Source organism: Barbus barbus (genome assembly GCF_936440315.1).
Source record: "Barbus barbus genome assembly, chromosome: 28".
Taxonomy (NCBI): domain Eukaryota; kingdom Metazoa; phylum Chordata; class Actinopteri; order Cypriniformes; family Cyprinidae; genus Barbus; species Barbus barbus.
This window is the reverse complement of record NC_136756.1, coordinates 5,988,111-6,049,058: the sequence shown is the minus strand read 5'-3', so window position 1 is coordinate 6,049,058 and position 60,948 is coordinate 5,988,111. Positions and strand designations below refer to the sequence as shown.

Below are 60,948 nucleotides of genomic sequence, written 5' to 3'. Positions count from 1 at the left end.
GAGTTTATTAATTTTGAGGAATACTGTGAGATGAATTAATGCATGTTCACATTTATTCCAGAGCTATACAGTGATATCTTACTCCTGATTTCTCTCAACATGGGGACAGAAGAGCTGTCAATCAATAAATGGGGAAAAAGTAACTGGCGTTACTTATAAAAAAAAAAGAAAAAAAAAAGTAATGCGTTACTTTACTAGTTACTCGCGTTACTCGTAATGCGTTATCCCCAACACTTACCATGATACATATTAACTGAAGTAAATTATTATCTATTTTTAGTATCATTATTTATTTGTAAACACAAATTGCCATAGTTGTCACACTTTTTGATTAATTTCTCAGAGTAAGTTAAAGTTTTGTCATAAAAACACACAAACTGTGGATCTTCTATAGGAGGGGTGGGGAAAGGCAGAAGTGGGCAGGCTTGTGTTGCACAGCTAACTTTCTCTCGAGGAAAGGCCTTATTTCATCAGTCGCTGTTTTGCTGTGGAGGTCTGAAAATGAGAGGAGTCCTGATAGTCCTCGCGGGTTTGTTTGCGTGCTTTTCTCCGCTTGACTGTAATCAGCAGGGCTTGATCCCCGAGGGTAAGGCTATGGTTTCAGCTTCTGTACACTACTGCGGTTTCACCAGGATTGATTGTAAGGGGTCGTTGCAAACCTGACATGCTTAAAGTTAGCTGGACTCACCGCTGACGTGGACCCCTTAAGCTCGCGCGGTTTCCTTCACGATAATGTATTGATTACCATTTGTATAACCACAGTTTTACCGCAAATACCATGGTTAAACTATGCTTAGTGTAGCAAAACCGTTGTTGATCGGTGGTTACCGTGATTTAATTGTATGCAAAATGTTCTCAAATTGTAAATAAGTGCACATTTGTTACATTGTAGCTACACGCTTGTTTTCTCCTAACCGGGTATTATTTGTTTAAAGTAACCTGGAAGAAACAGAAGGAAAGAAACAAATTGTACATATGATAGATCAGCTAAAGAAGTATGACTTTTGCAGCAGAATTAGCTTTCTTGCTCCTGGCTTAGGTCTTGAGTTCCTGTCTGATCCTGGATGTGGGATAAATCCATTAGGATGTGCTCGTCCAGCACGTAGACAGAGGAAGATCCACGCTGATTTGTGTTTTCTCTGTCTCAGGAGATCTTCTGGTGCTGACTGTGGCCACACAGGAGACCGATGGCTTCAGACGCTTCTTGAGATCCGCAAAACACTTCAATTACAGCCTCAAGGTGAAGCACTTTATCAGCACTTACTGTTTTGCAATAGACATTAATGCATAGAATTTGGTAATAGGCAGTTAAACATTGAGCTTGCTAATAAAGTGCAACGTTTTCTATCTATGCAGCACACAATCTCATCTAAACACTTTTGATTAATTGTTTAGAAAAAAATAGTCATCTGTGACATATTGGATATCAAAGTGAGGGATTGTGTCATTTATGCAGTAAAAGTTATCATTTTTATTTTGAAGTAAAGTAGACCCTTGAGGTAAGATTGGCCCCAGACTTGGCATATAATGACCCAAGTGTCATGTTGGTGCTAGTGTTATTATTTTAATGCTTATTGTAATTAATGGGGTTATTATTCAGTATTTCCATGAATTAGATGTGCATTTCAGACACCTTCGCTTTCATTGAAACCTATAGGCGAAATCATTCAATTTGCATTCGTAGTGTTGCTATTATGGCGTATCTTCAATTAAAATATGAGCAATTAAATATGTAAATACTCATATGCCTGTATATAAGTCATATTATTAATTTACCTTTCAGATGAATCTCTTATTTATTTAATTTCTGTCATTTTTATTTAATTTCTTTATTATTAAAATGTGTATAGGTGCTATTTATAAATTTTAGCTTTTAGTTTTGGATCTGTTTTTAGTGGTTTTAATATTACTATTGATTGCTTCTGTTGTCCTCATTTGTAAGTCGCTTTGGATAAAAGCATCTGCTAAATGAATAAATAATAATAATAATCTCTTTTTATCCAGTTGTTTAAACTGTCTAAATACAATTTTAATTAGAATAGTTTATTTAGTATGTTATATATACATACATATGTATATATATATACAAAAACACACTTTAAAATGTTTCTATTTATAATAACACATTGGTTGATGTATGCTAAACTTCATTATTCTCATCATTGCTATAATACACAAAAACATAATTATATACTATTTAAATAAAGGATAAACCATTACTACTGTACCTTTAATTTCTGCTAATGTAAATAAGAATATTGCATACAATTTCCATTATTATATTTAATCTAGTATCATCCTGTCACATGTATTTTGTAAAATTAGATTCAGTTCAAATAAATTCAGGACAGCAGATATTATACCATGTATGCTTAAAATCCAAAAACTAGGCTTATTTTTTTATTTATGATTTTTGTCCCTTGATTTCAGGGTTAAATATGACCTTGATATTTTTGTTAGAAACACCCTGTATAACACAGTTCAGGGTCTATAATCTGCAGACTGATGCCTGACATTCCTCTGCTGTTTTGTTAGGTTCTCGGAAGGGGTGAAACATGGAAAGGTGGAGATTACATGTCTCCTCCAGGTGGAGGGCAGAAAGTGCGCCTGCTGAAGTCTGCTCTGGAGGACATACAGGAGGAGAACAAAATCATTCTTTTTGTGGATAGGTAGTTATGTCCATCATAATTATACCTGCAGTATGCTGATCTGTCTGTACTGTTTCAGCAATCAGTGTTGATCATTGTCAGTGATGACTGTTTATGCCTGGGCTTTCCACAGCTATGACGTGATCTTTTCTTCTGGTCCGAAAGAGCTGCTGAAGAAGTTTCAGCAGACCAAACACAGAGTTGTGTTTTCTGCCGAGACACTCATCTGGCCAGACCGTCACCTGGAAGACAAGCATCCTCATGTCAGGGAAGGGAAGAGGTTCCTTGGCGCAGGAGGCATGTATTCCTCTCTTGTTCTGTTACTGTTACTCAAGAGCTTTAGGTGTACTATTAGCTCTGTTAGCTCAATTTTGTGTAGTTTTGGATTCATGAATGTTATGAATCATTATTTACACAAATTTCACAATGATTTCAACGTGATATGATATGAGTTATTGTTGTGTTCAAGTTCTCCTGGGACGTTCATGTAGTAGTTGGAAATGAATACACAACATTAAATCTCCTATAGTTGGCACAAGATGTCAATGTCCTTTTCTACAAACAAATACAGCAAAAAAAAAAAAAATTCTACTTCTGCAAAATGATGAATGAAGAATGTGTGTTTTTGCTTATGTTTTTATTCAATATATGAAGGTGTTTAACATGATCTGTTATATATTTTATCATAATTGTGCAATACTATAATATTTAGTATATGCAATTTTCATTTAAACAAAATTACAGTCAATACACAAAGCTACACCCAACTCAGAAACTGGAGCTTAAAGAAAATAAGAGTTTCCCACTCGTAATTATGATATAACATCATAATTATGGTGTTGATGTGCGTTCATCTCATAAATACGATCTTTCCAACATGACTTGAATGCATCATATATTTTACCACAAAATCAAAAGAGTAAATTAATGAATTCTATATTATTTAAATACAAAGAGGCTCTTTTTAGGACCATTAAGATCATGTTTTGTTATTGTAATACAACAGTAAAAAAAAAAAAGTCCCGTCTTTTAAAATGTCGGAATGTCTTTGAAAAATCATTACAATTCATACTACATATATACAATTATACTTTACTTTTCTGATTACAGTAGGTGCTATAATTGGGTTTTTGTTGATTTCAAAGGCCTAAATTCGGCGATTATGAAATTATTAGTTTAAAGGTCATTGCACAATGAGTCTGAAATTTTTGTCCGAAATTTTCGCATTTTCGTCCGTCATAAAAACTTCGGATTAGATTCGATTTTCTGCGTTTTTGTATCCATAAAAAGCATTTTGATAGGAAAAGATGACGGATATGACATTTTTTTAAAAACACATAGGAAAATTTTGGACTTACTGTGCAATGGTCTTAACAACGGATGAATGCTTAGGTTTTGGAGGCAATCGTGCTTGGAACAGAATGGAAGCAAATCATTGCACGTAATAATATCTTGTATCACCAACTAAATCTCTTTTAACCTTGTATATTCTAGTCTTTGTACAGAGTTAACTTTACCAAGAAAGAACTGCTTTACTAAGACATTTGAGGCTTCTTCCTTTTTTAATTTCCGTTCTCACAATCTCTCAGAATGTTCCAGAAACACTCATACTTACAGAGTGATGTCAGAGACTAACAAACAGATATCCGAACATACTTTACTGTCTTTACTGCCATCTGTGGTCTCTCTGAAAATCCGCTCTCTTCCTTCTTTTCATGACTAATATTTAAAAGATAAGTTTAAATCATCCAATTACACATCTAAACCAGATAATCATAGGTTTTGTGTCTATTCATAGGCTTTTTCCATTGTAACGCTAGATCTTTTGTTTTGTCTAGGCTTCATTGGCTATGCACCTAACCTTAAAAAGATGCTTTCGGACTGGTCAGGAGCAGATGGTGACAGTGACCAACTCTATTTCACCAAGATCTATATCAACCCGGAGAAAAGAGTGAGTGTTTGAGTGTAGCGTGGTTTCCTAAAACTTCATTGCTCCGTTTTAAGATATTTAGGCTTGTTTTCAGAATGCACATTTAAGTTCACAGTTTCAGTAATGACACCTATTAAATGTGTTTATGCTGCATTTTGACATTTTCTTCCCTGTCATTTCCTCTTCAGAAGTCTGTAAATATAACTCTGGACAACAAGTGCAGATTGTTCCAGAATCTTCACGGAGCTCTTGGTAAGTGTATCATTTTGTGTCCTGCTTTAGAAATACAGCTGTTAGAACAGCTCCAACATAAACTCTATTTAAACTTTAAGAAGACTTCTGCTAAATTCTCACTAGCATCAGCTCTTTGAAGAACAACATCCTTTTTTATGGTCTCCAAAGTGCAGCGTCAGTAGAGTCCTTACTCTCTGATACCTGCTGGGACGTTTCCTCTTTCTGTAGCCTTTCAGTTTAATGAGGAATTGCTAATGCAATGCTTTGCTGAGGCGCTCAAATGCTGATTGGTTTCACGTGGACTGAAGCTCTTATGTGAGTTTAAAGCTGTGTTCTGCTCGGCTGGCAGCTGTAGTTTTGACTCTCTGCCAGATTGTGGGAGGAGAGTGACTTTTCCAGTTGCCTGTAATGGCATTTGTGGCTGGAATGTGAATGAGCTGACTGTGAGATGTGCCTGTGCACACGTACACTGTCCATCGCAGCTGGATACTACAGCCCAGGTGTGCCACACTGCAGCTGGAGTCGGGGGTCCAAGAAAACACTGTTTATTTTGTTATTATAGCACATACATATTTAGGTATGCTGCCATTTGTGAGAGATTAATAGCTATAAAGTAAACAAGGGTTTGTAGACTACTAGTTCATATAAGTTCTCATTGTGTGGTTCAGTAATTCAGTTTAAAATGTCTGTTTAAATTGACCTGAGCAACTATAGCCACATTTTAATCTTGAGATTCACTTTGAAGTTTATGACAAAAATGGCTTTTTCCTGGTGTGTATTTCAATGAAAAAAAGGCTATAGTTAATTTTCGGCTGTGTTATTACAGTGTAATCATGCTGTACATTTAAGTACAGAGTGATAATAGTTCACAGCATGTGCTTATTAAAGAGTCCAACATTTTTGCGACCTCATGTCGTGTCAATCACGTTTACACACTGCCTCCGAAACTTTCGTTTGTCATAAAAAAATTCAGATCAGGTTCAATTTTCTGTGTTTTCGCATCCGCAGCATGCATTTGGATAGGAAAGGACTGAAAAACGCATGCGAAAATTTCGGACTTGGTGTGCAATGACCTTTAGGGTTAAGATTAGGGTTTTGAGTTATCATGCAATAATTGAATGTTATTGCATCAGTAAGTACTGTGAAACAAGGACACTGTACAATAAAGTGATACAAACACTTAAAATGCATTGCATATTAAAGTGCCTCTATTATGGGTAGTGAAAGGTTCATATTTTGGTTTTGGGAGTCCCCAACAACAGGTTGACATGCATGCAAGGTCAAAAAACACTTTCATTCATTCTTATAATATGCATTTATTTTTAGCTTACTTGCTAAACGACTCCCAAACGATTCGTTCAACGATTTATTTTCCAAACCCCTCCTTTATGTGACGCTAATCTGCTGTGATTGGTCCGATTGGTATCATTTCCATTTCATTTGGCCTGTAATGCCTGATAAAGCAGCGTTTGTGAGCACAGTGCTACTTTGTGCACAGCGTTGCCGGGGAAACTGCTATTTTTACTGCCCCAAAAGCGCCACCTAGTGGCAAAGAATGAATGTGCATTTTCATTCAGACCAACAAGTGGGCGGGTAATATGCTAATGTTTCATGTTGACATCAACATGCTTGGGATTCGTTTTAAAAATGACTCGTTTCAATGATTCAGAGTCGACTCTTTCTTTTGAGAGACAATAAGTTTATACACAGTGCACTTTCAGAATTAAAACTTAGCAGGATGCTTTTTTTATTCACTTAAAGCTGGGTTACACACTGCATGAAATAATAGAGGCACTTTAATATTGATGCAGTAATTTTAGTAAGAAAGCAAGAAGAAGAAGTGCATTTTGCTGCTATGAATCCCTCATTCATCCTCAGTTAATATCACATCTATTGGAATTCATTTCCTGGTACTTCATCTGAAGTTTCAAAAGGCTGTTTAAAAAGCTTCCTTTCTCTTTCTAGATCAGAGGTATCCATTACAGATACCCAAGAGAGATTCTTTCAAACATTTATGGAGGAAATCCTTTATAAGTGGGCCAGTGGATACTTCTGGCCATTTAACTGTCCATGTAACTACACAATGATTCAAGCAGAACTCAACTGCAGAACTGAACGATTATGTGGAATTTTAATCAGAATGTTAATGCTAATCATTTTTTAATTGCATGAACAGATGAGGTGGTGCTGAAGTTTGAAGATAGACGTGTGCGAGCCAGAAATGTGCTTTATGACACGCTGCCTGTTGTTATCCATGGCAACGGACCCACCAAAGTAAAACCATATACTGTTATAATCCAAATAACTGTAATGTAAAAGCAAGATCTTTTCTATAGCTTTCTGTCTTCTTCAGTTTAATCATTTCCATGACATGCTGTTTCTTTCAGCTTCAGATAAACTACCTAGGGAACTATATCCCAAATCTGTGGACATTTGAGACTGGCTGCACAATTTGTAACGAGAATCTGCGACCGCTTTCTGGACTCCAGGTGGGCCTTACGTTTATTAGTATTTTTTTACTATCATTAAATTAATCCTGAAAGCCATTTATAAAGGTGTTTAGATTTTTTTGTATCTATTTGTGTTTAGATTGAATTAGCTCTTATGACTTATGAATTATTTCCCTTGTTTTAGGTAAATCAAACAAAACAGTGCAACACGTGCAAGGTTGTTCATCAAAAACGGGAAAGATTTAATAAAACAAGGCCACAAAATATTAAGTTGTGTGAACAAATTCGTAATGCATGGCCATCATATCTATTTCTTTATTCTGCATGTTATGTGAGGGGCTCCGTACAAAAAGAGATATCATAAATAGATATCACAAATTAATCAAGTAAATTCATAAAAGTGTAATAGCTGCACATTTTCACTGTTTAAGTCATAAGCATTCATAGACACTTCTGTAAGCAGCTAAAACATACATTTCTACTCAAATTAAGCTAATTGTTTGGTTTATGAATTGTTTGTCTTTTTTGTGTGCAGGAGAGTGAATATCCTGTGGTGGTCATTGGGATCTTCATCCAGCAGCCTACACCCTTTGTCACGGTGTTCTTTGAGCGCTTACTTAACCTCAAATACCCCAAAAACCGGCTCCAATTATTCATCTATAATCAGGTAAAATATTATATTACCATTCAGATTTATAACTATTACTCTATGCATTTTTTAACAGTTAAGCGGTAAAGGTCCTTGCACACTGAGTCTGAAATGTTCGTGTGCGGTTTTCTGTTTTTTCGTATTCGTCATCCTTTCCTATCCAAATGCATGCTACGGATGCGAAAATGCCGAAAATCGAACCTGATGCAAATTTTTTTATGACGGATGAAAGTTTCGGAGGCAGTGTGTAAACGTGTTTGACACAACGTGAGGTCATATTTATTTTTGGCCTCAGCGTGCAATGACCTTTACACTTTACAATAGCTGTTTCCATTCAAAGTTACTAATTAAACTTATGTGCAAAATTGGAATATTAAAGCACCGTTTCCATCCAGACATCCATTTCCATCCCAACAAAATCGACACTTCCTGATTAATTTGCGCTAAATATCACCAAGAAAAATAAAATTTGCTGCAGTAGGAGAAGGCACTGTATATAATAATATTTGTATACAATAAATGATGAGCTTCAGAGCATGCATACTCTTATTTTCAGAGTCTGCTGTTTAGGAACGCAGTTCGGGGAGTTATTACAACGAAGCACTTTGACGAAACTTTGCTCAAGAATTTTAGAATAACAAAACTAGCATTTCAGATGCTATGCAATGAGATCGGTCCGTTGGTTGGTCCAGTTATGCTGTCCCATCGCAATGTTTTTTTACCGGATAAGAAATTTATCTTAGTTGAGCGCATAAGTTTTATGCGCATTTGTAGAATTCATGCGCATCTTGGCATTTCCATCCAGCGTTTTTGTTATGCGATATCCCAAAATGTGCATAAAAATAGGTGGATGGAAACATAGCTACTAAGGTTTCATTTGTTAACATGAACTAACAAGAATTTATTAATACTAGTCTATATTAATTTCAACATTTACTAATACATTCTTAAACTCAAAAGTTGTATTTGTTAACATTAGTTCATTTACTGTGAACTAAAATGAATAAACAATGAACATTTATATTAACAAAGATTTATAAATGCTTTACAAACGTTAACAAATGGGACTTTATTGTACTAAATGTGACACAAATAAGCCCTTAAAATGACGATAGTCCTTATTGGAGTTATATATATATATATATAATGAACATGTGAGCAGGGAACTGATAGACTGTCCTGTCCTGTTAAATACATTGTGCCTGTTGAGTGTCATATGATATTCTTTTCATAAGTTGAGTCTTTATTGTTAAAGGCGTATCAGATCCGATTGAATGTCATTAAACAGCAGTTTTTCACATGAACCTTTTGTATATGAATGAATCAGGTTGCCTACATTGTTCATTATTATCTTTCTTCATAGATGTTTTGTTATGTTCAGTACATATAATGAGGGACAAACCTTTGGATTTATATCTTTTGCAGGAATCGCACCACGATCCCCACGTACGCGCATTTCTAGAGTCTCACGAGTCTGAATACCAGGGCGTGAAGCTGATTGGACCAGAGGAGGATATAGATCCCGTGACCTCACGTAATATTGGCTTGTGAGTGGGCTTTTCAGTAAATTTGAATTCTTTAATGACCATATCAAACAGCATAGAGTTTGTCATTGCACAAATGGCTTCTCTGTGCTTTGAATAGTCCATTGATCTCTTTCTATTTCTGCAGCGATATGTGTCGGGACAGCATTGACTGTGAATACTTCTTCAGCGTAGACGTGGATGTGGTTTTAAAGAATGAAGACACACTTAGAATCCTTATTGAGCTCAATAAGTAAGTGAATATATAAGACTTGAAGTATAGAATGAACTTGACAAATGAAGGCAAGTATGTTTTCTTTGGGTTACACTTTATTTTAAGGTGTCCTTGTTACAGTGTAATTGTACATTTAAATACTGAGTGATATTAAGTAACTACATGTACTTACTATATGGTTCGTGTTAGGATCAGGGTTTGGCTTAGGGTTACTTGCATGCAATTATGCATAATTAATTGTTATTACATTAGTAAGAACATGTAACGTCTAACAAAGGACACCTTAAAATAAAGTGTTCATGTGAGTTCATGTCCTCTATTGAAATATAGTAATGTAACTGGTGGCCTTAAAGGAATATTACAGATTTTTAACAAGTAAAGCTGTATGGAGAGCAAGCACTAATACTACACGTACTGTAATGCACTTGTAATAGAATACTTTTACTCAGCAAAGATGCATTAAATTAATCAAAAGTGACAGTTAAGCACAAAACCAGTCTGAAGTCGCTGGGGTATATTTGTAGAAATAGCCAAAAATACAATGTATGGGTCAAAATTATTGATTTTTCTTTTATGCCAAAAATCATTAGGATATTAAGTAAAGACCATTAAGATCAAGTCAAGATCATCTTTTCTGATTAGTAAGATGCATGGCTAAAAACTTAATTTGGACAACTTTAAAGGTGATTTTCTCAATATTTAGATTTTTTTGCACCCTCAGATTCCAGATTTTCAAATAGTTGTATCTCAGCCAAATATTGTCCGATCCTAACATATAACAATACATCAATGGAAAGCTTATTTATTCAGCTTTCAGATGATGTATAAATCTATAAACGTTGTCCTTTTTCTGTTTTCATCAAAGAATCATGAAAAAATTTAAAAAGTGAAAAAGTTTTCAGCATTGATAATAATACGATATTTTATAAATAACTGAGCACCAGTAATAACTAATTACATTTGAGTATTAAAATCAGCACATTTATGTAATTTCTGAAGGATGGAGTTTCCTGATATTGATATTTCTTTTTTTTTTACATGTTCGGATTCACATAACTCTTTTTTAATGCTCATTTTATATATAATTACCTTATTATGCATTTAAATCTATTGTTATTTTTTGTAATGATTTGATTGCAATTATTTTTGTTTTTCATAGGCCTTTCATTGCACCAATGATGACCAAACCCGGGCGTCTGTGGACAAACTTCTGGGGCGCTCTCAGTGCAGACGGGTACTACGCCAGATCAGAGGATTACGTGGACATAGTTCAAGGAAACCGCGTGTAAGTTGCTGTTTAGCTAATTTCATTAGTTCAGTGATATGATTGAGAATCCACAGATACACTACCAGTCAAAAGTTTTTGAACAGTAACATTTCTAATGTTTTTTTTTTTTAAGAATTCTCTTCTGCTCACCAAGCCTGCATTTATTTCATCCCAAAAAAATGTGAAATATTTTTACTATTTAAAATAACTGATTTGTATGTGAATGTATTTTAAAATGTAATTTCTTCCTGTGATGCAAAGCTGTATTTTCAGCATCATTACTGTCTTCAGTGTCACATGATCCTTCAGAAATCATTCTAATATACTGATTTGCTGCTCAAGAAACATTATTATTATTATTATTATCAATATTTTAAACAGCTGAGTACATTTTTTCAGGATTCTTTGATGAATAGAAAGATCCAAAGATCAACATTTATCTGAAATAAAAACTTTTGTAACATTATACACCATACCATTCAAAAGCTTGGATTCAGTATATATATATATATATGCATATATATTAGGTTATAGAAATTAATACTTTTAGTAGCAAAGTAGCAAATCAGCATATTAGAATGATTTCTGAAGGATCATGTGAAGACTGGACTAATGATGCTGAAAATTCAGCTTTACATCAAAGGAATAAATTACATTTGAAAATATATTAAAATATAAAAAAGTTATTTTAAATAGTAAAAATATTTCAAATTTGAATCAGACAAATGCAGGCTTGGTGAGCAGAAGAGAATTCTTAAAAAAACATTAAAAATCCTACTGTTCAAAAGCCTTTGACTGTTATGTGGTTTTGATGGACGGAGGTCTAGTATGATGAGTATATTTCACTGCTCAAAAACATATGAAGCAGTCTTTGAAATCCATCAAACCGGGGCCAATGGCAAACGTGGCGGTTCTCTGGTGCCTCCACAGGGGTTTGTGGAATGTGCCATACGTCTCTCATATATTCCTGATAAAAGCCGATGCATTGAGGACTGACCTCAAAGATCCTGACCTCTTTGAATCCGCAACGCTAGATCCGGATATGGCCTTCTGCTCCAAAGTTCGAAACAAGGTCAGACATTAAACTCAAGAAATAAATAATATGTCTTACATCTTATAAGTATATATTGCTGATGGATATCTATAAATTTTGTTCCAAGGGTGTCTTCATGTTCATAACAAATATGCACACTTACGGTCGAGTTTTATCGACTGAAAATTACCAGACAAACTACTTGCACAATGATCTGTGGCAGATCTTTGAAAATCCTGTGGTAAGATAAAATCACAACAACATTTAATTGATTATTATACAAGACATTCTTGCTTTAATGCTAGTTTAATGCTTGTTTTTGCTTTATTGTTCCTTCATTGTTTTCCCCTGGAACAGGAATGGGAGGAAAGATATATTCATGAGAATTATTCCAAAGTTTTGAAAGATGGTTTCATAGAAATGGTGAGTGCTTCTTCAGATTTTTGATGCAGCTTCCAAAAAATAGCCGAATAATATTTGTTATATTTCACACGTGATTAAATCTTCCTTTGTGTTGAGCAGAACAAAAGTATTCATACAGGTACTTGAGGGTGAGTAAATGATGACAGAATTGTCATTTTTGGGTGAACTATCCCTTTAATAGATTACAGTATTAGGCTACTTTGTCCAGCGCCCATTATAGATGAACTAACATAATCTATATACTAAAAGTGCAAAATGCAGATTTACTTACACATAGTGGAGAATCGAGATATTTCATGATAGAGTTAACACGTTACGGAATATTTTGAATAAAAAAAGGGGAAAAAGACATAAAACATAAGCCTGTATCAGTTATATGTGTCTTGGCTGCTGTGTCCACTGGAGTAATGATGCTGAAAATTCAGCTTTGATCACAGAAAGACATTATATTTTAAAATATGTTCAGACTGAAAACAGTTATTTTTTCACAATATTGCTCTGTTTTACTGTATTCTGATAAAAAAAAAAAAAGGTGAGCTTCAGGTAAAAAATCAAAATCATACTGACCCCAGTCTTGCAAAGTCATTCTACTATATTTAACTTGTTTGTAATTCTCTGTGTAGCCGTGCCCTGATGTGTACTGGTTCCCTGTGTTCACTGACCTGGCCTGCAAACATCTCATTGAAGAGATGGAAAATTTTGGCCAGTGGTCAGGAGGTGGAAATGTGGTATGTTGTTGTTTTCCTGTATCGTTCTGTTGTGTTTTTCATTCCCTGTGTGCTCTGTATGACCTAGTTTGTGTCTCTCGTTAATTGTGTCATTATGTTCAGGTGCGTCTCATCATTATGTTCATTTACGTTCTCCATATAAGTGGCTTTCTGTTCAGTGTTCAGTCTGATCAATATATATGTGTGTGTTGGCTACCCTTCTATTATGGATTACCTCTATGTGGATTATTAAAGACTGTTTATCATTATTCTTCCCGCGTGACACCCCATATTATTTACCTTCCTTTAAGATTTACTTGAGCATGATCGTGATTTCTTTTGCTTTTAGGACACTAGGATCCAAGGTGGCTATGAAAATGTCCCAACTATTGATATCCACATGAATCAAGTGGGCTATGAAAAAGAATGGCACAAGTTCCTTTTGGATTATGTAGCGCCGGTCACTGAGAAAATGTATCCAGGATACTACACAAGGGTAAGACTTCCTTTCTTCTCCTGAAATAAATGCAGCCTTGGTGAACAGAAGATAATTTAAAACTAAGATGAACTTTTGACTTGTGTAAAAATGAGACCTTCCTGGCTGGGTTTGCATGTCAACAAGAAAAAGCATTCATAATCTATATCCTGCCAGAAATGTCTCTCATTTCCAGTGTAACCAGATATTTGAGAAACTCCAGATATAATGAGAATTATTATTAGTGGCCATTATAATGCGTACCAGAGTGGAGGGGTTTCTTCCGCATGAATGCTGTATCTGTGTGTTTGTCTCCTGCAGGCTCTGTTTGAGCTGGCGTTTGTAGTCCGATATAAACCTGATGAACAACCTGCACTAAGACCACATCATGATGCCTCTACTTTCACTATCAATATAGCGCTCAATCAATTGGGGGTCGACTATCAGGTGAGGGGGAAACGTGGTTATGATGCTTGGCTCTGCTCTACGCAGTGCTTTTTTGTTAAATGCTTGTTTGTTACACTAAAAAAGTTAAACGACTGTCTTCTTTAAAGTGCATTTTTATATTGTTCTAATTGAAAATCTTGTTTTCCTGGTTACTGTGAATCATGGTAACTGATTTGTTACTGTTTTGTTCAGTTGTCTAAAAGCAAGTAACATTCCCCATTTTAAAAAAAATTAAACAATTTTGCTTTGTATTTTGATAGTATTTATAGTATTTTTGTTGTGCAGAACATGCACTGGCTAGCTTTACTAAGTGTAGAAACTATTGTGGGTTTTATTCACTTTTATTTTTTAAACATTAACTAATACAATTAACATTGAATTTAGTTTTATTTTAAACTTGAATTATTTTCTTTTGGTTGATTTAATTATTTCAAATGTTGAAATACCTGAAACTGTAGTTTCCAGCATGCTTTGTATAGGACTTATTGGGGTAAAATAATTGACATCTTTTGAAGTTTTGTTTATGCAGTGCTGTCAAAACTATTAATTGCAATTAATCACATCCAAAATAAAATATTTGTTTGTGTAATGTATGTATGTGACCCTGGAGCACAAAACCAGTCTTAAGTCGCTGGGGTATATTTGTAGCAATAGCCAAAAATACATTGTTTGGGTCAAAATTACTGATTTTCTTTTATACCAAAAATCATTAGGATATTAAGTAGAGATCATGCTCCATGAAGATATTTTGTAAATTTCCTATCATAAATGTATCAACTTAATTTGATTAGTAATCTGCATTGCTAAGAACTTAATTTGGACAACTTTAAAGACAATTTTCTTTATAATAAAGAAAATTAAAATGTTTTTTTTTTTTTTGTACCCTCAGGTTCCAGATATTCAAACCATTGTATTTCAGCCAAATATTGTCCTATCCTAACAAACCATACTTCAATGGAAAGCTTATTTATTCAGATGTAAATCTCAGTTTTGAAAAATTGACGTATGATCCAGGGTCATATATAATATGCAAAGTTAAGTTGGCCAATGTATAACTTCAGTGTAGTTTAATGCAGTGTTTAAATATGATCTATTATTAGTAGTAGTTGTAGTATTATACAGAACTTAATCTACAGTAATATAAATATACGGTTTCTTATCTTGAATTTAAGGCATGCAAACTATTGGTTGGTAAAATGTTCATGTTGTAACACAGCAGCATGTCTTGACCTGCAGCTCTCCTGAAAGCGTGAGATGTGGAGATGCAAAGTGTCTCTGGCCTGGGAAGGCCTTTCAGTCTATTCTTTTGGATCTAAATTATTATAATACATTTTTCCTTTTGCATCCCAATTCCCTCCATTTCTGCCACTGAATTAAACAAATAGAAAAGGTAATTGCAATTTATCTACATTTTTCTCAGAATTGCGAGATGTAAACTCACACCTGTTAGTTATAACACCTGTTGGGGGAAGTCGTGGCCTAATGGTTGGAGATTCGGACTTGTAATCCAAAGGTTGTGGGTTCGAGTCTCCGGCCGGCAGGGATTGTAGGTGGGGGGAGTGAATGTCCAGCGCTCTCTCCACCCTCAATACCACGACTGAGGTGCCCTTGAGCAAGGCAACTGCTCCCCTTGGCTGCCCACTGCTCTGTGTGTGTGTGTGTGTGTGTGTGCATTTGTTCACTACTCACTGCTGTGTGTGTGCACTTGGATGGGTTAAACGCAGAGCACCAATTTCGAGTATGGGTCACCATACTTGACAATACGTCACGACTTTACTTTACTTATAAAGTCAGAATTGCATATTAAAGTTGCAAGTGCATGTTAAAAAGTCAGAATTGTGACAATCTCGCAATTATGAGAAAGTCAATATTGCCAGATAAGAAATGTTCACATCACAATTCTGACTTGATAACAAGCATAAGCTGCAACTGAGTTTATATCTTGGAATTCTGTGAAAAAAGTCTGAATTGTGAGATGTAAACTCGAAATTATGAGGAAAAAAGTCAGAATTGTGAGACCGAAAGTCACCTGTTTTACTCTTCATTCGGTGTCAGAAATGGGCTTCCATACCTTTTACATGCTTGTAAAGTGAAACCTTTCCCTTGAAATATGTGTCTATTGTGAAGCGGTTTGTTGTAACACAAGCCGATTGTATTAACGATCAGTGACTTTCTGTTCAGGGTGGCGGATGCCGGTTCTTGAGGTACAACTGCTCTGTTAAAGCTCCCAGGATGGGCTGGGCGCTCATGCACCCCGGACGCCTCACTCACTACCACGAGGGTCTGCCCACCGTAGAGGGGGTCCGATACATCGTTGTCTCGTTTGTGGACCCTTGAACTACTTTTAATTGGAAACTTGGATTTGCTTTGAATTCAGAAGATTTTGGAATCAAATCCCGTTGATGCAGTGCCTTACATTGTGAATATGACAGGTTTTTTTTTTTCGTGTTTATGCGAAGGCATCTTTTGATAACGATCGATTTAATGTCGACAGCAGTTTGACCGATCACTATGCAATATGTGACTTCTATGCAGTGACATTTTACTCATTTATTTATTGTCCTGTATTGAAGGGATTATTCCATACACACAGATGACGTGGATGTTTGATCTGTCCTTGCTTTGACATTCACAGGTTTCACATTGACCTTGAGTTGACCTTGAGTTGTGTTCTTGGTTGATGCCCCTCGTGCTTCTGTTTGAAAACCGTCTGACAAATGGTTTGTTATCTTGCTGCATAATGTTGCTTGTTTAGAGATTTGTTCTTGACTAGTTATGGATCAGTCAAGTCATGAATTTTGGAAGAAAATAATAAAGAGGAAAAAAATGGAATGGTATAATTGTCTTCAAAAAATGAAAGTCCTGTCCATTTTTATGATTTCCACAAAACAAGCAATAGTGCTTGTGTCTGCAATTTGACTGCTTTTGTATTTAATTTATCCTCTCAAAATATGTTTTCGCTCCGTTATAAAACTGAATCATCCCCATAATCCATACATTTTATGATTTAGAAAATGAAGTACACAATGTGTTTGAGCTTCTGGCAAAAAGTCAGGCCTCTGTACCCTGGAAGACTAATTGGTCAAGTACAAGGGGTCTAAATTAGGATTTTTTTTTTTTTTTATATATATATATTTGTAGGCTTTAAATAAAAGAACTCCTGACGTTTTCAAGTTAATCTTTAATATTTCTAATTGTTATTTTAGAAAATATAAAGCGGTCACGTGCTACCTGTGACTTTTTACTCTTCGCAATTGGTTAAATTACTAAAAATATATCAATTTTAAATATTAAAATAGAATGTATGAGATGGATTTGTTTTTATGCCATGTACAAATCACTGAATAAAAAGCGTTGCGCAGCGCGCCCTCGTGAGGAAGCAAAATATGTCAAACATAATCCGTCGCAGTTAGATGACGTCACACCTAGCCGACGTGCGACCAGCGGTCAGATAGACAAGGAATACATGGTTGAAAACGCGTATTTGTGTTAAACGTCAAGTTAAAACGCATCATATTGATGTGGAAAACGTACATCAGCTTTTTGACTGACTTCCATGTGTATTTAGCAACACTGCTCTCTCACGAGCACGTCTGGTGAACATCACGGATCTGGTCTCGGTTTCAGTTTGCAGTGTCTTCGGAGAAAGCTCTTCCAGAAGAGGATTTTGGGACATCAACATGCTCGAGGACTGTTTTAAGATATAATCACTCCGCCCTTGCTGGTAAACGCATTTGATTTTTATATTTGAATATTAAAAATCTATTGCTGTGCATGTTAGGTATATAATTTCACCGTGTCTTCAGTCATTTAGGAATATTTGAACGTTTTCAACGTTAGAAAGGTGATAATAGCCCGGTCTGTCTGATCCAGTTATATATATATATAGATATAATGAAAGATTCTCAAAGATATCACGTCTCTATGACAGCAAACAGCAAGAGAGAGTCAAGGGGGAGTGGCCCGACCTTTTTAACCAATCAGAATTACGTCTCCCCTGGCTTTCGCGATTATTCACACGGGATTGGCTAGCATGTTTTAGGGGGCGGGATTTTGTAGTGAGGTCGTGTGACTGAAATATATTTTATATTGGATATATTTTATTATACTGTGTTGTACATATACTATACTACTTATTATTATTATTATTATTATTATTATACTATATTTTACATATTCCGGCTTGTTGAATGTATAATTCAGTCACGTGATTACTCTAGTAGCACAGAGGCGTGGATTGGAGCTGAACGCTGCTGTCAGTGACATTGGTCTCGTGTGGAAGTCGTGACTCTGATATTAGTGTGTGTTATGGGTTATAAAATGATGATTGCATTTGATCAAGACTCAGTGTATGTGTTCGGTCACTGAAAAAGCAAAAGCTGATTGGGCTTATTTGATCTTCGCTATTTTAGACACGCTCCCACACACATTGCCAGGTAAGAATGTGTTGTTTTATCAGTAACCAGTGTTTTTATTTCTGTTTAAACAGTGGTTTGTGTTCAAAACATGATAGCGTTCAGCTAAGCACATCTCCCGATCAGATCATTACCAGCAATATACACAAAGCATGTTTTATAATATGTGTGAACGTTTGAGAATTTTAGTGAAATGATGCACTAGTAAGAATGCTTTTGTGTTTCCTCTGCTTATCAAGAGCCTGATAAAGGAAATAATGTGTGGCATACAGAGATCTTTAGTATACAGACAGCACCTGTAATAGCTATGGTGGTTTGGCAATATTGCATATTTCATGGTGCAATTATTTATAGGGAACACCCTTTGTTGACTTTGGTGGCCTAGTTGTAATTCAGGCAAATGCTTTTATATGTATTTGCATATTGCACATTTTTAATCTCCAAGTACTTGGCATGAAATTACAAATAGTGTGTTGCTGCATGACATTCTAAATTCTAGTATAATTATAATGCATGCAGTGTTATGATCTCATTACTTGAGAGATATGGAATATTTTTACTGTTAAAAAAATTTGGCTTTCACTCAGCTGGACTGTTTACAGAAACGTAAAAAAAAAATCTAAAAGGTGATTAAAATTATTAAAAATTTGGTAATGACGGCTTTTTTCTTTTCTTTTTTTCTAAACTATGTTGCCACCTGCTCCAAAAAAAAACATTTTATATATATATATTCATTTATATTTAACATTCAGAAGCAATAGAACCAACCTGGTTATGCACAGGCAGAATGCTGTTCTACACACATCAGATGAGGTCCAGATTATTGGCAGATGGTTTCACTTAGGGCTGCAGCTAACGATTATTTTTATTGTCGACTAATCTATCGATTATTTTCCAGATTAGTTGCCTAACCTATTGATTATTTTCCCGATTAGTTGACAAATCTATCGATTATTTTCCCGATTGGTTGACTAATCTATCGATTATTTTCCCGATTAGTTGACTAACCTATTGATTATTTTCCCGATTAGTCGACTAATCTATTGATTATTTTTCAATTAATCTATTATTTTCTTATCAGTTGATGAATTATTTAGTTAAACGATCAATAAATAATAACAGTAAATTCTGCTACACTGTAAAAAATGAATCATGGGTGATAATTAAAAATAGTGACTATTTCATTAAAGATATTGTGATTCAGTGTTGTATAGAAAATATTGAGGACTTTTTACTAATAAAACCAAGAGATGTGTTTTCCTCATTTCTTTAAAGGAAACTTTAGCAGTTTTGAGGCTTGAATTGAGGAACTGATTAAACTAAAAAAAATAAGGAAAGAAGGCTACCTATTTATTTTAAGAGAATTAGCTCTTATAAATAGCTCTAATAAATCTGATAAATAGCTAAATTTTGCAGTTTTATTTTAGAGGTGATTGTTAGTTCCCAGCATGCTTTGCATATGGCTGGATATGGAGAGTAAATTTTGAAATGAAATGCTATTTTATGTGTTTTTGAGTGAATGAAAACATCTATTAATGTTTAATGTTCAGTTATGTTTGACATTTGAAAGCGTTTCTGTTACATTGAAGTTTCCATTGTGCAGAAGAGTAGTGTTTAAGGTTATGGATACTACGCTAAGACATTAAGCCTTGTTCAGTGAGCAGTAGCTTTGCTAGTGCAGTACTTTCTAGTATTTCTCAACTATTTTACTTTTTGGCTGTTTACAGTCTTTTAAATGTACAAAATAACCCAAACATTTGGGTCTCACATTTAAAATCACAGACTTTTGAGAATCAATTTAAAATAAATGAGCACATTTCACTAATTATTTTAAATTCATCGTGTCGTAGATTAATTAATTTAGGAGATTTTACATTTAGGAGTATTTTTATAATGGACGTAATCGATGACATCGACAAATGGCTGCAGCCCTAGTTTCACGGATGGTAAATTATCAGGCTAAATCAACCTTTGTTGTCTGGTTACCTTATTTTAAGTGTAGACCGACATCTGGACGCATTATTGACGTTGCATTTGTCCTTTTAGTCTGTGTAGTTAAGGTGACTTTCCAAAGTGCATAAATGCTTGATCTTGCACGTATCTTATCAACTGCAGCTCCAGACTCTTTAATATGACACCATTCAGATGTTCAGAAGAACCCTGATATTACCAGCGTTGAATGTTAATAGTGTACAGCTGAGGTTATGCTCATGAACTGATGACCAAATTTGGCTTGGTTTGAAGAAGGGATGTGGGTCTCAAGATCTTTAGTTTTCTGAATACACGAAGGTCTGACTCAAGTGAGGTTTTCTTGTACACTTGTTTTCTTGTTTTTATTGAAGCATTAGATTAGATTAGATTCAACTTTATTGTCATTATGCAGAGTACAAGTACAGAGCTAATGAAAAGCATCTAACCAGAAGTGCAAGAATATAGTGTTTTATATACATATAAGTGCAGAGTAAGTGAAGATATGATTTACAGAATGTACAGTGGAATTGCTATATACAGTATTGAGCAGAGTATATACAGAATATAAATAGGAATGCAATGTAGGGATTGTATGTACATTATGAACAGAGCAATGTGGGATTATATATACACATTGTGAACAGCAGAGACATGAGAACAGTGGTAATAAATAAATAAATACAGCTGGATGAGTGTGTGCAAGTATTGATAGAACAATGTATTCTATGCAAAATAACAGTAGTGCAATATTTTATAGAAATAGTTTACTGTGCTTTGTACAGTAACAACTTTAGACAGTTTATAGTGTAATAACTTTAACAATGTGCAGTCCGTGCAAAATAAGAGTAGTGCAAATGCATGTGTGTAAAGTACTGTGACCAGTGCAGTAATAAGCAGGTGCAGGTTAGATTGGTGGTGTGGCGTTCAGAAGTGTCACAGCCTCGGGGAAGAAGCTCTTCCTGAGCCTACTAGTGCGAGAGCGTAGGCACCTGTAACGCCTGCCGGATGGAAGGAGGGTGAAAAGTCCATGGTTAGGGTGAGAGGCATCCTTGATGATGTTTCTTGCCCTGCCCAGACAGCGCTTATGATAAATGTTCTCAATGGGAGTTAACTGGGTGCCGGTGATCCGTTGAGCAGTTTTCACCACCCGCTGGAGTGCTTTGCGGTCAGATGCGGAGCAATTGCTGTACCATACTGAGATGCAGTTCGTGAGTATGCTCTCAATGGTACAGCGGTAGAATTCCACAAGGATCCTGGGATTCAGGTGAACTTTCTTAAGGCTCCTTAAGAAGTAAAGGCGCTGCTGTGCCTTTTTGACCAGAGTAGAGGTGTTATGGGACCAGGTGAGGTCATCAGAGATGTGGATGCCAAGGAACTTGAAACTCGACACACGCTCCACTACAGCTCCGTTGATGTACATGGGTGTGTGTGCATGACTCCTAGTCCGCCTGAAGTCCACAATGATCTCCTTTGTCCTCTGGGTGTTTAGCTGTAGATTATTGGTGGCACACCACACAGCCAGGTGCTGCACCTCATCCCTGTAGGCTGATTCATCGTCATCCTTGATCAGACCTACCACCGTGGTGTCATCTGCAAATTTGCTTATGCTGTTGGAGCCATAAACAGGAACACAGTCATGGGTGAAGAGGGAGTACAGGAGAGGGCTCAGTACGCAGCCCTGTGGCACGCCGGTGTTCAGGGTGATGATGGAGGACGAGAGGTTATCTAACTTAACGGACTGAGGTCTGTTAGTCAGAAAATCTAGAATCCAATTGCAGATGGGTGTGCTGATTCCAAGCTGGCTGAGCTTGGAGATCAGCTTGGAGGGGATTACAGTATTAAATGCAGAACTGAAATCTATGAACAGCATTCTCACATGTGTGTTTTGACTGTCCAGGTGGGTGAGGGCAGAGTGAAGTGCTGTTGAGATGGCGTCCTCTGTTGACTTATTGTGGCGATAGGCAAATTGGAATGGGTCTAGTGTAGCAGGGAGACAGGATTATAAGTGGGATGCAACCAGTTTCTCAAAACACTTGGCAATGATGGGGGTGAGTGCAACAGGACGGAAGTCGTTAGGGACTGAGGCAGTGGAGTGTTTCGGTACTGGTATGATGGTGGAGGTTTTGAAGATAGTGGGGACAGTTGTTTGGGCCAGGGACAGATTGAAAATGTCCGTGAAGACCTCAGCTAGCTGCTCCGCACAGGCTTTAAGCACACGACCAGGTATTCCGTCAGGGCCAGCTGCCTTCCGTGCATTCACCTTGCACAGAGTGGAGTAAACATCTGATGTGGAGAGTGTGAGAGGCAGTTCACTGGGTTGATGCTCAGCTTTGAGTGAGATCTCCTTATTATTTTGATCAAAACGAGCATAAAAGTGATTGAGCTCGTCTGGGAGGGAGGCAGAGCTGGAGGGGGGCACAGAGTTAGGTTTGTGGTTTGTAATCTGTGATAGATTGTATGCCTTGCCACATAAGCCGGGGGTCTGAAGAATTGAAGTGATCTTCAATCTTCTGTTTGTGTGTGAGTTAGGCCTGGCAGATACCCTTCCTCAGGTTGGCTCTGGCTGAGCTGTAAGCCTCCTGGTCTCCAGACCTGAAGGCTGCATCTCTTGCTTTGAGCAGGAGGTGAAGCTCTCTGTTCATCCAGGGCTTCTGATTGGGGAAAATTTTAATTTTTTTGTGTGTGGTCACTCTGCTCACACAACTGTTGATGTGCTCCAGGACAGAGTTGGTGTAAATGTCAATGTTAATCTGAGAGTTTGTGGTGGCCTGGGCAGCAAACTCACTCCAGTCTGTGAGCTGGAATTGATGTTGAAGAGTGGAGTCAGCACCTTCCAGCCAGATTTTAACAGTCCTTGTTGTAGGTTTCACACATTTGATGACCGGGGTATACTTGGGGAGCAGGAACAAAGAGAGGTGATCAGACTGACCCAGGTGGGGGAGGGGTGTGACTTTGTAGGCATCACTCACATTAGTATAAACGTGGTCCAATGTTTTATGTCCCCTTGTAGTGCAGGAGACATTTTGATGAAATTTAGGGAGAACAGATCTAAAAGTGCAGTGATTGAAGTCCCCAGCAACGATAAAGGCTCCATCCGGGTGCAGGGTTTGTAATTTGCTAATAGCAGCACAAAGTTCTTTCATAGCCACGTTAGCATTAGCGTCCGGGGGTACATAAACTGCAGCAGCAACAATGCAAGTAAACTCACGTGGTAGATAGAATGGCCTGCACTTGATAATCAGGAACTCCAGCTCAGCAGAGCAGTAGGTATCAACAATGACAGAGTCTTTACATCATGATTTATTTACATAAATGCATACTCCACCACCCTTGTTTTTACCAGAGGTTGCTGCTACTCTGTCAGCCCTGACGAGAGAGCGTCCATCCATATGCACCACGCTGTTTGTAATATTGCAGTAATTAATTACAGTAATTAATTACAGCAATTAATTACAGTAATATTGTCACAATTTCTAGGCCTGTGTCATTTTCTTGATCTTGTGCATCCTCAGATATGCAAACAAATAGTTTTGAAATTTCCTGAAATCTCACAAATCCATTTTGAATTATTTAAAACATTCCAAATGATCCTGAATGAAGTTTTACTGCAAAAGCTCCTCCTGCATCCATGAATAAAGAGAAAATTATATTAGTGGCTGACTGATATATAACCAATGCAGGTATATCAGACAAATATTTAGCATTTTTGAATTATTGGCATTGATCGATACCTTTTCTGTAGTCAGAGTCAGACGCTGGACTTTACAGGTGCACGGGACTTTAAATCACTGATTTTAAAGTTTGTGGTGCCATATATCCATTTTCCAACCATGTTATAATATATTCAAATCATATTTACTGTGCACTGTGTTAGCAGTAAATCTTTATATGAGAAAAGATGATTCCCAGTGCACACAAATTTATCAGAGTGCACTGGCTATGTCCTTTTAGCTCATGTTTTTAACTATTTCTTTATTTGTGAAAAATACCCTAATAGGATCGATTTGATTAAAGAACCAAGAAAGAATTTAATTTTGTAATCAACTTACTAAATTTTTTTTTTTAAAGTTGGTTTTCAAATTATTTCTTTATAACTATTATATATTTATATTATTCATTATAAATATAAGCTTTATTGTAGCAATTTTCATGTATGTATTATTTAATTTCTTTTAACAGTGTAATATCCAGATCGGTTATTAATAATATATTCTTAAAGATGCCAGTACAGTGTCCTCAAGCAGAACAGACAAACTAAAGTGTGATTGGCCAGTAATCTTTTCAAGGCGGGTGTAACAATATAGCTGAATGTTTTTTTTTTCTTCTGCTTCTGAGCAGTTCTCAGGGTGTGTTGTGTTTGGGTTTGCAAGTGTTTGTGTTGTGTTTCATTTGCAGAACATGTCTTGTAAATGTCTTATCCCTTTGTTTCACCTCTTTACAAGATTAAACAGCTAGAATTTGTGAACTCTAAATCCTGCAGCACCTAACAAGGACATTTGTTGTTTTACTTGGAGCTTTAAATGTCATTGTGGATTTGATTCCAGTTGAAACTGAATGCAGCAGCACATGATTTGAGATTAGTTGTCCTTAAACGCTGTCATTTTGATTTTGAAATGCACACGATCCATTTTTCTACTTAATGTTGAGCAATATAGATTTATTGATTGCCGTTCCGATGTCTTGGAGAGCAGGGTGATATGAAGCTGATATAAATGATATCGCACTGTTGTAGTAAATAACATGCTTAAAATTAGCTGCAATTAAATTTATATTTATTTGACATATTTACTAAATTAGAAGCAATTCAATAATAAATCACTATTAATAATTTGAACTTAAGAGATATTCAAACACTAGCTGAATGCCGATGGTATATGAGAAAGCATTACTTTCTTTGTTTATTAGTTCCGTGTGATAGTTTATTACACAGCACTGTTTAAAAGACTGGGAAGACACTAATGAAGAATGAAAACACCACTCTGATCAACCTGGCAACACCTTTGTAACTATTTAAAACTGTGTTGTGGTTGAGTTTTTTTTGTTGACTTATCTTTATTTTCTAGTGAGATGTCTCTGGTTTTCCCGCGACCCAATACCAGTGTGATCGGCAAGAAGGACAAGCGACTCATGGCTGAGGTGAACGCCTCCCCACTCAAACACTTCGTCACCGCCAAGAAGAAGATCAACGGCATCTTTGAACAGCTGGGTGCCTACATCAAAGAGAGTTCAGCCTTTCTAGAAGGTGTCTGCTTTCATTACTCCTTGCTATTCGTTTGTTCCACTCCTTGTTCAACTAGAGGTGGTGTGTCTCAGGAGCTCAAAGCACACTGCTGCGTGCTGTTCATCCGTCAAGCTTATAAGAGAAACCTGGTTGATTGTGACTAGCATAGCTCAGATAGCAAAGACAGGTTATGTAATAGACAGGGAGACGGCTGAAGGCTCAGGGGAAAGCAAGGCTTAATCAGCGTTTCATGTGTAGGGATTTTTTCTATGAACATCTCAGGTTTTCTTTAGGCACGGTCTTACAAATTTACCCTGGCAGCTCATAAGCTCATAGCATTTTACTTAAAGGATTTTGGTCTCATGTTAGGTTTAATTGAGGTCAATCACATTTTAGCAAAAATTGCCAAAGCTTACTGAGTTTACACTGAAAACCAGTTCTGTCTCTGTACAGCATTTGTACTTCAATGCTGAATGATACCTCAAATAGAGGTTTATAATGACTTTTTCTTAGTGATTTAACATTGAGTTATTATTTCACAGGCAATAAAACTGTAAAATATACCATATTTACATTTAAATATTTACATAATATTTAAATTGAGAAAGGAACTGGAGACATATTGAGAGACCAGGGGCTGGAATCATAAAACTCCTCTAAAGCGTCTTTCTTAAGATAAATTCTAAGAAGTTCTTAAGAATGTTCCAAATTGCAGTTTTTGACAAATCCTTTAGATAGATGCACCGATACTAAATTTCTCAGCCGATACCGATAACCAATTATTCAAAATATCTGCTGGGGGGGGCGCTATACCGGTATTAACGTGACTACTGGTATTGTGTTGTGCCATGATATGGATTTTGCTATACCGTGGATACCGTTACATAGTCATGGATTTCTTTGGATGGACAGACAAAGATTTTTTCCCCGCGGTCGTTACTGCTTCATCAGAGAGAGAGAGATGCTCCGCTTGATCGTAATTTTAGCTCATATTGCCCACCCTTAATATCTGCTGATAGAGATAACCGATAGTTTAGTTTTCTTAAGGAAATAATCTCCCCCAACTAATATTGTAAACTATAAAATAAATGCATCGTTAAGTGATACAGTTGTACTGTATCTTTCAGCATACCTTCTGATGTTCATTTGTGTTTATTTTGTGCTATAACTTGTTGTAAAGCGGAAGAGACCAGTGTTGCTGCTTGAACTGAAGCTGCTACAGCGATTTGTAACGCAAAATGGAATTTATTGTTTGTATTTTGTGATAAAATGTACAGGATTTGAAAGCTGAGACTTTGTTTCTTATAGGAAGTAACAAACCATAAATTTCTTTGCGATTATTGGGAGGTGCGTTACAATTTTAGACAAGTTGGAGGCTATTCTAACTTTAAGAGAGTGTACATAAATATAAAATAGCAGTTGAGAAGAAGTTTACTCAGCAGTGTTTTGTGAATATCATAGAGACTTGAATGCTGGCTCTTTTGAGTTGGACCATTAACCAACCACCTAACATTCACCCAAAACACCTTAGCAACTGAATAGCAATGCCCTGATAACCACAAAGATTGATGTAATCTTGGTAGTGGCCTTTAATTTTGAACATCAAGGCATTTTGAAGTTGCAAATGTTGGTGAAGTATTTAAATCAAGTGTAGTTTAACTGGTCTCTTTTGTTGCCAGAAACCTACAGCGATGAGGAACTGGATCCTGTCACTACAGAAGAGCAGGTGGCGGAGGTGCGAGGATACCTGTCCAAAGTGGCAGGCATCGGGGAGGTTCTGTCCCGCAGACACATGAAGGTGGTCTTCTTTGGCAGGTACAGTGTTTGATGGCATCAAAGCAAAATTTATGTTCATTGTCTTCAGTTTTTATGTGAATGCTAGGCGTTCAGTCGCTTGCCATAAATTTGAAGTATGATTTGTGATTAAATCACACCATTTATGTTAACAGGACAAGTAATGGGAAGAGCTCTGTCATTAACGCCATGCTCTGGGACAAAGTGCTGCCGTCTGGAATCGGGCACACCACCAACTGCTTCCTACGAGTGGAAGGCACCGATGGCAATGAAGCATTCCTGCTCACCGAGGGATCGGATGAAAGAAAGAGTGTTAAAGTAAATGCTCTCTACCTGTTTAATTGTCATAATGGCATTCCTAAGTGATCTTGGATGCCTCTTTCTTTTGTTTGAGTGTTTGGGTGTGTCTGACATGTTGAGTCAGAGAAGATCCATGCTGTGGGATTGGGAGTGGAAATTGGCCTCTTGTGTAACTCGGTGCATCTCTCTATAGCAACCACAAATGAACTTTGCACACCATAGGTGCTAAAGAGGGTGTGTAATCTCTTTTGACGTGAGAGGAGACACCCTGTAGAGCTGCACTTGTTCCTACAGATTTCAGGAACACCGACCAGAACTGTGGCCATGTGATGTAAGCTTGGCTGCTCTTTTCCAAAACCTTGTGAGCTGTCTTTAAAGGCAGCATGTCAAGGCATCATATGCACACTTCTGATTTGAAGGCTGGTCATAAATTCTAAGGCAGCATCTAGGGCTGGGTATCAAGTTCGAACCTTTTAGGCACCAACCAAATTGCCTCGATACCATCAAGTATCGAAAAAATGTCTCGTTGTTTGGTACCAAATTTCAGAGGTATTTAAGTTTGTGAGAACCAACTCAGTACCAATCAAAATGTTGGAGTTTTTGTTTAAAATATGTAAACACTATTGAGATTTTTAGCTATATCACCCAGCCCTACTTGACAACATGCTAACATTAAACTCTCTAATAAAGGGAGTTAAATCTCTCGTTCAGAGCGCTGTATGGGTTTACTAAAGCTTACTAGGTTTTGGAACAGAGCTCCTGTAGATTGTACTGTGTATATAACAGTTAGTTGAATAATGGAAATTAGAACAGTGTGTGTGAAGAATTTGCATTAGAAACAATATTTACACTTTAAACTAGATTTTTCTATACATATCGATTCTGAATGCCAATTCATTGCTAATTAAGTTACTGTGCTGTCACACTCTTTTAATGATATTAGTAAAAAAAAAAAAAAAAATATATATATATATATATATATATATATATATATGAAAGCAAAAATAATATAATAAAATATTATTACTCTAAAAATTAAATATGTGACCCTGGACCACAAAACCAGTCTTAAGTCGCTGGGGTATATTTGTAGCAATAGCCAAAAATATATTGCATAAGTCAAAATTATTGATTTTTCTTTTATGCCAAAAATCATTAGGATATTAAGTAAAGACCATGTTCCATGAAGATATTTGGTCAATTTCCTACTGTAAATATATCAAAACTTCATTTTTGATTAGTAATATGCATTGCTAAGAACGCCATTTGAACAACTTTAAAGGAGATTTTCTCAATATTTAGATTTTTTTTGCACCCTCAGATTCCAGATTTTCAAATAGTTATATCTCAGCCAAATATTGTCCTATCCTAACAAACCATACATCAATGGAAAGCTTATTTATTCGAAAAATAGACCCTGGTTTTGTGGTCCAGGGTCACATTGTTCAAACATTGTTCCATATACATAATTCATAAACCTGTAGATGGCCCACTATGAGCAAATACTGATACTGTCATTGATATATTGTGCATCATTTTTTGTTCATACAGTGTGTTGAAATGGGAAAATAATGAGCAGATAATGTCAATGACAAGTAATAAGGCAGAAAGTTTTGTTGTCTATTTGCCTGTGCTAAATTAACTTCTCTGGATCTTGCCTGACTGTACATGAGCTCCTGTCTATAATTGCACCCACATGAGTCAGGGGCTTTTTCCTACCAGCTGTCACAAGGTCACACGTTTTTGTCATTTAGGACTTGTCTCATGACCTTGTATGCATTCATATATATCAGGGCTGAGGAAACATGTACAGTGCCCTCTAAAAGTAGTATATAAACATAACATTTTTCTTAAATATATATACATGCATGCATGTGTATTTATATATACATAATAAATATACACAGTACACACACATATATTATGTAAAGAAAAACTTTTATTTTCAATGCGATTAATCATTTGACAGCACTAATTATTATTCATCAGAAATGTTGGCTATTCTTTTCAGCTCTAGATCTCACCATGAGAAACATTCTGTCTCAGTGATTGGTCAGTTTTTGTATTTATTCAGTATTTGGTAAGCATCATGAGAATGCCAGGTGTCCTGTTGTGACGTCTGGGATTTGTCTGCAGTTCTATCTGACTTCTGATGACTTGCATACACGCAGAACAATGGTCAGCAGCTAAATATAGCCCACAGGCAGTGTGAACAGAGCAGCTGTCTGATAGACGCTTGTGAACGTGTGTGCACTCATCAGGATGTGGGACGCAGCCGTTCTCTTAATGCTTTTCCCAGAGTCTCTCTCTGTCTGAAAGAGGCCATTTCCATCTGCCCTGACTGCATGTACACTCCATGATGATATAAACAGATGCACTCCGTTCCTAAGAGTGGGCCAAAGGTCATACGGTTTCCTCTGCCAAGTCTTGTAGTGTTATTACCTGTGCTTTACTCTCTGGTGTGTGCTTGCAATCATGGATATTTAGGTTTCCTGCAGTTCACTTTTTTTTTAGATCTCACACCTACAGGTTTGCAAGTTTGTAAGATTTGTAGCAACTCAAATACAAGCATTTATAGGCTAGAATAGTACCTTTAAAACTAGAGGTGGTTTGTACACTAGCTCCGTTTTTATTTCCTTATCTCTTTCCGTGGAAACTGAGTCAGTCTACTTCTGCATACATCAGATATTAATTTAAAAAGTCAGAAAAAAAAATAATAGTTTCAATGAAAATACTATTTTTATTTTGTGAAGCATGTCACGTCAGGAGTTCCCAAACTTTGTCAGCCGAAACCCTTAGACAAAATATTTATTTAAAGGGTCCCCTGAGAGTTTAAGTTAATATTTCAATAATTTAACAACACTTGATCACAGTTCTCTGATGGCAGTTGTATGCAAGTAAACAAAAAAAAGCAAATAAAACAGTCAAAATAAAGCTTTTTCTTAATTTTACAGTCATTTATATATAGCCTTGGGCTGCACGACACAAATGATACAGTGTTGTGAATTATTTGTATTGCAATTTGAACTACAATATGACTTTAATACAGATTCACTTTACATTCACACTAGTGATAGTAATCTAATTTAATCTAATCTAACTCGTATTATAAATGCATGTTTTCCATAATAAGACTCCTTTAATTTCAGGTAATCTACTTTTAAAGTAGTCCAGTTAAAAGTACTTGGTAATGCTAAAGTTTGTGTGTTTGTGTGTGTATTGGCAGACGGTGAACCAGTTGGCCCATGCCTTACATCAGGATGAGGATTTGGACGCAGGCAGTCTGGTGTGTGTCATGTGGCCGAAAGCGAAGTGTGCGCTGCTGCGTGATGACCTGGTGCTTGTGGACAGGTAAACACACACTCGTGCTGTGAGGCCGGAGACATGTTGACCACACTATTAGGAAATATTCACTGTCATTTAACACTGCATTCAACACACTGTCTGTTTTAATTTCTAGATCTATAAATTCTACACACATTAAAATTAGTTTGCATGCATTTTTTGCTTTTATTTACATATTATATTATGATACTTTGCTTGCTAGATCCTGTTTTTAATGTTAAGATGACATATATGGATACCAGTGCAATGGCATTATAAGCTTACTGCATTAAATGACCAATTTACTGCATTAGAAAGTCATATTAGGAATGTTTTGTTTTTGGAAACTCACAAAATCTTCCTTTTCAAGCCCTGGCATCGATGTCACAACAGAGTTGGACAGCTGGATCGACAAATTCTGCCTTGATGCTGATGTTTTTGTGCTGGTGGCCAATTCAGAGTCCACTTTAATGCAAACCGTGAGTTTAATATGAACTTCAGTTTGTGAAAAATGCTTATGGACTGGAGCTTTATGCAGTTTTTGGTATATATTACAGCATTATGGACCGATAAATTGCAGTAGTATTTGCACTCATTTCTTTGAAGTCAAAGTTTGTGTATAAATCTTTTGATTATCATTTATTTTTCTCCAGTCCTTGTGAGGTTTCACTCATTTTAGAGTGCACAGTTGTCATGTGACCTCAGTGGTTTCAGCTTATTAAAACATGTCTCCCCTCTGCCCTCTTAAAGGAAAAGTCATTCTTTCACAAAGTGAACGAGCGCCTCTCCAGCCCCAATATCTTCATCCTGAACAACCGCTGGGATGCCTCCGCCAACGAGCCCGAGTACATGGAAGAGGTGTGACTTACATGACACAACAAACAACACACTTACTAGGAGTCTCACCACCCTGAGATGCATTTTAAACCATTAACATCCCTGATAGCTAAACCTAATACTGTAAGCATGTTTTTTTGTTGTTGTTTTCTTCAATTAGGCGTTTGAGGCAAAAGTGGTTAGTTAATGGCGAGAATTGGTTCCTTAGTTAAAGTGTGACCAAATTGGACCTTTTAGTGACCTTTTTGAAACCAAGGTGAATGATGCCTGGTGGTTTTGCACTGTTATAATGTAATGTGTGTTTGTCAGGTGAGACGGCAGCACATGGACCGCTGCACTAGTTTTTTAGTGGATGAGCTGCAGGTGGTGGATCGCGCTCAGGCTGGCGACCGGATCTTCTTCGTCTCGGCTAAAGAAGCTCTTCAGGCGCGTGTCCAGAAAGCCCAGGGAATGCCTGAAGCAGGTAGATACATTTACATCAGGAGTTCACAAACAGACGTAAAATATTTACTTGAGTATGTCTGTGATTTTAACTTAATATTTCAATATGTTAACAACACATACTCATGTTCATGGGTTTCTGATGATGGTGACATGCAAGTAAACAGATCAAGGGCCAGATTTACTAAACAGGGCAAATTGGCGAAAATCCATAAAAGCGCTGATGGGAGGGAACATTTCTTGCGTGTGATTTATTGACAATGTGCACATTAAAAAACGCAGTCGCAGCCAGTTCATTTCCATAATGATCAGCGCAATCTACCAAGAGCAGCGCAATTAATGCCTGCTTTAAGACATGCTTTTTTGGGGTGCTAAATAATGGAGAAAATACCAGTAATTTGACGAGCGCAAATGTTAGTAAATCACGTTGCATGATTCATCTGAATACTCTCCTCCCGTAAATTTTGCGTCTGAAAGGGAAACTCCTACAAATGCATATTCAATAAGGTCAGGCGCAAAAATAACTGTCCATGCCTTTTTTAGCACTAATTCTTCACTGCGGGTCTTTAGTAAATCCTGACAGTGCTATTTTATCACCAAAAGACAGTTTGCGCTGGTGCAAGCTGTTAGTAAATCTATTTTAAAATGATAATTTGTCAGACCAAAAAATGTTACAGTATTGTGATTATTTTGTCATATAATAATAAACATTTCACTTTGTATCTGGACTTTTAAGTTGACCCAGACCTATTTGTAGTTGGTGTGTGCCAGTCCACATTACATTCACACTGATGTTTTTAGGAACCCAATTAATTTTTATAATGATAATTATTGTTATTATTCTAATACTAACAATATAATAATATTACCATTTTTATTTTTAACTTTAACTATATAAAAAAATAATGTAAATTACAATTGTATTGTAAACTAAAAACTGAATATGTGGTAATATTTTACAATTTATAATATTATAATAAGAGTATTTTTACTTTCAATTGTTTTCTTTTCAAAAGCTTTTCACATTTCAAATTCAAGCTTTCATTATGGTGGAATATACAGGTTGTTTTTGGATTTCAGGTGGTGCTCTGGCTGAAGGTTTTCAAGCGAGAATGTTTGAGTTCCAGAACTTTGAAAGACGGTTTGAGGTGAGCGTTGTGGGGTTTGAGACTGTCATTGGTTGAAATGTGTCTGTCTGACTCTCATATACGTGTGTCCTTGCAGGAGTGCATCTCGCAGTCAGCAGTGAAGACTAAGTTCGAGCAGCACACGATGAGAGCCAAGCAGATTTCTGAAGCTCTGCGTCTGATAATGGACTCTGTGCACATTGCAGCTCAAGAGCAGAGGTGAGCACAAAGACGCCTGCTTTTCTTAGCGGTAATCCATCACACTGAACACTGATCCACTGGTGACATTGGAATTAGCTTAGAGCCCGACTGTGCTGTTACAGTCTGAGGAGGAGATAGAAATGCTAAAGTCAAATGTTGGAGTGTGGGATAATATCTATGACGTATTTAAATTTTGCTGGTTATATAAAATTAACAGTGTAATTGTGCATGATTTTCTGGAGCTTAAAGGCTTTGTGATCCTTCCTTGTCTCGCAGTCCACAGCTACCAGTTTGTTAAGACAAATATATTTCGATAGCAACTCTAATTTAAAATTTAGTAGCAAAAACAATGTTTGAGTTAAGTTCAGTTAATTTTTCATTTGAAATACACTATATTAGAGCTGAACGATTAATCTTTAAAAGATCGCGATCTCGATTCAAACACCCACGTGATCTCATTTCTCAATGTCAACGATTCGTAAGCAAAACACCAATGACTTGTCCATACACTATTTGGGCAAAAGTGTTGGGACCCCCTTCTTTAGAACAGAAAAAGGCACTAACAAAACTGTGGCAACAAAGATGGAAACAGTTCATGTATTTAACAATTGTATTTCAATCTCTGTTTTGGACGTGTCTAAAATGACAGTACCCTTATGTACAAGTCATTGGTGTTTGGTGATGAGTTTTTGGCTCAAGGTCTGCATTTAAAGTCACACCAGAGGAGTTCAGCTGGGATCAGGACTTGTCTTTCTGCAGACCAGTCCAGTTCTTACACACTGACTCAATCAATCATGTCTTTTTGAACCGTGTCTTATACACAGAGGCACTGTCATGTTAGAATAGAAAAGGGTCCTGTCCAAACTGTTGCTAAAAAAAATCTTTTCAGCAGCTATTACTCCAGTCTTCAGCGTCATATTCGTTCCATATTTGTAAACTGTAGAATATTTTAGTTCATTAGTCCAAATATTTTAATCTATTGTGTTTTCGGTATGTATAAGGATGCCCAACATGGCTGCACAAAACCAAGCGACCTTCAAAATAGTGTTTAGCTTCTTCTTGCATCACACATTGTTAGGATACAGTGAATGATTAGGAATCATATTAAGCTAACAGTCTTAGATCAGCTTTATTAAAAAGAATCTGGATTTTTATATTTGAAGGATACCCGATTGTGCATAAACTGGAAGGAATATTAAGAATGATGTTTTTTGTGTTGTTCAGGATTCATTGTTTAGAGATGAAAGAGGAGAGGGAGGACAGGCTGGAGTTCATTGATAAACAGCTGGATCTGCTCACTCTGGACTGCAAGAGCAAAATCAAGAAGATCACAGAGGAGGTGGAGAAACAGGTGAGGCTCCATTTACTGCTCACTAGTTTTGTCTGTCTGTTTCAGTATGATATACGTAAAAACCTAAGTATACTTTGGCCTTTCGCAAAAATCAGGTTGGTGCCATTTTATCTGGACTAAAGCACATGCATGACATTTTAAAAGAAGAATTGTTATTTTAAATTTGACTGAAATTGAACATTCATAGATTGTGTAAACATTCATAATGTCACTTTTTTGGGCGGGACATCATATGAAGCCACTGTTGTATAATAAAGTATATATTTTAAGAGATTTCCTTTGTTTTTGTTTTTTATAGATGTGTTTTTTCTTTTGAAATTTGTAAAAATGGCGATAATGTTTTTAAGACTACTGGATAAAGATACCATTTTTTCTCTCTTGGTTTTTTTATGTTTTGTTAGATCTTTTATCTTTTGTTTCAGCTCTTTTAAGTTTTAAATGTAAATATGTGACCCTGGACCACAAAACCAAAAAAGTCATAAGGGTCAATTGTTTGAAATTGAGATCTATAAATCATCTGAAAGCTGAATAAATAAGCTTTCCATTGATGTATGGTTTGGACAATATTTGGTCGAGACACAACTATTTGAAAATCTGGAATCTGAGGGTGCAAAAAAATCTAAATATTGAGAAAATCTCCTTTAAAGTTGTTCAAATTAAGTTCTTAGCAATGCATATTACTAATCAAAAATTAAGTTTTGATATATTTACGGTAGGAAATTTACAAAATATCTTCACGGAACATGATCTTTACTTAATATCCTAATGATTTTTGGCATTAAAAAAATGGATAATTTTGACCCATACAATGTATTGTTGGCTATTGCTACAAATATACTCCAGCGACTTCAGACTGCTTTTGAGCTCCAGGGTCACATATAAATGAATAATGTCACACAAGGCATTACTTCATGGTAATGGGTATTCTAGAAGACCAGATTATTGGGATTAGGGATTTTAAATCTTTAGTGACTTTAATTTTAAATGTTAAGTTTCAAACACTATGAAACTCTCTCTCACAAGTGTGTTTCCATGTTTGATCCTGTCCGTCTGTATGTAAAGGTGTCTAACGGTATGGCAGAGGAGATCCGGAGACTGGCTGTGCTAGTGGACGACTTCCACTTGGACTTTCATCCTTCACAAGTGGTGCTGAAAGTGTACAAGAACGTGAGTTGGACTTGAATCGGTCTTCCTCCAATCACCCGCCACTGTTGTTTAATGTTTAGTGTCAACATGCAACTCTCCACAAAGGAAAGTCCCCAGCTGCCCAGTAGCATCATGTGATCTCATCTATGCCCTTGTCCTTGATCTTGTTAACTTTCAGTTTTACACAGGGCTGTATCAAGATTAAACCAATTAATATACTTTAGTTTATATATAATATATATCATACACTTTTGACTGATAGTGTATGATATATATGCATTTATTTGATCCAAAGTACAGCAAAAACAGTAAAATTTTTAAATATTGAACTGTTTTCTATTTGAATATATTTTAAAATGTAATTTATTCCTGTGATTTCAAAGCTGTATTTTCAGCATCATTACTCCAATCTTCAGTGTCACACGATCCTTCAGAAATCATTCTAATATTCTCATTTGCTGCTCAAAGAACATTTATTATTAATATTATTATTATTATTGAAAAATCAAGTTTCTTAGATGAATAGAAAGTTCAGAAGAACAGCATTTATCTGAAATATAAATCTTTTGTAACATTAAATGTTTATCATCACTTTTGATCAATTTAAAGCATCATTGCTAAATAAAAGTATTAATGTCTATAATTTATTTACCAAAAAAACAACAACATTATGCTGAATCCAAGCTTTTGAATGGTAGAGTGTATAATGTTACAAAAGCTTTTTATTTCAGATAAATGCTGATCTTTGGATCTTTCTATTCATCAAAGAATCCTGATAAAAATTTACTCAACTGTTTTAAATATTGATAATAATGATAATAATAATAATAATGTTTCTTGAGCAGCAAATCAGCATATTAGAAGGATTTCTGAAGGATCATGTGACACTGAAGACTGGAGCTTGTATTATTATTGTTATTAAATGCATTAAATTAATTTAACAACATTTAATCATAGGTTAATGTGTAATCTTTGGAAGTGGTAATACATGAAAATAGAAATATCTTTTGTGTCATGTTATAATGATGTTGAATGGTTGATTTCAGGAGCTCCACAAGCACATAGAGGACGGTCTCGGCAGGAATATGTCTGAGAGATGCTCCAGTGAGATAACTGCAGCGCTGCAAACCACACAGACTGAAATGATAGGTCAGTATCTCTCATACGCTGAGTTTTCACACAGCTCACACCAGTAAAGACCAGCATGTTAAAGAGACTCTTCTGATCGTTCCAGAGGGCCTGAAGCCCCTGCTGCCCATCGGGAGTCGAGAGCAGGTGGATAAGATGGTGCCCAGACAGTGCTTTGCCCTCAGCTACGACCTCAACTGTGACAAACTCTGCAGCGACTTCCAGGAAGACATCGGCTTCCACTTCTCTCTGGGCTGGACCATGCTGGTCAACCGCTTCCTGGGTCCCAAAAACACACGCCGCGCTCTCATGGGCTACAACGACCAGGTAGCGCATGTCACTTGAGGACTTTTATTTATAAGACCAACATCCTGCAGAGTTTAGCTCAAACTTAGAAGATTGTAGTAATCCTGAAGACCTTGATTACCTTGTTTCAGGTGAGTGTGATTGGGTTTGGAGCTAAACCCTGCAGGACAGTGGCCCTCCAGAAGCAGGATGGGACAGCCCTGATCTAAAGCATCTTTAGGGCTGGATGAAATCTCATAGATTTTTTCTCATATTCATTTTTTTGGTTTACATTTTTTCTGGATACCGTTTTAATGGTTAAATTTAATTTTAGTAAACAAAAAGCAAGTCTTATGAAATTATGTAAATAACTTAACAACTACGTATTAGAGATTTTTAATTAAAATGTAATAATTTTAAATGTATTGTTTATTATTTAAATATAATAATTTAATAATAACAACAGTTTATTACAGTATTTTTAGGGGGCTACTAAAATAACATTTTCTTTGTTCTTGAATTTGGTTTTATTTTCCTTGTTTTGTAAATTTTTATTAATGAAAAGGCATGGCTAATTAATTTAATTCATAAAACTTTACACATTTAATAATTTATTAAAACAATTCCCAATAATATGGCACTATGAGATAAACTGAATTTCTGAAAAAACAATTCTGCATTTAATACAAAACATTAAGCATAAAACACTAACAATTAAATTAACCTTTTAAAATTTTATCAAAATTCATTTTATTTTTTGGCAAACATAGTGCTATACATGGGCCATTAAAACATGGAAGAAAAAACTTATATTCCTTAAAATATAATCAATAAACAATTAAATGTGAATTAGTATTGATTCTAGAATAAAAAATAAATATTTCAAAGTCGTGGAGAAAAAAAATCGCAATAGATAAGTAAAACAATATTTCCCACTCATATATATTTCTGTCACACTTGAAGATCAGGAAAGGCCTCATACAGTGAGACTGCAGACGCTGAAACCAGCATGAGCTTGAGTGATCACGTGTGTATTAGCTGACACTGTGACACTTACTCACACAGACACTAGTCCATGTCTCCATTTGAATAAGTGTGCAGCCCTGCTTGTGATTTATTCATCCAGAATTTGACAGATTCTGTGACGTTCCGCTTTATACTGTAAATCTAATTTTTATGACTGGATTCTATGATTCTGTCTGCGTTTTCCACGTCGTGGAGATGATAGGGCCCAGCGTCCTGTGTTGGGTCCTAACTGATCAAGTGTGTGTTTTGTGTTGTCAGGTTCCCAGGCCTCTGGCCATCACTCCGGTCAGCACCAGTATGCCTCCTTTCCCTCAAGGATCCATGACCCAGGAAGAACTTATGGTTTCCATGGTAACAGGATTGGCATCACTAACCTCTCGGACATCAATGGGCATTATAGTCGTTGGCGGAGTGGTAAGAACATAGCATATGTGACCCTGGACCACAAAACCAGTCATAAGGGTAAAGTTTTTGAAATTGAGATTTTGAGGAGCTGAATAAATAAGTTTCCATTGATGTATGGTTTGTTAGGATCGGACAATATTTGTCCGAGATGCAACTATTTGAAAATCTGAAATCTGAGAGTGCAAAAAATCTACATATTGAGAAAATTGCCTTTAAAGTCCTTAGCAATGCATAATATTAATCAAAAATTAAGTTTTTAATATATTTACGGTGGGAAATTTACAAAATATCTTCATGGAACATGATCTTTAATTAATATCGTAATGATTTTTGGCATTAAAGAAAAATCAATAATTTGGACCCATGCAATGTATTGTTGGCTATTTCTACAAATGTACCCCAGCGACTTCAGACTGGCTTTGTGGTCCAGGGTCACACATATCTCTAATGCACCAAAATGCATGTGTGCTTATGTTTTCCACTTACTCACCATCATGTCATCTCCTGGTCTAAGGACTTCAGTCATCATAACTGTGGGAATATCAAAGGGATGTAAGCGGTGGGATTGTGTTTGCGTTTCAGATCTGGAAGGCAGTGGGCTGGAGGCTCATCGCTCTCTCTGTGGGTCTCTATGGGCTGCTGTATGTGTATGAGAGACTCACCTGGACCACAAGGGCCAAAGAGAGAGCTTTTAAAAGGCAGTTTGTGGACTATGCCAGCGAGAAGCTACAGCTCATCGTCAGCTACACGGGATCCAACTGCAGCCATCAGGTTCAGCAGTAAGTCTGAGTCTTTCTCTGTTTTTAAATAGCGCTGTGCGCATTTTACTTTCACTTTCAAATTAGCGGCAATTTGGAGTCAACTGCTTGAATTCAGTTCAAATTTATATTAACCCCCTGGGGTCAAAGCCTGCACTGGTGTGGGCTATCGGGTGGTGATACATTTTGGTAGCCTGACTGGAAAACACGATAGTGATAGCTCGCGATTTTGCGAGCCCTGTATGTTTAAAAAAAACTTCCAGAGTCACCTTAGATAAACGGCAGAAGTCAACAGGCTTTTCAAAATCCAAAATATTTTTACAACAGGCATTTTTGCATTTTGTTTTGTAACTCTTCCGCCTCACCTCACTCTTCTTGTCAGCTTCTCCTCACCTGATAAATGAAATCTGATCGTTCGGCTCGCTGCACTGAGCAGCCGCGTTCAGATTTAACTATAGCGTCTGTTCTCTAACTCAATTAAATGATTTTTATTACTAGAGAAAAATCACGAGGGGCGGTGCAAGCAGCAAGCCTACTCAATTGGCTTCATATTTTTGTGGAAACCCATTGTGATACATTTTGACTTGATGCTTGGCAACACTTCACAATAAGCTTCATTAGTTGACATTAATTAATGCATTAATGTGAACTAACACTGAGTAATACATTACCGTATTTAATAATAATTTACAACTTTATAAAGTACAACTGTTCACTGTTATGTTAGCTCAGGTATTAATATTAACAGATAAAACGTGGGATAATGTATTAATAACGTTTTAGTAAATGTTGCTGTTATTATGAACTGAGATTAATAAATGCTTTACAGATATTTTTAATCATTAGTTCATGTTAACTAATGTAGTTAACTACATTGTTGCTGGATTCTTGGATGAACAGAAAGTTCAAAAGGACAGCATTTATTTGAGATAGAAATGTTTTGTAGCATTAGAAAAATCTTTACAGTAACTTTAATGCAAATGTTGTCCTGTCATTCAGACTTTATATAAACACTGTGATGTGAACACCACTGCTGCCCTCTAGTGGGGCAATGATAAATATGAAGTGTATGTTTGATTTTGTAGTTGTGTTTTTCACATTGTTTCCTTCTCTATCACTGTTTGTTTGTGACAGGGAGCTGGCCAGCACCTTCTCTCAGCTCTGTCAGCAGGTGGACGTGACCAGACAACAGCTGGACGATGAAATTGGGGATTTGAACAGCAAGATCGAACAGTTGGACGGCCTGCAGAGTAAAGCCAAGCTGCTCAGGTGGGAGTCTGTGATATCACATATGACTGTTTGATTGTGCATTTGCTGTTTCGCTGCAGTCCGTTTATATGTTGTCTTGTTCAGGAATAGTACACTGTGACAATATATACACTACACTTTAAAGCTTTGGGGTCAGTAAAACCTTATTAAACCTTATCAATTAAATAGTGAAAAATATAAAAAAAAATACTTCTATTCAGAGAGGACGCATTCAATTGTTCAGAAGTGACACTAAAGACATTTGTAATGTTACAAAGATTTCTATTTCAAATAAATGCTCTTCTTTTGAAGTCTATATTTATCAAAGTCATGAAAATCTGGAGTAATGATGCTGAAAATTCAGCTTTATCACAGGAATAAATGATATTTTAAAATATATTAAATTAATTTAAAATAAGTTTTTACTAGTGCTGTCAATTGATTAAAAAATGTAATCGCGTTAATCACAGTCCTGGATTGTATTGACCTGTAAATGTGTTGAAATAAAGGAATGCATGAAAACAGAACCTTTCACACCTCCGCCAGGTATGAGACATAATCCTTATTATTCTTTTGTTTTAATTCAGCCGTTATCAGCCTTTATTCAAGCCACATCGCTTCAATCCCAGTACACATTTACCCAACTATTATCAAAAGTATTTGTAAATAAGAAACATTTCACCTACATTTCACTGCTGGTTATACCCTGTATAATTGTGTATGTGACAAATAAAAATCTTGAAATAAATACACACTGGTTCACTGTACCCTTATACATCTCTCGCTCTCTCTCTCTCTCTCGCTCTCTCTCTCTCTCGCTCTCTCGCTCTTTCGCTCTCTCGCTCGCGCTCTCTGCGTTCGCTTCACTGTCGAGGCCGGCGCCTCATGATCACATCTCTGTGTCCCAATGTGCATACTATACATCCTATCTGCCCTAAATAGTATTGAAAATGACTAAAATCACATGTCATTTAGGATGGATAGCGTGCACATTGGGACGCAGGCAATGATTTCCTTCCGCGCTGTGATGACGCCAAGAAGTTGGGGTCAAACCTTATCAAACAATTCATTTGCATTTAAAAAATATTAACGCGGCAAAATAAAAAATAAAAAATATTAACGCGTTAAAATTTTTAGATTAATCGCATGCGTTAACTCGTTAACTTTGACAGCCCTAGTTTTTACTGGGTTTTTGAATAAACCAATGCAGCTTTGGTGAACATAAAAGACTTCTTTCAAAAACATTTAAAGTAGTGCTGTCAAATTATTAATCAAAATAAAAGTTTTTGTTTGCATAATATATGAGTGTTTACTAAGTTTATTTATTATGCATATATAAATACAAACACATGCATGTATATATTTGAGTGTTGTTTATATTAAATATTTATATATATATAATATAAAATATAATTGATATAAATTTATAAAAAATATTAACGTAAATATTTTCTAAATATATGCTGTATGTGTGTGTATTTATATATACGTTATAAATAAACACAGTACAAAAACTTTTATTTTGGATGCTTGACAGCACTAATTTAATGTCTTAAAACCCCCAAATTTTTAAATGTAAATGGACTAAAAATGTAAGATGTTTCTTCTTTCTTCCAGTCAGAACCATATCAACGAAACCGAAATAAAAGAATGCAAAATTCTAGTTAAAATGATCAAGACATGTTTTAAAAACAGGTATCACTGGAATGATATCTAAACATTTATATTTATAAACTCACCAGTATATACATACTAATAAATATCAATATTTACTTGCGTCTATGTTTTTTGTTTTTTGCCTCTGTGGTTCAAAGTAGAGACACAATTTAAATATCTCGCAAGTTGGCCTTTGCGGAGCTTATTGGCCAAAAATAAAAAGCACATTAAAATAATTGTATTATTCGCAGTGTTTGAAAATGTTATTTTGTTAACTGAAAGTTGACAAATATTAAAAATGCTAACTACATGTTTTACGGTTCCTACAGGAATAAAGCCGGCTGGCTGGACAGTGAACTCAACATGTTTACCCAGCAGTACCTTCAACAGGGTCGATAGAGATCCGTCTGAACACTACGAGCGCCACACTGCTGCACTTTTAATATCTACTGTAGATGATCAAACTCCTAGCCATGCATTCAGCCATTTATTTGAGTGTACCAAATGTTGCTTTTTTTTTTCTATCAGTATTTTGTTTGTTTTTTTGCATATGAGACCACAGTGTCGTGCCACTCTGAAGAGAGCTTTCTTTAGTTTTGTACACTTTGTTTCTTTTGTATTTAATACAAGGTAATTATTTATTCTTGAGTTAAGAGGTCATGTGCTTGGTGCCTCTGTGTAGATTGTGTTATATAGATTCCCAGAGAGATTTGTTAGTATGCCACAGCAAGGTGCAAAAAGTGAGAGGTCTTCTAAATGGGCTCTCGCATGCCTTGCGTGCATCAGCTTAATGTGGGATTTCCTCTTTGGTCTTTGTCACAGATGTGACGTTACGTAAGCGTACCGCAGCGTCTCCATTCCACTCAGTGTGTGAGTCGATCTCAGCAAATATAAATGATTATATTTTTGTCACACTGTTCCCAAAACCTTGATCTGGCAACATTAAAAATCAAATTGTTTTGAATGAAATCAACAATATGTTCTAGTGCCTCTTCAACCCCCCCATACATGCACTGTTTTACTACTAATCATATGTTTAGTTTCAACATGGGACAAACGAACATTAATATGCTATTATTTATGTATGAATTGGATGGGAGAAGCAGATTTATGTAAACCTGGACGCCAGTTACGCATATACTTGCATCGTATGTTTATTTCATCCACATCTGAAATGTAATCAGACTGTAAATGTGTGTGATGCATTACTAACCGGTTAGTTCCTGCATATGTATGATCTAGTGTATGCTAACCTGTTTCGTTTGGATTATGACGTGTGCCAAGTGTTCAAGAACGTCATCGGAAGAAGCTCTTGTGATGTGCACTGTATATTTTGCTGCTTTTTTTTGCATTTGTCTCCAGAAGATCCATTAGAAAGAGAAGGGTACAGTGATCTGTCAACAGTAATGTATAGATGAGCATGCAGACTGTTGTAATTTATTGTCATTCACTATTACTCAAATGAAATAATAAAGTGACTGATAGCTTGATTTGTCTCTGTGAAGGCTAAGCTAAATGTCATTTTTTGTTCTAAAATGACATTCTAATATCTTAATTTTTCTTTTTTTTTAACAGACCCAACAGTTTTCAATGAATGGCAATGATGCACATTAATAGTTGAGGTCAAGGACATGCTTGCATCTGAAACATTCATGAAAATATGTGACATGATTTCTAACATGATGCTTGTGATGGTATCTCTGATGTCTCTTAATTGTATAAATAAATAAAGTTGGGCTGTTGTACATATGTGAATATTTAGAGATTACTAAGTGTTTTTTTTCCCACCCCTTGTTGATTTGCTATTGGCTGTTGATTCATATTATGAAATTAAGATCCATGATCATGTATTATGATAATGGTACAATGACTTTCTGACAGGCACAATACATTTTAATGTACTACTTAATTAAAGGAAACTAATTAAAGGTCCTTTAAGTTGGACATTAATATGCCAAGGCTGAAAGTTTCAATTTATTGTATAATTAATCAAATTATTTTCGGCAATTTAAACACATTTTGGAGAAAGAAAGAAAAGTATATTTAAATATTTAGGGTACTCAAAGTGTCTCTGTTGGCTAGAGATCATTTCAAAGCATAAAGAACAATCTTTACACACTTTATTAGTTTGTAAACATGTTCGACACACACTGTAAAAAAAATAATTTTTAAAAAATTTTTAAAGCAACCAGCCTTTTGCAGATTTTTGAGTTCTCTCAACTTCTTGTTGTATAAACTTAAAACAAGTTGAGAAAAGTCAAAAATCTGTTGAAGTTTGTTGCCTTAAAATTTTAAGTTGGCTCAACTTTTTGAAATATTTTTTTTTACAATGCAGAAGTGTATTGGTGAGTAAAGCCAAACTTCGGAGCAGCTCTCCGTCCAAAACAGCAGTTATAAGAGCATGTTCAAGCCCTAATTATTATCCAGCCATTACATGAAAAACCTCCATTTATAACCCTGATGTTTCAGTTTTCAAACAGTAATTAAGGCCTTAATGAATAGAGGTCTGCTGCCCCCACCTCACATCCCTGAGCTCATTTGCATGTTAATTATCATTAGCGTCATGGGGGGAAAGGGCCCATAACAGCTAAATTAGCAGCTCAATCATGTTTTTGGCTACTCAGAGTGTCACTGAAGCACAACAGGCCATAATATTCAGTCTAAAACCCATCACCAGCTCCTTTTCCCTTAGTTTCAGAGTCTTTCTGAAAAGGACAAACTTTAAATTAGCCTAGATTTAAAAGCTGTTTTCACACCAGACCACTCATTTTACTGTGAAAACTTTTTAAAAGCTCAATTTTAGAGTCCCAACTTGCCTACTAGGCTACCACAACTACTACTTCCGCTACTACTAAAACTAATAAAATATTCAAATGCATGGGAAAATGGCTATTTAATAAAAGAGACTTTACTGAAGTGTGTATATGTCAAATCAAGAGTTGAGAGGTGAATTTGCTGTTAATGTTAATGACTCTGAACTGTTTTACCAAAAGAGGGCAACAAACCATCACATTTCACATTGGAAGAGCTCACTGTGCAAATACAGCAGAATCAAATCTTTCGGAGAAAATCCAGTTTTACCAATCAGGGACATGTGCAATGCTAATATGCTTATTACAATTACTTATTTATTTGTTTATTTAAACAAGTGCACTGAGTAAATCATCAAAAGTGGGGTCATTTGAGAGTATTTTTTGTTGTAGATCACAGTAGACGATTGATTCAATACAGTTCTGTGTAATACATTTTTTTTTTTTAAATCACGTAAATATGGGCATGAGAATTTTAACCCCCCCCCCCCCCCAATCCATCAACCACCTCAATCTATAAAATTAATCCTATCATTTTACAGATTATGGTGTGACCATTTTAGTCATTCAATTAATAATACAGTGGACATTTGTGACCCTGGACCACAAAACCAGTCATAAGGGTTAATTTTTTGAAATTGAGATTTATACATCAGTTGAATAAATAAGCTCTCCATTGATGTATGGTTTGTTAGGATAGGACTATATTTGGCTGAGATACAACTATTTAAAAATCTGGAATCTGAGGGTGCCAAAAAATAAAAAAATTGAGAAATTCTCCTTTAAAGTTGTCCAAATGAAGTTCTTAGCAATGCATATTACTAATCAAAAATGAAGTTTTAATATATTTACGGTAGTAAATTTACAAAAAATCTTCATGTAACATGATCTTTGCTTAATATCCTAATGATTTTTGGCATAAAAGAAAAATCGATAATTTTGACTCATGCAATATATTTTTGGCTATTGCTACAAATATACCCCAGCGACTTCAGACTGGTTTTGTGCTCCAGGGTCACATTTGTGTACAAATTAAATCAAAGATTTTTTTTTTTTCTCATGAGTTTAGGTTAACAATAAAAGACAGGAAAGTAGGAATAAGTTGAAGAATAAACAAAAATTTATTTAATGTCTCTGAATGTCATTTTTAATGTTAGACTCATGGATCCAATTAAAAAAAACAAAAACATTTTTTTCCTTTCAGATTTGTTGGTCATATTTTCAGCATGTGTAAAGAAATGAATCTGGGCTTGGTTACAATGATAACAAGACTCTTATATTATAATATTATAACACTGTTCATATTTACCATACCAATAGATACAGCACCTTTTACATGCAGCTTTTTCTCAGATTGTGCCTAAGACAGGTAGGCTCATTGATTAGGAAGTCCTTTTAGAAACTGCTCATCCACACCCTTATAATGACCCAGCATACAACAAGCGTTTTGGAAAATGGATAAGTGTTGGATGTATTTTAGAAGATTTGATTTGAATGCACTCTTTTAAGCACACAGAGTGAGAGCGGAGCAGCAGAGCTCATGTTCAGACTCCTGTAGCACAGATGCTCATTCATGATGGGAGATAATACGTCTGTAAATCACAAGCCTGATCTATGGATATTTCATACAGCCAGTCATCTTGTATAATACAAGGTACTCTTGATTTGCACTGGTTAAAGGTACAATCCATTGAGCTGTGTTTTTACCTACGCTGCAATACAACTAATAAACCACTAGGTATAGACATTAAACTGCATTCCTACAGCAGTTACTGACATCTGACCAATAGATTTCTGCCCATGTGAAAAAAGAAGTGTACTTAATTGTATTGAAAGTGCATGTCTAATGTACTTTAACTCCTAAAAGCGTTTAAAAACGGATAATAAAATATGAAAGAAAGAAAAGGCCACTTAAGTATACTTAAAGACAATTTCATGACAGTTTTAAATTGTACACTTGGTATTAATATCAAATTAACAGTTTTACCTTAAAGTATATTTTAAATCATTAAATTTGAATAATTTTGCCATGCTTTAAAGAAGTTAATACTTATTTGAAACACCTATTTTGATGTGCTAAACTAAATTTTATTATACTTACCTTAAAAAAAAATATATGTATATAGTAAATTCAATGAATCATTTTGTTTTCAGTGAATTCTTTGGAACAACGTGGTGGGTAAATGATAGACTTTTCATCTTTGGGTGAACAATATTGAATCTTAGTCTTAAAGAAAATACATGTAGTGCTGTGCCATAAAGATAACACTAAATAAAATAAATATTGATTTACTAAAATCATTGTTGATATATCACAGCTATCATAATTCCCCAAACACCTACGGTTGTCTTATTTCTGATTGTTATGCAAAGCTTTAGAGCTGTATATTCATGCTGAATGTTGGTCTCATCATTGCAGGTTTATGCACCTATCTTCACACTAACGGCCTAATTAAGTGGGACTGACATTAAATGGGTGTAATTTAGTCCAAATCTACGACCGCTGTGGATCATCAGTGTGGATGATGATGCTGCTCACCAAACCCAAACTCCTGCTCCGTTCTGGATTCCACTGGACAGATGAATAGATGGAGGACAGGGAAATTTGATTTGGAATAAGAGCATGTCTTCCTGGAGCGAGATGTGCGTACACAGCTGTGTAAATAACAGAGTTTATCCTGCATCACCTGCAAGCAATGAAAGCAGCGCTTCAGCATTCTGCTCAGAGAAGATCTGATGCCAGCCGGAGTGAGCCAGAGCTAAATAACACACAGATGAATGCCATCTAACACATTCCAATAATTATTCACAATAATAATCAATCAAAAGATCCAAAAACATTCTGTTTGTACTTTTAAGCAATATTAGACAATATTAATAAGCGTTCATTGTGTTTGCTAAAGTAACCATGAATATTTTTCATGGATGAAGCAATGGATGACACAAGAGCACACTAGCAATGACATATCAATGTTCTGGCAATGCACAGCATAAATACACTGTTCAAATGTTTTAGGGTCAGTAAGATTTTTTAATGCTTTTTATTCAGCAAGGATGCATTAAAGCCTATAAATAATTACCCATCTTTTGAACCTTCTAATCGTCAAAGAAAAAAGCATCGCAGGTTCCACAAAAGGTGAGTTTTTTTGAGCAGCAAATGAGAATATTTGAATGATTTCTGAAGGATCATGTGACACTGAAGACTGGAGTAATGATGCTGAAAATTCAGCTTTGATCAAAGAAATAAATTACATTTTACAATACATTCACATAAAAAAATTGTTATTTTAAATTGTAAAAAATATGAGTGTTTTTACTGTATTTTTAATCCAATAAATGCAGCCTTGATGCGCATAAGAGACTTCTTTCAAACATGTAAAAAATACTAACCCCTAATTTATGGATACAGTATATCCATGGTATCATATCATTTTTCAAAAACATTTTCCTGTTATCATGTATACATTATTACTTCTTTCAAATTCTTATGTAGCTACTTTCATATAGTTAAAAAAAGAGCTAGAATATGATTTTATTTGATTTCTAATAATAACGTTTTTTCAGTTTCTGAAAATTTCGTTCTACCTTCTTCCTCACATATTCAGCCCTTAGTAACAACCCTGAAAACGTACTCTGACTTGACTTTTTAGAGAGAATATATTGCAAAACAAATGTAGGGAGTTTATGCAAAGTTATAAAACAACTCATCCTCGTGTTGTTCCAAACCTGTAGGAATTTCCGGTAACACTTTAGAATAGGGAACACTTCACTAACTACGACTTTTCCCTCAATAAATTCCTAATTTGCTGCTTATTAATAGTTAGTAAGGTAGTCAAGTTTAGGTCTTGGGTAGGATTAGGGATTTAGAATAAGGCATTAATATGTGCTTAATTAAATGGCTAATATTCTAGTAATATGCATGCTAATAAGCGACTAGTTAAGAGACCCTAAAATAAAGTGTTACCGAATTTCTTTCTTCTGTTGAACGCAAAAGAAGATATTCTGAAGAATGTTGGAAACCAAACACTTGCTGCTAGCCACTGACCTCCACAACATGGAAGTTTCATTTTTGGGTGAACTTTCCTTTTAATTTGACCAAACTCCTGCAAAACAGAGCAATACTTTTAAAAAGTATTTAATCGATTTCTAAATCAGCCGTTAAAATGAACAAAGTTGGACTGCATATAATAGAATTATCCCCCCTCCATTATTTAGCTTTCAGCCAAAACTGTGGTTGTGATTATATCTGTCTGTGGTGTCAAGACACTTCGGAGGGTTTTATCCAATGATATCAGTTCCCACAGAAATATTTCCCGTCACATAAGCTTTTACAACGAGGGCGGGTGGATCGTTGCTGTCTGAGTTTTATATTTCCATTAACCCGATGTGTGTGTAATAGCCCTCGTTTTCTTGTTTCGTTCAATTTTATACGATAGCTGTGTTCTTTAAGAGCTTTAGCTAACAGTGCTTGGCTTGGCATGCTGAAATGTCCCTCTTTGATCTCACATCTTGGCTATTGTTTAAGCGCAGCCTGGTCATTGCGGTTTGATTTTACAGCCGCAAGCCGGTGCAGACAGACTAATGTCTATTAAAATCGTGCCACTGAAGATAAGCACGCGGACAGATAGGCAGCAGTCGAATAGAAGCCACTGCAGCGCAGTGATTGGTCAATGACAGGATGCACTATTAAAACCAAATATGCCAGCCTGAGTCGCGCTGATGTCATGTATGAACCGAGGGTGGGCACCGAGGGACAATATGTTCTTTATACATGCTGCTGCGCTCCAAGGCAGAAACAGTGTTCGGCAATAAAACATTCAGGAATCAAAACCACATGCTCCGAAGTGTAGGACACGCTTTACATCGCACTGCAGAGCTGTTGCGCGACTGGGGACCGCGGGCTCCCGAGTCATGCCACGCTGGTGTTGGACATTGCACGTTTTCATTTGTATCAGGAAGCTCAAATGAAGACCAGACTCACTCTGAGACGGGCTGCAGGGGTTTATGGAGATTCCAGGCGCTGTGGAACAGATCGCTTTGACTTGACTGTTTTGACAGCTTCACAATTTGCTGCGTTTTGTTAACTACCGTTAACACAAAACAGAGTTTTTTTTTCTTTTTTCTCCTAATGCTGACTATTGCACAGTTAAAAGTATAGTCTTATAGACTATATGTAATGTTTTCGGACACTTGGGGCCTAACTGCATTTGGAAATTTAAAAGAAAATAGATTATAGTTTAAATTGATATTAAATGCAATTAGGTGAACTTAAGAGTGCTTTTTACCCACTTAAGTAGAATTTAAGCACATATTTACATACATTGCCCTCCAAAAGTTTGGAAACGCCCTAGAAAAGTGGGGTTTTGGACAATATTGGCATGAATCCTTTTTAATTTGTAATAATTTTGCACTGATAAGGGACAACACAAACTACCAAAACATATTTTATTACATAAACATAGAAAAAACTTAAATTTTATCCGAGCTGTCAGTTTATTCAAATATTGACTTTGAATTGGCGATCAATTGTTGAAGCTACAGTATTAAAATAAAAATCTTTTAAAAACCTGGGCCAAGTTTAAACCAGTAACCAGGCATCACAGCTGGCAAAGGGGCATGTCTGACTTTGACATGTATATATTACCATTATTATGTTTTATTGCTGGTCTTCAATGATAATGTCAAGTTACTTTAATGTATTTGCACCAAAAAATTATAAAGTTTTATGCTGATATCGTCCAAAACCACACTTTGCAGGGGTGTTTCCAAACTTTTGGAGGACAGTGTATAATTTCTTAATGAAAAAATTGTAGGCTACTGTCCTGACAACTTTTATGTCATTTGTAAGTCATGTGTTTGTAATAATAAAGTTGAAATTCAGCGCATTTAAAATATATACCGATATTAAATAATGTTGAATAACACACTTCAGATGAAATGATAATTAAGTAGTTTACATGTACTTTAGCTATGTTTGTCAACATTATTAAACATAATGATTTAATTTTTTTTAATTTGACATTATTACAAAGTACGATTTTTAAAAGTATAAGTGTGTTAAGGAACAGTCATAAAAGACTACTCACTTTTATTTCATTAATATGATTTTAAAAGCAATAATATTATTTTATAAACACTGTAAAAAAACTTATAGACACAGTTTTTACTCAGAAATTGCTAAGAAATAATTACATGAAATCAATTAATTAAATAAATTAACTTCATAAACAAGGAACACGTTGCATTAAATGTGCAATTTTAAAGTTTAAAAACTCAAATAGTGTTTTCTTGCAAAGCTTACTGCAATAATCCTCGTTTTATTTATTCAATTAATTATTTACAGTGTACAGTTAAAAAAAACTATACTTGCAATACAATTAAGTGCATTTGTTCATAAGGGAATTTAATGTGCTTTTATTTTGTTTTAATTTCAATTTTTCATTTATTTATTTATTTCTGTATAGCATGTTTAGTGCACTGCATGCATATTTGCAAAAGTTTCAATTGGACATATACCTGTGCAAACAGAAGTGAGATGAATATCATTCAGCCTTTGCAGCACTTGTTTGTTTATAGTATTTTTTCATGCATTGGATGCATATTTGCATAACATGCAAAGAAGCATTTGAAATGTTTGTTTTCTTAACGAGATGCAGGAGGCAAAGAGGTGACCAAGTGCATCTGTGTCTCCTGCCAGCTGTTGCTCTGCAGCCAATGCATTTAATCCCTCTCCGATAGCCTCGTCGTTAAACAGCCTGGAAAAAAGCAAAAAAACAAACAAAAAAAAAGCCCAGAACTTAGAGAAGGGTTTCAGAGAATGAATATATTTTACTGCTTTTATTTAAAGATGCCTTTAAGTGCAGGCGTAATTTCCCCACTCATAAGTTTACATGATATGGAATTGCATGCTTTCTCAAAAGTGTCTGGCTTTCAAGACACACAATTAAAACGTGCCGCAGTGGGAGGCAGGGGCCCCTCGTTAAACACAGAGCTAGCGCACACCTGTTAGCCATGCATGGAGATACAGTCAAACAGGTAACAGAATTTTACGTCGCTCGCCCCGAGCCATGCCTGAACCCCTGACCTCTGGGCTGCTCAGCCATGTTTGGGTTTCTAAGCAACCGCCACACGTTTGTATTAAGTTACGAATAATCAGGTTTTTCTTTCCTGAAGCCACTATTCTGACATTGCTGATGCTGGGCTTCACAGGAAGAGTTTACAGAGTCTGACTCTTCAGACATAAAAAATATTCAGTTGCTAGAAACTGTTTTTATTCAAGTCCAAAATCATTATTTAACATTACTGAACCAACTGTACAGCACATCAATTTTATTAACAAAACAATTTTTTGAATGGGTTAAACTGGGTAGAAATAGCGGCAGATGGCAGATGGACTATTTTTCATTCTGATGCTGTTTATGAAGCTGAAGTGATTTAAGGTGTCAACAATACAAACCATACAAATCTGAATTAATAGGCAACATTACTGAAATACGGGGTGTTTTAATGTTTTGAGCTGAATGCCTTTAAAAAAAAAAAAAATCTTGTCTAAAGATTATTCCAGCAGGTGACATTCCTTCATTTCCTTTAAAAAAAACAAAACAAAAAAACATTTGAGAGTTCTTTATGTACATCTACTTATTGTAGTATTTACACTAAATGGGTAATAACCTAAACCTAAAACCATGTTGATACCTTATATTACTGTAAGTACAAATACTGTAAATAAAGTGAAAACTTTCTTCATTGCCTTGATAATATCTTAAAGGTTCACTATGAAAGATTTTTGTTGGTTATAAATGATAAATATTAAGCACGTACATAAAAGTGTGCTCAAAATTATGACAGAATCAAATAATAGAACTGTAACAGTCAGGTCAGATTTAGCAGGAAATGTCAGTTTTACCTCATTTGTCTTTGCATAGTTACATAATATCAGTATATAAGCAGTTTAAGAGTAGATCGACTTATTTGGGTCACTCACGATGGTTCAAGGAAACGGATGGTCACTGCAAAGCTCTCGGTGATCGATGTTTCCTGGTGTCATGATTGGTTTTATTTGTGGATGTAATTTCAGGATCACAGATGTAACAGAAATTTGGCAATTTGGCACTGATATTGTTGAAATCAGGCAGATATAAAAGATTAAAAGCTATTATTTAGTTGCAGATCCCTTGCACACAATCACAGCAGTGAGTCTGTGACCCATAGACATCACCAGACTCTTGGTCTCATCCTTTGAAATGCTTTTCCCAGCCTTTAATGCAGCCAATCCCAATTGTTGCTTGTTTTGAGGAGTTTCTGCCTTTACTCTCCTCTTCAGCTGGTGAAATTCATGTTCAATCAGATTTAAATCTGGAGATTGACTTGGGCAATCTAAGACTTTCCATTTCTTTGCCCTTATAAACTCCTTGACTGAGCTGGCAGGGTGTTTTGGGTCATTGTCCTGATGCAATGTGAAGCACTTCCCAATGAATCTGGTGGCATTTACTTGAATATTGGTAGGAAAGATGGTTTTGTACCCTTCCAAATTCATTCAGCTACTGTCATCATACATTAAGTCATCAGTAAAGTTGAGAGGGCCTGTTCCAGAGGCAGCCATGCATCCCCATGCCATGACACCACCTCCACCATGCTTTACAGATGAGGCTGTATGCTTGGGATCATTGCAGTTCCCTTTTTTTCTCCACATTTTTGATTTCCCATCACTTAGATAAAGGTTCATCTTTGTCTCATCATCGGTCCATAAACACAGTTCCAAAACTCTTCTGGCTCACCTTTGTGCTTTTTTGCAAACTCTAATCTTGTCTTTCTATTTTTGGTGCTGGTCAGAGGTTTGCATCTTGCTGTGTAGCATCTGTAATTCTGTGTCAAAGTCTCCTGAGGACAGTAAATTGTCAGAGCATCACCCCAGCTTTCTGGAAGTTGTTGGTGATTTTACAGACACGTCTTTTAGGGTTCATTTTCACAGCATTTATGATTTGTCTGTCATCAACCACTGTTGTTTTCTCAGCCGATCAGGTCGTTGTTGGTTGCTGGTGATTTCCAAACTCTTGATTTCTCCATGCCCTTTGTTTTTGCTAGAGCTCTAATTGACTTCCTCTTTTCTTTTAGCATCCAAATTGCTTGCTTTTCTCTCAAAGTCAGCTCCCTCATCTTTATCCTGGTTTGTGTGTGTCATCATCGATTGCAGGATTCAGAATACAGAAGTAATGGATATAACTGATACGACACATTCCCTGCTTTTAATATCTGAAGAATTAATGCAACAGGACACAGCTGATCACTTAGAAAGACCTGTGAGGCAACTGATCCAATACTTATGCTCACATCAATGAGTGGGATGAACTCTAAAAGTGCTGATCTTTTTATTTGGTAAAACGTGTATGTGTTGAAACGGCTAATAATAAAATGTGACATTCTGTAGTTTTGTCTCATATTCATCTTTTAATCATATTTGTAAATGTCTTGACTCCACAGTCAACAGAGCAATTTTGACTTTAATGTTCCAACACTTTTGGATGGCACTGTGTATATATATATAAATATATATATATATATATATAAATGTAATAAACTCTGTTGCTGTCAGTCCTCTGTCGTGTGTGTGATGTGTTCCCTCTTGTGTCCATATTTGGTTTGTTTCCTGTCCTTGTTAAATGTAATCATTAGTTAATTCTTGTCCAGCCGTGTTCGTCTCATTATCCTGTGTATTTATAGTCCTGTCTGTTCAGTGTAATGTCGTCTGGTCTACTCGTTACTCCCCGGTGTTCCTGTCTGTGTCAGCCCTGCCTTGTCTTGCCCTGCCTTGATGTCTTCATTAAAGACCATTATTATTTGAGTTACATCCTCGTCTGCGTGTTCCTGTGTCCTCCTTGTGTGTGCACCGTGACAGTTGCCTTCTCAAATCATGTGCATAGAATGATTATAGACCAGACTAAGCCTTTATGCGGCACTTTATGAGTAGAGATTCTCTTCCTGCTAGGAAATTAACTTAATTTAATTTGCCCTCTCCAGTGTGATCATTTAGAAGAACTGAAATTGTTAACACTGCTGGAGGTGAAAAAAGTGAGCAGTTTTTCCTCAGAAAATGTATTTCACATTAAAAATCCAGATGACCTTTGATGCAATCATTGATCAAATGTGACAGAGTCATTTATTGAACTGTAATTTATATAGTAGGATGCATTTAGCAATATATCATTTATAGGAACATATCGGTTATTGTTGAATGTTCACATCCAGAGGCTCCAGGTTTCTTTTGTACAGTATAAACAACAAAAGATTTGTTCTTTCTTTTGTGGGTTGATTAAGAGTATCAGTAACACTTTATTTTAGGGTCTCTTAACTAGTTGCTTATTACCATGCATATTAATTAAGCACCTATTAATGCCTTATTCTACATGACCTTATTCTACATCCCTAATCCTACCCAATACCTAAATTTAACAACTACCTTACTAACTATTAATAAGCAGCTAATTAGGAAATTATTGTGGGAAAGTCGTAGTTAATAGTGAATTAAGTGTCCACTATTCTAAAGTGTTACCAGAGTATCAGCTGTTTTGACATCACAAAACCTGTTCCAAAGCCTACTGAAATTCCTGATCTTCAGTCACATTTTGGCCAAATACTTGGGCAGCACTGCATTTATGGTTTGAGGAGAAGTCAATCCCTGAACGCATTACGACAAGCACAGTGTCACCAATTTAACCCAGTATTTAGGTATGCAATTAATTTTTCTGCTTGTAAAGTATTATATTGTTAGCTTAGTGATATGTGAACACGGTGGTTCTCAGTTTGGATCGGATTCAGAATGATGATCAAAAGATGGAGTAAATCGCTCCCATCAACACCCCCAAAGCTTGCACAATCATATACCTCTTCCTGGGTCGACATTTTATTCAGTAACATTTTGATTTGATCTATTATTATATAGATTTGATTTACATGCTGTTTAAGGTTTGATGATGGTGTTATTTTACATACAAATCTGTTTATATCCTGCATACATACTGCATCACTTGTTTCTGCTTCTTCTTTGCCTGTGTTCTAAGCTGGATATTCTGTACTCTTTCAGAAGATGTGTAATAGCGCCCCCTACCGTATGACAGTGAAAACACAGAAAGCCGGAAAATAGCCTGTCTAGAGTGAAATTCTAAATTGGCCAGCTATGAGCTTCCAATAGGAACACAATTTTTGTGTTTAGGCTTTTTCAACTTCAAGATAAAAAGTCCCTACACCGATTTATTTGATTATGGGCCATGAACTTCCATCATTGAGCAGAAGTTCAACAAAACAACAAACAAAACAAAACACTTTGCTGTCTCTCTTCCAGAAGTGGACTATTGGAATTTCTGTAAAAATAAGAACTGTTTGTCTCGTTTTGACTGTTAGAAGAAACTCCAAGAGTCCCTTAAGCACTTCCCAGTTTTTTTCTTCTTTTTTTCCAAGGATTACCTTACAGCTCGCCAGTGACATACCTCTAAATGTCTGTCTGTCCAAAACAAACACCAGTAGATCCTCTCATTCTATTCTTTATGCTGAAGCCCCCCCCTTTGCCTTGTCTCCTCTTCCATATTCCAGAATTGCCAATCCCAATCTAATTTATGGAATATTTTCAAGGTAACCATATACGCAGAGCATCGGCGATAACATCTCCAGGCCCCCGTGACAGGCAGGAACTGTGCAGTGCATAGTTAATAACATAAAGTCGAAGAGAGAGGGCTAGTGAGGAGAAAGAGAGAGGCAGTCAGAGAAACTGGTATACGATGTAATTGGGACCATGTGAGCTTCCCCCAGTGGAGGATTAGCAAAGAAACGGAACTCTGCTAGGCCTCGAGATCGCTTTCAATTAGATGTGCCTAGGGCAAGTGAGACAGAGGCTCTTGGTGAAAGATTCGGCATGAGGAGAGCATGAAGCGTCCCTGGCTGGAGGAACCCTGGCTGGGGTGAGCGTGGGGTCACGTCCAAGTGTTGCTAATAGAAGATAATGTGCTACGTTCGTGCATCAGGCAAGGCTGGTTGTATTTTTGGCAACCCAGACTCATTGGAAATACGTGCCTCTACCTACATTTCTGCAAAAAAAAAACATACCTATAGGTATGAATCGGTGTAGTTTGCATTTGAAATGAACACTAGAGGCAGTAAAACATTTATATCTTTTTGCATAAAGTATGATTTACAGGGCCAGAGTTTTGATTCAGAAAGCCTAATTCCTTCCAATTCCTGGCACAATATTTTGTATGTTATGACATGATGCTGCAAGATTTGAAAACTGATTCTTCTGATCAATAGCATCACATATATGCTTCATATCTATGGGTTTTCTAACACATTAAGTTTGCTCTGTAGCTCACCCGCAGAGTTGCACTAGAGAGGTGGAGTGCTCCAGGATGAATCCTGTGAAACTACAGTTTGACAAAACAGCTCAGATTCCTGTAAGTTAACATTTGCAAAGCATCGGCTTTGGTTGCATCAGCAAATACATTTTTATATCACTTTTGCATTCATTAACACTATAGGATTGGTTTAGGTTTGGTGTAGTGGGTTTGTTATTTTCCAACATGACAGAGTATTAACCTTTTAGTGACACTCAGCGGACATTAAAATTCTGAACTGCCGCAATACATTTCATACTAAAAATGGCACAATACGTGCCAGTACGTAATAAAAACATAGCCATGCATAGTCACATATTGAATGCGCATTTTAGTGTCCACTCACTTGAGATTTCACTTTGAAACTGCTGCGAAACCTGCAGTAAGGGTCGTAATATCGGTGTTGCAGAAACGTTGTCACAAGCATGTATTTCCAACGAGCCTGGGTTGATTTTAGGGGATTTTACTTGCAACTGATGAGCATGCAGCATAAATAGGCTGGATGAGGGATGATGCCGGCCGGAATAGGGCTCTTACTGTTAGAGGTAACTTCAAATGTTAGGGCTTAGCTGTAATAGAAGATGGCACTAGCATGATTTCAAACTTTCCATGCCAATCTTATCAGTCAAAGCAGGCTTTCAAAAACTAAAATGGATTCAACATGTGTTGGACTTTCAGAACCAATCATCCAATGTCTGAAGCTACACTCCTGCCAAGATGCCTCGAGTCATTACTTGAAACCCAATGAAAAGAAAGGTGGCTTACATGTTTATGTAACATTTGTGAGTAGTCTGTAAGAAATGCTTTTCGTCACACATGATGAATAAAGGGGCTTGTCAGAGACTACATGCTAATGTTATTGCTATGACTTAATCAGAGCTGTGTCATTGATATGCTTTCAGTCAATCGGTATTGAATGGATGTACAGGAGGTTTCTGCTTATATCTGGCTCTGCTTGGGCACAGATGGCTGAAAGTAGCTCTGTTCTGATAATGGCTCAATTATTATACGCACAGCCTGGCATTGGCCCAACAGGTGGGCTTAGCGAGTCCCCATTGGCGAGCCAGTTCTGACTTCTGCAAATGGAAGAACGAAGAACCCATTATGATGTTTCAGTGATAAATAAAAAAGTTAGGAGGCGCATTAAAAAGGTTCATTGTATGAACACCACTTACTTTTTAAAGACACTTTGAAAGACCAAAGAATATTTATCTTCATAAAAGGATACATTACTTGTCAGTTTAAAAAAACAACAATATCAATACAGACACTGTTAAGTGTACACTTTTAAGGCACGAAACATACTCTATGCGAGCAGGCAAACACAGACAAGAATGATCGGTAACACATTGCTTTCTCCGGTTTTACACTCTTAAAGGAGAAGTTTGGTGATTTCCAACAGCTTTGTATTGTTATAATATAGTATATATTTAGTATAGTCTATATACTGTAGTATCTTTCTTTATTATTCATGTGTTATGTATGAATACAGCCCAGATATTCTACATTCACCATGCTGTTATGATATTTACTACAATACGTAACCTTAAAAATATATATAAAAATAAATATATTAAAAATAATAATTGAATCTGAATTTGAATATAATCGATTCAGACACTTAACTGCATTTTATTTTCAATTCAATGACAATGTATTTTAGCTTAAATGTATATTTAATGCAATTTTGTGGTTTTTGTAACACTTCTGTACATCTTTATATGTAATTTCATAACTAATGTAAATATAATTATATGTCATTTTATAATTGTTGCTAAAATATGGTAAAGTGCACTGCTAAATGTACTGACAAACAGCTATGGTTACTAAAATATGCATTCATGTATTTTCCAATTAAACAAATGTCATGCATTTACTTTTGTAATTACACATTCGTGATGAAGTTGAAATTTAATGTTTAAAATACATTAATAGTTTACATGCGCTTGCATGTATGTTAGTCATAACATCAATTTTTTTTGTTAGAAGATTATTAAAGATCATGAACTGCCTCCGTTTTTTATTTTGTACTGTTCTCTGAGGTTCATTTATAATGTTATCAAAATTTTACATCAAAAACATCATAATTTAGAATTAATAGGCTATTTTCTGCTGTTTTCTGACAATCCTGCATCGAATTGTGCCTTGTTTGTAAACAAATTTGCTGTAAAAAGAAGTGAACAAAGGGCCAATTCTTATTGATGCGGTCTGGTTCTTCATTAAAAAATAAAGTTCATCCACTCTTTCCTAACACTGGGATGAGAAGGAAAGCAATGCAAAGAATGTTTTTTTCACAACTTGGCACTGCACATTGTCTGCGGAGCCATCTTTATCGTTTGGTTTCTGTGTAGACCTGTGCATTCACCTCTCTCGTAAACACTACATGTGCAAATCGGTGGGCAGGGCTAAACAGGCAGCGATGTAGAAGCAGGCGTTGCTCTTCCTCTGCGGAGGCGGTGTTTAGCCACGCTATTACATCATAGAGTAGAACATTCCACAACCTATCATTTTAGCAGACTGGCTTCAATATAAGCTGTTTTTAGATTAATGAGAAAGTTTTGAGTTCTGAAACTTACAGGATGTTTTCATAGTACAAAAGATCAAGGGAATTTGGTTTCTCAGATCATGACCCCTTTAAAGCATTATATTTATTATGTATATATGAATACACACACATGCATGTATATATATATTTAATAAAAATGTTTATATATTAAATATATATATATATATATATATGAATATAAATATATACATGTAAATATTTTCAAAATATATACTGCATGTGTGTGTGTGTCTATTTATACATACACATAATAAATATACAGAGTACACACACATATATTATGAAAAAACTGTTATTTTGGGATTAATCACGATTAATCGTTTGACAGCACTGGTATAAATACTTTAAGGTAAAACTTTTGATTTAAGAGTGCACTTTTTATAAGTGTACCTAACATATTCTCTTATGTATATTTAAGTAATATTTCAGTAATATTATCTGAAAGTGCAGATTTAAAAAAAAAGTAGATTACAAGTGTATATACAGTACAATTAAGCACACTTCTTTTTCACATGTTGTCAGTAATGTCATTTTCCA

At 35.9% G+C, this 60,948-nt stretch overlaps 2 protein-coding genes across 5 annotated transcripts; both read left to right on the top strand.

The window, feature by feature from the left end:
• Nucleotides 1-427: 427 nt before the first annotated feature.
• Nucleotides 428-16,869, top strand: LOC306847733 (procollagen-lysine,2-oxoglutarate 5-dioxygenase 1-like). Its single transcript, XM_079381859.1, has 19 exons — nt 428-586; nt 1,149-1,240; nt 2,536-2,669; nt 2,782-2,945; nt 4,487-4,599; nt 4,767-4,830; nt 6,989-7,086; nt 7,200-7,301; nt 7,798-7,929; nt 9,337-9,458; nt 9,583-9,687; nt 10,829-10,954; nt 11,867-12,008; nt 12,097-12,210; nt 12,327-12,392; nt 13,016-13,120; nt 13,449-13,595; nt 13,896-14,021; nt 16,203-16,869. Exons 1-19 carry the CDS (start codon nt 502-504, stop codon nt 16,356-16,358), a joined length of 2,193 nt encoding a protein of 730 aa, XP_079237985.1. The 5' UTR covers nt 428-501; the 3' UTR covers nt 16,359-16,869.
• A 557-nt stretch (nt 16,870-17,426) lies between these two features.
• LOC306847732 (mitofusin-2-like) lies at nt 17,427-44,415 on the top strand. 4 transcript variants are annotated; one of them, XR_013782181.1, is made up of 19 exons: nt 17,427-17,745; nt 25,471-25,649; nt 27,308-27,443; nt 27,578-27,740; nt 30,949-31,073; nt 31,417-31,525; nt 31,797-31,904; nt 32,193-32,346; nt 33,405-33,472; nt 33,549-33,670; nt 34,877-35,003; nt 36,066-36,170; nt 37,196-37,298; nt 37,384-37,604; nt 38,847-39,002; nt 39,576-39,772; nt 40,886-41,020; nt 42,985-44,039; nt 44,231-44,407. XR_013782181.1 is itself a non-coding variant. In XM_079381857.1 (18 exons), the coding sequence occupies exons 2-18, from the start codon at nt 25,475-25,477 to the stop codon at nt 43,052-43,054; spliced, it is 2,274 nt and encodes a 757-aa protein (XP_079237983.1). In that variant the 5' UTR covers nt 17,427-17,745; nt 25,471-25,474; the 3' UTR covers nt 43,055-44,415. The 4 variants fall into 4 exon arrangements, 2 of the variants coding, with proteins under 2 accessions (XP_079237983.1, XP_079237984.1); XR_013782180.1 differs by lacking the exon at nt 17,427-17,745 and adding an exon at nt 18,246-18,457 and having other exon boundaries at nt 44,231-44,408; XM_079381857.1 differs by having other exon boundaries at nt 42,985-44,415.
• The last annotated feature ends 16,533 nt before the right edge of the window (nt 44,416-60,948 follow it).

Coding starts and splice junctions, on each gene's coding strand:
- LOC306847733 (XM_079381859.1), top strand. CDS start 502: ATGAGAGGAGTCCTGATAGTCCTCGCGGGTTTGTTTGCGTGCTTTTCT. Junction 7,930..9,336: donor AATTATTCATCTATAATCAG/GTAAAATATTAT, acceptor TATCTTTTGCAG/GAATCGCACCACGATCCCCA. Junction 13,121..13,448: donor GGTCAGGAGGTGGAAATGTG/GTATGTTGTTGT, acceptor TTTTGCTTTTAG/GACACTAGGATCCAAGGTGG.
- LOC306847732 (XM_079381857.1), top strand. CDS start 25,475: ATGTCTCTGGTTTTCCCGCGACCCAATACCAGTGTGATCGGCAAGAAG. Junction 33,671..34,876: donor ATTGCAGCTCAAGAGCAGAG/GTGAGCACAAAG, acceptor TGTGTTGTTCAG/GATTCATTGTTTAGAGATGA. Junction 35,004..36,065: donor CAGAGGAGGTGGAGAAACAG/GTGAGGCTCCAT, acceptor CTGTATGTAAAG/GTGTCTAACGGTATGGCAGA.